Genomic DNA, 72,089 nt, shown 5'->3' with positions numbered 1-72,089 from the left:
ATGTGGAAGTTTGCTGTTAACTTGCTGAAATTTGTAATCAAATCTCACCGTGGTAGTCCCAACTACCATTCCCCTCGTATGGTAGATTTTGTTATAGGATCTGAAAGAGAATCGAGAATCGACCAGCTGGAAATGATGGACTAAACAATGGTGTGACTGAGTCCGTTAATCATGTATGTATAGTGGCACTCATCATCATTTTTTGTAATATGAAAAATACTTACCTCTAAAGTCATATTCCTGAAAGAGAGTTTTATTAGAGCATTCCTGCAACTAATAAGGACAATAGCAGTAGCGAGGAAATATCTACCTAAGATTAAGAGGATTTTAGAATTAGAGTTAACAACAGAAGTAATGTCTAGGATTAAGAAATCAACAGGATAATAAAATTTGTCAATTTAGATCAAAATATCTTCAACCATCCCTATCGGTTTTTTAACTGAACGGTTGGCCAATTGAAGCACAACAGAAGTGAGCTTAATTTCACCCAAACCAAGTTGCAAATAAATGGAATAAGGTATCAAATTTACACTAACTCCTAAATCTACTAACGCTTGCCCAAATTCATGATTCTCAATATTACATGCAATGGTTGGACAACCAGGATCCTTGTACTTAGGAGGAATTCGGTGCTTAATTAGAGAACTAATTTGCTCTGTTAGAAATGTTGCCTTTTTAACATTGTGCTTTCTCTTAATTGTACAAATCTTTAAGAACTTTTGCATAGGTAGGAACTTGTTTAATAACATGCCAAAGAGAAAGATTGATCTTTACCTGCCTAAGGTTCTCCAAGATTTCATTGCTAGAATCTAAAGTTCGCATACCAGATTTTAAAACTTGACGAAATGATACCTTAACTGGGCTCTTGATTACCTTGGCTTCATTGGGCAACTCAGCACTATCATTGCTTTGTTCCTCTTCAACATTCTCTGGCTTATCTGTTGTTGGGATATGTAAGGATTTACCACTACGTGTCACAATGACATTGACCTCTTTCAAGTTTTCATGAGCCATATGTTGATCTTGGAATGTGGATTGAGCTTGATAAGGGAACTTGTCATTCTCATTCACACTCAATGAGCTCATCAACTTGAATAAATAGCTCTTTATCTCTTTATTTTCTTCAACAACCTGCGTAATCAAAGATTCAAACTTTTGATTAGTTTTACTATGTGCCTTAATAAAAGCATGTAAAATATCTTCTATGGGGTTCCTAGAAGAAGTAGGCTCTAAGTGGTTGTGCAGGCTGCTGCTTTTCAGATTTCTAGCTAAATTTAGGGTGATTATGCCACCCTGGGTTGTATGTATCTGAGAAAGGTGCAAAAGACTTCTCATACATACTAAGACATTATATTATTCCTCATACATTCCCCTCATTTCAGTAAAAGTGGAGCACTCTTGAGTTAGGTGATCTACCCCACCACACACAAAACACTGTCTAAATGACTCTACACGAGTAGTCATGTGTGTTGGATTAAATCCTTAGTTTTTAACACCTCTAACTTCCTAGTAAGCATCTCAACTTTAGTTTTTAGGTTATCCTCTTCTCTAAGATGGTAAATTCCACCACCATTTGGATTTCAAGTAGGTCGTATTCTATTTGTACTCTTAGTAGCACTAGGTCCGGTCCAAGTGTGAGCTTTTTTAACAAGCTCATTGAGATATTCTATGGCCTCATCTGGATTTTTCTACAAAAACTTACCATTACACGTCATCTCTATGAATTGATGCTCTCTAGGTGTAAGTTCCTCATATAAATAATTAACTAAGCGTCAGTTCGCATACACATGGTGATGACACATACTCAACAACTCCTTAAACCTCTCCCAAGCGTGATACAAAATCTCGCTATCCTTTTGTGCAAATGTGGAGATCTGCCTCTTTAAAGCATTGGTCTTATATTGGAAAAATATTTGTTAAAGAATACCTATGTCATCTCATTCTTTGATCCTATGGATCGTGATCTTAGTGAGTATAATCAGCTCTTTGCTTCAAAGAGAAAGGAAAGAACTTAAGTCTCAAAACATCATCTGTAGCATTATGACTATGGAAAGTCATAACTACTTCCTCAAACTCCCCAACATGCAAATAAGGATTTTCATTCTCTAAACCATGAAAGGTGGGAAGTAGTTGTATCATCCTTATTTTAAAATCAAGTTGACGAATGTTGACTGGAAACATGATGCATGATGGTGTGGCTGTGCGTGTAAGGTGGAGGTAATCCTGAAGAGTTCTAGTGAGTTGACCTTCGTGTTCACTCATTTTTTCGGAACTAGATGGATTGTCAAATAAAAGATTTAAAAAATTTGATTCTAACTCTAGCACAGGCTTACAAGCAAATATAACCAAGGCGTCTCTATATTTGTACATGCAAGGTAACAAAATTTAACTATAAATAATACGAAAGGAAAGAAAAGAAAAATGTAGCAAGCTAAAAGAGGAAACGAAGTTACCGCACTTACAAACTATTGAAATAAATTATTTGTATTATTTCTTCCATCGTCTTCCTGACAATGGCGCCAAAATTTAATTACGCCCAAACTAGTATGCGGTATTATAGTATAATTCAGGGTATCGATCCACAGGGAGTTGGAAGAAACACAAAGATCAAATTATAATATGACATGAATCTAAAAATTCTACCTAAAGCACGTAATTAAAATGAGATTAGGGCACCGATAACAAGGCAAATAAAGCTTTGGGCTTCCATCAACGAGATCCAATATTCTGACTTTTTCAATCCAAACGATATACACAACTAATAATTATAGCACCAAATTCCTAATTAGATATAACATTATATTCATCTATTTTCTTAAATTTAGTGGCATGAGAAGTCTGTTTAAGTCACAATCATATATTTATAATCCTATAAGTCAACAAAATCAAACTATAGCAAGATTTAATATAATTGTCTCAAACTTATAATATCCAAAACAAATAGAAAATAGAATCCTAAAATCTTAAACAATAAAACTTAATCTATGAATTGAAATATAGTCAAAGTATTTTCACCAATCAATTTCTGCTTTGAACTTTACCCAAGGTTTAGTTCTCCATAGAAAAACTAAAAAATAAAAATGGAATTTTTGTCTTCTCTAGATCTGTGCCTCCTCCCTTCAAAAACTCCTTCATTTCATGCTAATAATATGCTTATATAGGGTAGGAAAGAAACCCTAATATCTTCATGATTCCCACATAAAAAATGACCTAAATTTTAGGACTCAACTTGAAAGCCACGTATACGCTTCAGGAGTGTGAATTTTTAAATTATTATTAGAAATAAATTTGTAACCCTTTAAAATATCGTTCCAATGCATCAATAATCGCATCAATCGGATGTGTGAGTAGAAAGTTATGATCAAAATATTAAAGTATGTCCAAATTGTCTCCTAGCGAATTTCGGACTTGGACTTCTTGCGGTTTCCTTTTGTGATTTTTTTCTTTTTTTTTTCTTGATTCAAATTACTCTCAAACCCCATCATTATCCTTATTTGAAGAGTCTTACACTCGTTGAAAGTTATTAACTTGTTCCAACGTCTTGCCTACTTGAAAGTCCTCTATTGAATTTGACGAGATTTTGACTTGCTCTTTTATAGACTCTAAAAGTAAACATAAAAATATGTTTAGGAGTATCTCAAAGTAAATAAAAACTCAATTCATGAATACACATTAGTTCTTATGATTTCTATTCATATTTTAGCATTTTAGTCCAATAATAGGGTATTTAGAGTTCACTTTCATACACTCATCAGACTGGAATGAATGAATGAAAGGAAAGGAAGAGAAATGAATGTTTTAATGTATGAAGTTATGTAAAGGCAATGATTGAATGAATGATGATACCAATGGACTAAACAAATTACAATACTGAGGAAGTAGTACTAGTAGTGCATCTAGTGCTACCTATAACTAAAATAGATTCCTAACTCGGGGCCCACAGGCATAGTTGGGTCCAAAAGACTGATAACTTCAACATACGGGACGTAACATAGTGTACCAACTAATGGAAAGTGATAACAGCTAATTGAATGTTATGGAATGGTTTATCTTTTTATGAAGGAAGATATAAGGTGTGAGAAATGTTTTATGTGGAATGAGAACATTTTTAAAGAAAAACTCTACCTTGTAATGTTTTCAAATAAAGAAATTGATTATATAAATTTTGTAGAGGGATGATAAATGTACGAATGAAAACATATATTAGTGTATTTTTATAGTATGAAGTAATGTTTACTGAATATATGTCTCATTTTATTTTTATGTATGCCCCTCCCCCTCTTAGGAACAAAATGAGGACGAAGTGTCTGGATAGACATGGTCCAAGAAAAAGGTGATAGAAGTCTAGGCACGTTTTATATAATGTATGAATGCACATTTTGTAAAAAGGCTTTATGATTTAATTTAATGAATTCTGTAGCAAATTCTCTTTTAATTTACAAGCAGGTTTTAATTTTAACTTTAAAATCTTTTATATCTTAGGAAGGAAAAGAAAAATTTTTAAAAAGTTCAGTAATTCCCTTCTTATTTTCTAAAACTATTTCTTAAAGCTCAGTGCATTTTTAGAAGAAGAAATATTCTCAAACATCACTCAAAGACATGGTTCTTGATATGCTTCCTGACTTGGAGGAAGTACTTCTAGTTTATTTTACAGTGGTGATTTGGAAGATCTGGAAGAGAAGGATTGACCTAATTTTCAAGTAGAGCTCCACAAATCCTATTACTATTTCTTATCAGTCAAAACAGAAGATGAAAGATATGAAATTTCTGAAAAAACATACTCTGACTTCACCTCCATTGGCTGATAACCGAATTTCACAGTGGGAGACACCTCCTCAAGGTTTCTATAAGATAAATTGGGATGCTAGTCTTAAAAAATAAAATTATACAAGTGGAGTTGGTGTGGCAATCAGAGATTGGGAAGGCAACTTTATTCCATCAATAAGGATGAAAAGATCCTTATTTCCAGACCCTCACCTTGCTGAATCCTATGCTGCTCAACATGTTGTTCTCTTAGCTGCAAACATTGGCCTTAGGAATATCATTCTTGAAGGCAATGTCTTGCAGGTGGTGAATGAACTCAAAGACAAAAGTGAAAATTGGTCCCAAATTGGTCTAATTTCCATGGATACAAAAATCCTTCTAAACATATTCGAATCATGGTCTGTCCAACATGTTAAAAGAGCATCCGATGAGATTGCTCATGTTCTAGCTAATCATGCTCTAGTTATTGATGATGTAATCATAAAACTAGAGGAAATTCCTAGTTGTATTGGCCATTTGGTCTCTACTTGATGAAAAAATTCATACTATTCATTTTTTAAAAAAATAAAAAAACACTATTTTACCCTGTCTTAATGTCTTTATACCTTGATGAAATGATGTTTTTTTACTAGAAAAAAAAGGGCATTACAATCTAACTTTTTTTTTTTTTACAAAATTTTTCAACAATCATATTTAAAAAGATCTTATAGTCATATATTAAATTCTCCATAACTGTTTTTTTACCAACTTTTACTGTATCCAACGATCATATTTTTCATAATATATTGTATCTAAAATTATATCTATCTTTTTTGACTAATTTTTCCTTATCCAATAGTCGTATTATGTAGAATTTAACGGTTGTATTTAAGAGTCTATCTATTATTTTTATAAACTTCTCTTGTATTGAACAATAATATTTAAAACTATTGAATGTTTTTTAACAACTTTTCTTGTATCTTACGCTCATATCTAATTTTGTCAAACTGCCTTTTTCAATTTCTTTTCAACAATCTCCTTCACCCATTATAAGTAGATTCGTAAACTCACTAGTTTTTATTCATCTCAAACCAAGCATTTTATTATTCATGCTTTGTTCTTTTGTTGCTTTTCATCCACCATACCCATTCTTCAATGGATCCTTCTTTTAATATTGATTGTATCGTATATGACTCTTACTTTGTTATTCATGCTTTGTTCTTTTGTTACGTAACTATCTTTAGCTCTTGGTTAGTTCTATAACAAGTTTCACAGTAAAATAAGCTCTTCTTTACCAAGTCACTATAATAAAGCAAAAACTTCCAACCACAAAGAAGCAATATCAACATACATTAAGATTAAGATGGAGATCTAATTCTACGCTTTTCAAGAATTTCCATTTGAAGAGTCTGAAAATATTTTTGTTGTAACACATTCATTTTGCTCATATCTAAATGCATATATAATTTCCTTCTCTATCTTGGTCTTCTTGAGATCTATAAAGTCAAATCTCTCTTTCTATATTCTTTTCATCATCAATTTCTTCCTCTCATTGCTCATATGATGTAACACCTCTTTAAACTCACTGGGTGAAGATGATTTATCTTTCATTCTTTTTCTCATTTTCTTTTTCAACCTTCTTGCCTAGTTTCTCATTATTGTTGAACAAGTTCCTTGAAACACTGTCATCCCTTAGTTGTATCGACTCTATAATATTAGAGCAGCCTCATTTTCTTCTCGTTGTCAGTTGAACAGTATGCACTTGCCATTTTAGTTGTCTCAGCAGATTCCAGCAATGTTCCATTTGAAATGTGGCTTTTTTGCATTGCTTGGTACATAATGTTTTCATTTTTAATACAAAAAATTCAATAAAATATAAATATATAGTTCATTACAAATATTTATAAATCAAAATTCAAATAACATGACTATACATGAACCTTGTTCCTTGGCATTGTTTGGATTTATTACTTCAACCTGAGCTAAGAAGTTACAAAACTTGTTGGTGCATTTTTTAATGGTTGTCCATTAATTGATCAAGGAGACATGACTAGTAATTAAAAGAGGCTTTCACACACACACACACACACACACACACACACACGCACACACACACACACACCATTATAAACCTTTACTACTTATATATTGTTGCGAAAAGACCTTTCAGTTCAATATGATTATAGTCACTTATCTCGATCCTTGTATCAATTAAGCTATCAATTGTGTATCTTCGAGTGTTAAACCGAACCTATAATCTTTAGGAAGCAAAATAAGCATTATTTTACATTAACAGTATGAGGAATATGCATCATACACTAAACCTAAGGGTATCTCGTGACATTAAGATTCATTGGGTTACAATTCTTTCCTCACCATAACACTTTGCTGCCCCAGACTTTGTATGACACCCCAAACTCTGTTTGGAATTTGAAGCCAACCGGAGTTTGGGGGCATCATGTTTACAAGCTCCTGGAAATTCTCGATTTTGAAACACGTCACATAGCTGTGTATCCTCGGTTGCAGCCCTTCTTAGAACTTATGGGCTTGCATCCTATCAGTTGATATTAGGTGAGGTGCGAACCTCCCCAATTCCATAAATTTGGCAGCATACTGCTCCACAGACATGCTGCTTTGTACTAGAGACGCGAACTTTTGCGTCTTTTGTTGATTCATAGATTCTGGGAAGAATCTGTTGTTGAACTTCTCTCATAATCTTCCCTAGGTTAAGGCAGCTATGGTTCCCAACTCCCTTGCCAGAAGCTGCCTTCACGCATCCCACCATATACTGGCCTCTCCTTGCAGTAGATATCTAGCATACAACATTTTTTTGATCTTCAGTGCATTCGTAGATCTTGAATGTTCGATTGAGATCAATCATCCACTTATCTACTCTCATGGCCCAAACCTTTGGATAACAGTACACCAAAAACTTCTCATAGGGGCATTCCCTAACTTCCTGCCTATGCTCCTGCATTTGTTGTTGTTGTTGTTGCTATTTGAGCACGTCTGTCAACAGACGGATAGCTTCCGTCATTCCTTATCCTCCAACTATTGGAGGATTTTGTTCCTCTTGGTTGTTATCCCCACCAGGTTTGTGGGTACTCTGGCATGCCCATGTGTTACGTTCTGAAACACATGTTTACGTGTTTCGTATTCACGTGCTTAACCCAATACTTAAAAAATTCAAGCCTAATAGGGGACTAAAATTTCAATCCTATATTCTGATACCAACAACTAGGGACATGTGGGTTTACCTAGAGACGTATTTATCTGATACCACCCTGTGATACCCCTAAACTTCACTTGGGATTTGACTGAGCTTGCCGCGTCGATACATATAACAGAAGGTTTTATACCCCCATTCATGACAGTTAATGATGCAGTACACCTACCATGCATCTAAAACTATGCAGTATTCCTAGCGGATAATTTTTTTTTGGCAATACGCGATGTACCAGAATGCTATATCCCAAAACATAATCATAATATTCACATCTAAAAATTTATCCAACAAGTATGTATCAAAATAAGTAGTGGAGATAGAGTTCCTTAAGTACATACATGAAATAAAACTACTGAGCTAAATCACTGAGCCGCTCGCACAGCTCGGCTATGATCTCCAAAATAACGTCCAAAAAATGGAGGATCTACTCCATCAACTCCTTGTGGGTGCTCCATGGTCTAATCGACTTTGCCCAGCTGGTCGGATCCCCGTTCTTCTGACACATCGTCTACTATTTAGAAGGCAATGGTTGTTGAGACTACTAAGTGAGATTTATAAAATCCAAGGGAGTAAAGCTCCTAAGCTACCAACATTATAAATAGGCATGCATGTCAATAATATGACATGTATGCATCATGGCATGGACTTGAATATGCGTGACATGACTTGAAAATAACATGACTATACATGAACATAACATGATTTGACTTGAACGTGGCATGACTTGGCATGACCATGGCATGATTGCATGGACATGAGACCTTGTTAACATATACATGTTTGATTACTTGATTTGTAAATGATTCAGGAGTCCCTAAAGGCCGTGTGCTCCTGCTAGTACAATATCACATCACAGACATCTGCACCAGCTGAGTACGTCATGATAACTGAACTTGTAAGCTTGTAATTTGGCACCACCAACGCTGGGTGTCTGACTTTGCTCCAGAAACTAGTTACTTAGGTCTCATTTAAAACCTGTTAACTGTACTTTGTCAACGTAGGGGATTCCACATCCAATTTAAACACTCCAGAGTAGACATATGAGTTCCACTAAGACAACTCCCCATGCTAGCACTTGGGGTCATGATAAAATAAAAAAACCTATGCATGACTTAGAAATATTTCATGACATACTCAATATATATGACATGGCATGTAACAAATAAACATGAGACAAATAACATGATATTCATGGCATGTGATAGATATTTATATACCATAATAAGTGACATGACATGATATATTATAAAAAATTATAATAAGCGTAATAAGCATAAATATAAAGTTCTTACCACAACACATACGTAAAATACCAAGAGTAAGTTAGAAGCTAACTTACAGAAATGTAGCGTAACATAAGCAAAGTGTAATAAAATGTAAGCTAAAATGAGATAATTCTAAGATTAGATTATCTCTCTTAATTTTTCTAATTACAAAACTTACTAACTTAGGGTCAAATTTGAAAAGTTACTCCTCAACTTATGAGAATTATAAATTTGCCCCTAAAAATAATGATTTTGCAAACAAACTAAAAAACTTACCAAAATTTATATTCCTCATGTAAATTTCATCCTAAATCCAAATATGAATTTGGAAAATTTTAAAACTAATCCCAAATATGCAAACTCTCTCTTGGCCGATTCATGTATAGGCTAAAATCTATGTTTTGTTGCTACATGGCCATTTAACACTCTAACAAGTTTAAACTGAAATAAATACTTTAAAAATCACATCCTTAGTTCTAAAATCATGTTAAAACACTAAATCACACATTCCATAAAAAATTAGACTCATTACATCAAATAAAATGCCAAAACATAAAGATTAGGTCAAATAAAATCAACTCTTGACGTTATTGGTCTAACACTTTCATATCAACTCTAACGACTCCAAAAGTCTATAAATAACTCTCTTAATATGTTGATCACTCAAATATAAGTGCTAGCATGCTTGACTAATCAACCAAAAATCACAAAACACAACATAAAGCACTGAGTTTGCATGAAGACTTGGAAACCGAGTAAACATGCTTTTGGACTTGAAACAAAGTGACTAGACCCTTGATTTTCATGCAATAACTCTTGAAAGAATACAACCATATACCTCATATTCAAGTTTTAACTAGATCTAAGTATTAAACCTAGCATGTCATAGCAAAAATTTCATAAAAATACTCATCAAACCCGAGAGCCTCTAGATTAAACATAAAGCAAGCTTTTGCATGTTCATCATTATTCCAACAAAGATCTAAATCATAATTATTCAAAAATTCATTCTAAATCTATAGATCAAAGATCCTAGATCTAAAATCAAAGCCATAAAACTAAAATCATAGAGCTAAAATCACAAACAAGCCAAAAGAAGATATGTTTTCAATCGACCGGTTTCAAATACTATAAAATCATGCAAAACCATTTTATAAAAAATAATAACATGATTTGGACCAAATCATAACTTGCATATAATCATGTTAACACATAATCAAATCAAGATCTACCCAACATTTCATCAAAATCTCACAAAACTCCTAAAGTTCATCATTAATCATCATAACCGAATATTTCCACTATCAACACCCATTTCATCAACCATATCTCCCAGAAACATTTACCAATACATACCCAAGTAAACTAGACTCAATGCTAGATAAAATGAAAGAGAATAGAGCTAATGAAATACTCACAAAGAGGCTGAAACTTAAGGAGCAAAAACTACCCAAAAATTCTCTCAAGCTCTCTCTTGGTCTCCTCTTGGAAAAAATGGATCGAATGTGCAAGTGTGGAGAAGCAAGTGGGTGAGGCGTGGGGCATGGATGAAGGGCTGACTTGGTGGGTGAGTGATTGACCATTTAATGTGCAGATGGCTTGTGAAAATGGAGGAGGAAAAGCTTAAGTATGCAGCTGATTTCCTCCTATTGCTGCTGCCAAGTGGGTGAGGTTGATGTGTGGCTTGTTTGACTTACCATCAAGGCACTATTTGAGGATGATTATGAGGTGGCATGGTGGCTAAAATGTGGCCTTGTAAGGTGGTGGAGTCTTGTTGAAGAAGTTAAGGGCAATTGATAGTTTTCAGTGGACTAAAGGGAGGCTGACCGAAATGTGTCTAGTTTGGGATTCTATGGGGTTTTCGGTTAGGGTTAGTCCAATCCTAATTTTGTAACAACCAAGATGTAGGGGTGGAAAATCGTGTTAACGGATCGTGTTCGTGTAATGTAAAGTCATAAATATTATACTATATGGATCAACACGAACACGATCCGTTCAGCTTAACGTGTCAAAATCTCAAAACCTAACACAACCAATTAACATAACAGGTGGATACGATACAACCCGTTATTAATTAATTAAAAAATGGATCGACATGACCCATTTCAACCCGTTTTATGTTAAGGGGTTAAACTGACCCGTTTCGACCCGTTTTGTCTTAACCTATTTCACATAAAAATTAAAATCACAATATCTTTCAAAAACATAAAACTAACTACTAATAAAAAAATATAAAAAAATTTCATCTATTAACATCTAATAAAACCAATATGAAAATCCAAATAATAAAGGCACAAATCTAAAATAAAATCTAAACAATAAAAACACAAAAATCAAAATCACAACAATACCAAATATTAAATATAAGTCCAAACTTACAATAAACAATACAAATATAAAACCAAAAGTAAAAATATTAAAGTACGATTCCAATAATAAGAAACACAAAATTAAACATTTGATTATTTATAGAAGGAATTGAAGCGTCCTCCTTGATCCTGTTGATATCCAACTCCATAACATCTTCAATTAGCTCCTCCATAATATCATTCTCGTCTGCTGCCTCAGTCATTTGACATAACAAAACAAAATGAAACATGAAAAATCAAAATGGTGAGAAACCATAGAATTAACAGAATAAATATACTGATGTATTTAGCGGAAAGCAATTATTAAAAAAGAAGGGGGAAAAACAACATATGCCATCAATAAATCATCTTCCTTTTTTTCTTTTCAGATTAGATAGTTAAATAAAAAATATTACAAATAAATTTAGATAAAGACATGATGCTAATATATAATAGTAATGCATTTGTATTACAATGCAACAACATGCACATCCTTTATTTATATTCTCGTTAAATTTACTGATTAAAAATCAGCATGTAATTGCTGGCACCATCACAAGTACTACTGATGTATAAAATAAATGCATGAGCAACAATAAAAAGCTAATAAAAGGAATGTGTTGTGAACCATCATAAATTCACAAGTCTATCTTTAAGTCATACAATTTCAGCAGGTATATTACTAATAAAAAGTTATGGATAAAAGCACAAAATAGAATCATTTTGTGAACCCAAAACAAATTCTAAAATTCATCTACAAAATACTATCTTCTTTGGTTCCATTTAGATCGACTATGTGCCTTTCTTCCAACTCATTGGTAGTTTTGTTTTTAATTAAAATTTGTAAAGAAATTCAAGCACTCAAGCATTTCTAAGAACAAAAATAGAATAGAACTGTTATAGCACCACTTTAATGCAAAATCGCGTGGAGAGTCATAAATGAAAATTGGAACAAAGAGTACTATAGTGGATCATTTTTATTACACTTAGGTTCATAGTGCTCAAATTGTAGTCACCTTGTATGTTGATTATGTACAATAATGGATATTCTAGGTTTTAGATGTCAAAAGATAAACGAACACACCTCCAAATAGTAATAAACATTCGCATCTCAAAGGATGACCACATTTTGTTATAAATGCTAGCCAACGTAGATAGATTATACATACCTTTTACTGTATACTAGTACTCCAACAACAACAAAGCAACAAGATGATGAAGAAAAGAAGGGGGACCAGCAAAAATAAATAATCCAAAACTGAAAGATAAAATACTGTTGATGAGTTGAGCCAATTGAAAATCTCTGTGTGAAGAAGAGGAGAGGGGGAGACTGATGGACTAGGACGTTGTGAAGAGCTTTGTGAAAAAGAGCTCTGAGTTTAGCCGATTGAAGAGCTTTGTGTGAGGATGTCGTGAGAATTTGAGACAGAAAAAGTTCTGGGACACCGATTGAAGAGCTCACAGTGAGGTTGCTACTTGTGAGTCGTGACTGAGGTGGCTTGCCGATGGGTACCCATAGGTACCATGGGCATGGGTTAGGGTCTCTTGAATCTGAGATTTGAATGAGGGGGGTGGCGTGACTGAAGAGTGAAGATTGAAGACGGAGTGACTATGTGTGGCCAGTGTGGCGTGGGTTAGGATTTTTTTAGTTTTACGTATAAGGGTATAAACATAATTTTAATATTTTAAACGGGTTGACCTGTTAGCAACCCGTTAAGCAATCGTGTCTTAACGAGTCAACCTGTTTTGACTCGAATCTGTTGTGACGTCCTCAAATTCTGCTTGGGATTTGACGAACTCTGAAGTATCGGGACATGCAACACAATGTTACTTGCCCTCGTTCATGACAATTAATAATGCAATGCACCTAGCATGCATCTAGAAATATACAATATTCGCAGCGGATAAATTTTTTTTTTAGCAAGACTATGTACCAGAAGTAATGTATCTCGAAACGTAAACATACTTTATGAAATTCACATGATAACTGGCATCCAAAATGTTACAGTACTTGTCCAACAAGTCTGTAACATAAGTAGTACTGGAGACAGAGCTCCTTAAGTATGCATAAAACTAAGGTAACTGCTACGCTAATCCATCAAGTAGCTCGCACAATTCTGTCAAGGACGTCATAAAACTATCGATAAAATGGAGAATCGAAGCGATGGGCTCTACGTCGTGTCATCGTTGTCTAGTCGACCGCCTTCAGACGATCATCTGCCGCATCTCCTAATCTTGACATATGATCTACCATTCTGGGGGGAATGATAGTTAAGACTATCACGGTGAGATTTGATTATAATCTTAGCAAGTTAACAGATAACATACAGTTTACAAATGTAGGCATGATAGTAATGGCATGAATGCATAATCGTAATCATAAATAAGCATGACTTGACTTGACACATAACAAGGCATGAACTAACATGACTTAAACAGAGCATGGATTGAACTTGAAAGGCGACATGAGAAGAATTGAAATTACGTGAATTTAAACATGACATAAAGTTGAACGTGAAATGAAAATGAATTGAACTTGAACTGAACATTAAATAACATGAATATGAATGTGAAATACACGAACTTGGAATGTTATTTAATAAATAAGCGTGATTAATAAAAGCGAAACATGGGTGCTACACGGTTCCTTTTGAGTTGTATGTCCCTATTGATTACCGCATCACATAACATGTATCTGCCCCAGCTGTGAGTGCATTATCATACGTGTTACTTCACAAGTATCTACACTTGCTATGAACACAATTATTATAAGTGTCAATTCACAGGTATCTGCACTTGTTGTGGACACATGTATTGTACGTATCCCATGTCAGGTATCTGCACCAGCACGAGTACGTATAAAATGAAATCGAAATGTATGAGGGCACCATTGGCATTAGTACCCTTCTTCGCTCCAGTGACCAATTAATTAGGCCTCATTTAAAGCCCGTTGAACTTTACTTTGTAAACTTAGGGGATTTTACACTAATTTAGATACTCCAGCATGAATAAAGTAGTTCTACTAGGATATTACCTCATCCTAATATTTAGGGTTGTGATAAACATAACCAGACTTCACTGATGTGGAAATATTAGTTTTGAGATACATAAATTGTACTCGAGACATAACGTGACATGACACAAAAAGGACAAATGACTTGACGTATTGTAATGTGACATATACGTAAGATGCAAGAGTTGTCATAACATGAAACAGACAAACAGTACGTAACATGACATAACATGTAACAAACAAACATTACGTGACATGACATGACATAACGTGTAACATAAAACATTACGTGACATGACATAACGTATGATAGAATACATTATGTGACATGGCATAACGTGTAATAGATAACATTACATGACTGAATATATTATGTAACAAATAAATATTTCATGATAAAATAAATAGTGTGACAGATACATAGGTCATGACAGAATATATCATGCATAACAGACATACATGATGTAACATGGCATAACATGGCATATAGGATAACATAAGTACATAAACAACAGTTCCCTTACTCATTACACATACATAATAATCTAAAATTAAATTAGAAACTAACTTATATTGATCGTCACGTTTTACGAAACAATGCACGAAACATGAGAAACTGTAAGTAGGAGTTTTAAATGTTAGAAACTTAATCACTAAGAATTAGAAACATAAAAAAATATTAACTTAGCTCTACATGTGGGAAAATGACAATTTTACCTCTAACTTAAGAATTTCACATCCTAATTTCAAAAAGTACCAAAATTTACACTCCTCATGTAACTTTTGCCCCAAACTCAAATATCAACTTATAAAAATTAAAACTAAACACAACTATATAAAACATGATAGGGCTGAAACTTCCAAGGGTCATTTCTCTTGATTTTTGTTGCAATTTAATCCAACTTCAAACATATGCTCAAACCAAAATATTGCAACAAAGATCCTCTTATCTTAAGCTTAAAAACATGCTTAAAACATCCAAAAAAATTATACTTCACATAGATACAAAACATTTTAGTAAAAATATCTAAACTTTTTAACTAAAATACCAACTCTTGAATCACAATGTTTGACCTATTTCAAAATATTTTCAAGAACTCTAAAAATCCAAAACTTTCTTCTAACATGTTCATAACACATTCTTAAGAGTTAACGTGCTTTGAATCAACACATAAAAATACCAAAAATTACAAAATCTCACTTGAAGTACTAGGCTCAACCACTTAGCCAAAAACATAAATATTTTCTTAACTTGTTTTTATCAAACACTTGATCTAAGGCATACCATGGTGATATCTTCAAACCAAAACGTCAAGTGGTTTAAAAATGTGTCCTAAAGTGGATCCGAGCATTAAACTTAAAATCACATGGATAAAAATAAACCAAAACTTGGATCTAGTCGAAAACATTAAACTTTTGACCCAACTAAGTATTTTCTTGCATAAAAATTCATATTTTTTAAACTAACACCAAGAATATTCAAAATAACTTCCTAAAATGTAGATAAAAGGCTTAGGAGTATCAAATAAAAATATCAAAATCATTGGAGTAAGATTAAACCACAAAAGATCCAAACTTTCTTATAACAAAAACTATTTTTCCTCTTCCAGTTTCTAGATCTAAGAGAATCTTTCATCAAAAGTTTTAATCATGTAACTAATCTCTAACAAACATTCATATAAATATGTTGACAATACTCCATAAAAATTTCAGACCTAGATTTGTTCATTAGTTTGTTAAAAAACTCCAAAATACAACACACTATCCAAATTATCACCCATAACGATCTTTCTGAGGTTCAAACAATTATTGACTAATTAATGACCATGAAATCAAATAAAAGAGATATCCATGGAATATACTCAAAGGCAAACAACTTTTATGAAGGAATTATTGTGAGGAAATACCTACAAATGTTCCAAAAGTGTCATGCAAAAAGCCTCTAGAATCTGTCCAAGAGAGCTTCTAAGGGTTTCTTTCCAAGAATGGGGTGAAAAGTGGTGAAGTGAGGGAAGTGGTGACCTGTATGCCACAGGTACTTCTGAAAAGGGAGGTATGACCTTGTATAACATCTCGAGGTATGGTGGTTAAGTCACAAAAATGTAAAAATAGTGAAGGAGAGTGGGTTGTTGCTGCTGCCGTGTGAAAGGGGGTGATGAGGTGGATTTTCCTCTCACATCAAGGAACTATTTGCGGTTGTTGAGGGCAGAGGTTGATCTGCCATGGGTGGGTGAAAACTTCCTCAAGAAGTTTTTCCAATGTGACCAAAATTCGTGGACCTTAAACAAGTGAGCTTCATTTGGGGTTTAAAGAGGGTTTGGTTAGGGTTTGATGTGCTATTAAGCCCAAATCCAATTTTTATTGGCCCAATCAAATTTCTAAAATTTAAAGGATTGGATAATGATGTTATAATATGAATTTGAGGAATTAATAGTACGCGGAAGTGATTTAATTAAGTGATTAAACACAATGCTAAAAATCGGGTCAAATAGGATTTGGATGCCAACTTTAGGGTTTGGGAAAACCGTTTTGGGTTTCGGTTTCAACCAAGTTTTTATAATTTCAATTGGGCTCCAACCATTTAGAGTTTCAATAGGGTCGAAATCCTTTTTGGTTTGGCACAATTTGGATGGTTGGATGGAATATGATTTTGCAGGTGGCGTAATCTCACACTTTGATTCATTCACAAACCATCTCATGGTTCCTCTTGGTGTCAAGTGTCCAATACGATCCGCAAAGTGTGACTAAGATCTTGCCAAGTGTCCAAATAAAACTTTTCTAACCTAATTTGGACATTTCATATTGTGCTTCTGAAAACACTGCACTAGGTGCTACTATTGAGATCACTATTCACTTCAGGAAAGTGAAAAACAAACTTTACACTGCAAAATCTTAAATATATACACTAAACTAACTGTGCAATGATTTTATCGAAATTCAATTCCAAAGTGTCTCAAAATAAACAAAATGCGTTTTCGAACAAGCTTTTCGTCCGAAAACTAAAAATGAGATTATTACATCATAAAATTCTAAATAATCAACTTAGTCTAATGACACAAACCATATATCATTCTGACACTTCTAACTATCTCAAATAAATAAAATCTCATTTCTGGCACCACAGTGAGTGGCAACATTAACTATGCTGACAGACTAAAACCTACGTGACTGGTCGATTCGCGAGGTTCCTAAATCCTAAAAAAATTCCACTATTGAATTTCTAGAGGGTTGTTACACCCATTAAGACTAAACCTAAACCCGTTATTTTCATGTCGTGTTCGTGTTGGATAAATGGGTCGTGTCACGTATTGTCACCCCTACCAAGATGTAAACGAGTGGGTGAGGGTGTAAAAGTGTATACTTGAGTGGTTGGTTTCATGTAGAAGTGACTTAACCAAGAGAGAAAATACTTAGTCACAACGGCCATGTTTAGGGTTTGGAAACCGTTTAGGGTTTCGGTTAGCCTAAAGGGTTTTGGGGTTTCAGTTTGCCTCAAACCCATTGGGATTTCATTAGGGTTAAAACCCCTCTTTTGGTTGACCAAGCAGTGTTTGGTTGGACTGAATAGTGATTGGTGTAAGAGAGCATGATGACAAGTTTGATTCACCCTCAATCTCTCACACACTTTATCCTCCTATTTACAATAGTCCTAGGCTTTCCAAGTAGATGGCTATGATTGTGTCATGTGTCTAAATAAAAAGTTTTCTAGTGATCCATAGTGTATTTGAACATCTTACATGGTGATTTGATAGTTGTTTGAACTAGATGCCATGTGGCTCTCTCCTAAAAAGTTACTATTCATTCGAAAAACTCAAAACTTTTTTATTACACTATAAAATCCTAAATATTCGTATGAGTCTAATGGTGCAATTATACTCCTATGTGCCTTAATTAAATAAAAAAGCGATTCTGTCACCATAGTAGATTGGGATTCAACTACGCTAACAGACTAAAACCTAATTGATCGCCCAGCTTGCAATGTTTCTAAAGTCTAAAGAAATTTGTCTCTCACTTTGCTTGCTTAGCACCTTGCTCACCTAACATCTTGCTCGCTTAACACCTTGCTCGCCTACTACTTTGTTCTCCTAACATGACCTTGCTCTCATTTCCTTGCCCAACTCTCTCCTTGCTTTTCCTCGCCCAAACTCTTACGCACTTTTAACCTAACTCCCCTCACTAAAAACAAATGTTAGCCTTAGTCTCCTACTCGTGTAACTCCATTCCTACGTACAACACTCACACTGACTTTCCACGTTTCACTTCCCTTTAGCCCTTCTAATCCCGAGTCTTAAAATCTGTCAAGCGTCAATATGCGAAGGGAAAGAATACATGAACTCGAGAGAGGATGAGAGAAAACTTATTATGGTGGTGTGCATATATGTGGGGTGAAGATGTGGTAGCGATGCACTAGGTTGGGTCATCCGAGATGGTTATGTTCGGGCTTCTGGTTTTTGGGTCATGGTTTGGGCTCTTCTAAGGGCCATGAGTCTTATTCTCGAGTTATAAGCTATTTTCTATCCCACTGTTATCTTTAACCCTACTCTCAACTTCAAAATTCACACACTTAGTTGGGTTTGGATAGATAGTTCAGATGAGATGAGATGAGATGTTTTGAATAGTAATTGCATAAAATATTGTTAGATATAATTTTTTAGTATTATTTTTATTTTGAGATTTAAAAAAATTGTAATGATGAGATGAGATAAGATAAGTATGTTTGTGTATCTAAACCCAGCCTAAATTCTCTAAAGTTGTAGATTCTTGTTCTCTTCTAAATAATTAATTCCAATAAAATGATAACAACATAATTTACGTATAATATATTATTATAAACCAAAACAACTAAATCATATAATATAATAATATAGTAATATTATTTATAGATAACTGAGGGTTACAAGCAGATGTCCTTACCAAGGCCACTATAAACTATAAAATGAACAAGAAGAAATTTTCAAGAGAAAAAAAAAGGAGAGAATAAGAGTGGAAGAGATCTACCTTCTACATTGTTGAGGATGGACAATGACACAAACCCACGATGCTGATGGTGATGCTATGGACCACGGTGGTCGGTGGACAATGTTGATGGCGAATTGGCGATATAGCGAGTCAATGCGTGGCGAATGACACGGTGGTGGAAAGCTAGAAGCAATAGTGCAGCAGTCGTTGTCACCCTGTCAACGTGGGCTTTAGTATTTCACCGTTTTGAGTCTTTGACTCTTCACTCTTCAAGATTTCCTTAAGATTTCTTTTCTAGGGTTTCAACTTTCAATCTTTAGATACATTGATAGTGGGATTGTGTGAGTTAGTGGTTGAAACAGCTCACGAGTTTTCACTTTTCATTTCTCGCAAGTTTCTCTCTCAATTTGTTTTTAAAAAAAAGGTGGTGTCAGGTCAATCCGCCAACCCGATAAGTTGACCCGATGAGAATTCGAATAACTCCCCACTTAAGGCCTGATTTGGATAGTTTGATTATCAAACTCATCTCAATTCATCTCAACTTATTATTACAATTTTTTCAAATTTCAACACAAAATATAATAAACAATTCAATTTTTTCAAATCTCAAAATAATAATAATATTAAAAAATAATATTCTAACAATATTTTATCATCTCAACTCAACTAAATTCAACTCAGTTTAATATCCAAGCGCAAACTAAGAGTCTTTCATCACATCTCATCTTACCTCATCTCAATATCCAAACACCACAAACATAAACATTTTTCAATTTTAAATTTTCACATTTCTTTTTTATGTCAGGGAATCTCTCCAAGGCAGGGCCCTTTGGACTCACCCCTGTAGAGTAAACTCCGGTTCCGTATACCATACCCTCGAAAGTTTCTATCCACGGAACTGGTTAAATCGCTAGCTTTTCACCAGAAAGTGTGGTCCCAAAGGATTGTTTGCACCCATGAGATGTTGAACCTTAGACCTTGAAATGAGTGATACAAGACCAAAACCTTCACCACTTGGGCCAACCCCTTGGGGTTTTTCAAAATTTTCATTTAAGCATTACTTAATCATTACAACTTTCTTAAACTTCCAAACAAAAGAAAAAAAATAATTCAACATTTTCAAATCCTGAAATAAAAATAATATTAAGAAATTATTTTTTAACAATATTTTAATTTACAATATTTTTTATTCAATTTATTTTTTCTCATTTTTCAAAACTCTATAAAACATCTTAACTCAAATAATTTTATTATTATTCACAAATCATTTTACTACTATTTACAGATCATTTTATGTTATCTTATAATCCAAATGAACCCTAACTCTATTTTTGCATGTCATGTTTGTGGATTGGGTTTCGTTTGATTTCACAAATGATCTGATATCATCATTATAATTTTTTTAAAATTTTATATAAAATATAATAAATAATTAAATTTTTTTAATTTTAAAATAAAAATAATATTAAAAAATAATATTTTAATAATATTTTATATCATTTTTATCCAATTTCATTTGCGTAGCCTTGAGTGGTAAATGCACAAAATCGGTGCACAACGCATGGACTAGCTTGTAGAGTGGCAGTGTATGCACGGCAGAAATATCACTGAATTGAATATTTAATTCAATTTCTCTCGGCATTCCATTTTACCTGTATCTTTCGACTTTGAGCCACATAAAGCCCTACTCTTCTTTTACCTGTTGTTTCAAGTTTTTTTTTTTTGTTTTACCTGTCGGGGAAAGGGATTGGGAACAAGTTTGGAGTTCCGGCAGGTATACGTTATATGAAATTAATAATTTCTTTCTTCCTCCGTTTCTTTCTTTGAAACCAAACAGAATGTTGAAATTGATTCCCAATGTTTTGTTTAACTTATGAAGAGTTGCTTACCACTTTTTGAAACGAAGATTGTTAGGAGTTTCTTTTCTTCCTCTCGAAAATCTCTGCAACAACACGGAAAAGAAACTATTATTTTTTAACTTCTTCGTCTTATGTCATTTTTGCACCTGAAAATCTAGGTTTCAGAACTCATTGGTTGGGTTCCGAATTGGAGCATCGATTGCTTATTGTTGGTTTGAGAGTTGTTGGTTCTCTGCCGAGGCTTCTTGGTTGAATCTGCAGCATGGTAAGCCTTCTTGGTTGGTTATTTTACCTGTTAGTAATGGTTAGTAGCTTAAAATCTTCGACCAAGTGACCCCCTGATGAGATTGAATATACGAAGAATATTTTTTGCTGCGTATTCATCCTAGTTTTATCCCTCTTCGTTTAAAAACAAGTGTAGATGGCCGAGCTACGAAGTTTGGACCTAGCTGTCGTACTGGGTTGTTTAGGCGTGCTCCTTTTTTTTTTGGAATTTAACTTACACTCCTATGAGATTTGGACCCACCACTGACCACCTCCAGTTTAAGGAAGTGGAAGTGCCATTTGGACTACAGCCCATTTTTTAAGTGAAAAAATATTTTTAGCTCTTGAAGTTGCCAACTCTATATATAATCGGAAGATGAAAATATAATCGATATGTTTATTTTTTGTTCTGCTTATTGTCCATGGCAAAACGATGAGGTCCCAGGTGAACTATCGTAATTACTATTTCACCTTTTTTTGTTATTATTATTGTTGTTTTTTTTTCCTCTTATTAATCCTGGTTTATGTATCAATGCATTATTATTTTGTTTTTTTTTTTTTTTTTTTTGTTATTCTTAGGAAGTGTTCAAGAGGGCCATCCTACAGCCTGGGCCACCTGAAAGTTTTGCACTACAAACAGTTCAGGAAGTTGTAAAACCTCAAGTAAGAAAAATAGAATTCTTTTACAGGAGCTAAGTTTCTATATGCGGGTATGCTTATTTGAACAAAAATACAATATGAGTATTTTTCTCTTCAATTGTAAGCTCACATAGGAGCCCTAACTCAGTTTATTTGAGTACTTGGAGTTGTGAAAAAGATGGTGTATGCAAACCTTCTTGCAAGCCTTACTTTCTCCCAAAAAGAGGGAAAAAAGACAAGAATTTGGAACCTTTAGAAGTTTTTGGTTTTTGTTATGTCTCCTAGTTTTAAACTGGGGTCAAAGCTTGATCCTTAATGGGAGTTCTGATAGGCTATTTTCTGGACAAGTTAAATTTTAACTAGTGTTCCTCAGTGGTTTATATGATGTGACAGGCTGCCAAACAAACCTATTGGTGGTTTGCATGCTTGTATTGTTAAGAGTTTTCTTTTTCAGTCTTCATGGGTGATTTTTTTTTCTTGACAGAAACAAACAAAACTAGCCCAGGATGAGAATCAATTGTTGGAAAATATTCTTCGGACCCTGCTTCAGGAACTGGTGGTATGTTATACTCTCTGGTACTTGTTTGTTCAGTAAGTTTAATTGTTTAATAGTTTATGTGGGTATACTCTTGGACTGCAGTTGTTCATATCTTTTGTGTATGAACAAAGAAGGGATGACTTAGTTATTTTTGTAAATCATCATCTTCTTTACTCCATGATACAGACCGCAGAAATATTTGATGTGTTTTGTACCTGTTTTTCCTGAAAAAAATATGTACTTCCTTTTTTCTTAAATATTAAAAAACATCACATGTGTTTGATATAATCTCTATATCCTGAATATACTTGAACACATTCAGTTTAGTTCCAGCCACACCATTTGGTCCTGCTTTTAGATATTTTGTTTGGAGGGCAGGGAAATCCATAATTTACAGTGAACATTTTAAATTTGTCGGCAATAAATGACATAGCCACTTCATTATGTCTTCTGTTGTCATTTTGGTCCTATGATTTATCCGTTTGTGTATTGTCAACAATAATTTACATAGCCACTTCATTATGTCCTCTATTGTCAATCATGTAAATTGGGGCTTCTTACTTTATTTGCCGAATGTATGTGGAATTGGGATAAAATGTGTGTCTGGATTTAACAATGCATTTCTTTAAGTTTGGTTCTCAATATTGCTGACCGGTACGCCCATGGGTGTCTCTATCAGTTTTTGAGGCATATGTCAAATGGACATTTTATTCCAGTTACTATTTGCTATTGTCATGGGGGTTGAGTAGAATGATGTTGGGTATGGAGCGCATGGATTTCTTATCTGGTTTTACAGTGGGCTCTAGACATGGAACCAGATCCAGTATCCCTCATTTACTCTTTGCTGATAAGACACTATATATTTTGCAAGGCCAATCTCGATCATCTATTCTATTTGCAGTGCTTACTTATATGTTTTAAAGTATTACCTGATCTGAAGGTAAATTTGGCAAAGTCGGAATTGGTCCTGTGGGTGAAGTTGAGAACGTGACTAGCTTAGCGGATGTTTTGGGGTGTAGGATCTCTTCACTTCCCATGACATATCTTGCCCTTCCCTTGGGAGCTCCCTTAAATAACAAAGCTATATGAGATGACATTATTGAAAAGATGGAACGTTAGCTAACTGGATTGAAGCTGATTTATTTATCAAGGGTGGAAGGATTACATTGACTAAAAGCACACTTTCCAACTCGCCCACTTATTATGTCTCTTTTCCCACTTCCTTTATGAGTTGCTAAACACTTGGAAAAATTATAGCTGGATCTTTTATGGCGAGGGATGGGGGAGGGGGGGCACCAAGTTCCATCTTGTGAAATGGGCTAAGTTGTATTTGCTGATTGAAGAAGGTAGGCTAGGGGTGAGAAATTTAATTCTCTTTAATTGGGCACTTTTGGGTAAATGACTTTGGCATGATGCCTATGAAAGGGAGAGCCAATGAAGGGTGTTAATCAACACAAATCATTGAAGCATGGGAGGAGGAGGTTTGTGCTCACATGAGATGAATGGGCCTTTTTGATCTGTTCCTCAGAAAACTCATTAGAAGAGGGTGAAGTGGGCTTCCCAGCTCACTAGATTTATGTTGGGTGACGAGTCAAAGATATGCTCTTGGAATGACGTGTGGACCTGTGGTGTGGTGATCAATCCTTGAGAAGTACATTTCCAATTTTATTTATAATTGCTTGTATGAAGGAAGCTTACGTGGCGGATCAGTGGATAACTATTATTCTAGCATGACTCTACTCAATGGGTGTCGTCATCTTCACTAGGGAGGCAATCAATTAGGAGGTTGATCTTTGTTCATCCTTATATGAATGGTTATATTCATGTAGGGTGGGATGAGATGGTGATGATAAAAAGGTTTGGATCTCCCATCTAGAAGGGGTGTGTTTGAAGTGAAGTCATACTTCAATGTTCTATGTAATCATGTTAGAACTCTTTTCCCTTGGAAGCTTATTTGGAGAATTAGGGCTCCCCCAATAGTGGCTTTCTTCATGTAAACAATGGCACTTGAGAGAATCCTCGCCCTGGACAACACAAGGAGATATGGCATGATAGTTAACCCAGTGTTGGCAAAAGTGTGCTTAAGCACAAAGCCAAAAGCGCCAATTTTGAGTGCTTCCCTTACCAAAAGCGAGGCGCATGTACAAAAGCCCACTTTGGTAATTTTATTTTGCATGCATTAAGACCAAAACACATGCTTTGGTAATTTTTTTGAAGAAGTATAAAAGATCAATTCAAGACCCATAAAACAAATATTCTTAAGTTAACATAGAAGCGTGCTTTTACGGTGCCGTCGGTGGTGGTGAATCAACCGCAAACACGTTTGTCATGTACAAAAGCCCACTTTGGTAATTTTATTTTGCATGCATTAAGACCAAAAATCATGCTTTGGTAATTTTTTTGAAGAATTATAAAAGATCAATTCAAGACCCATAAAACAAATATTCTTAAGTTAACATAGAAGCGTGCTTTTACGGTGCCGTTGGTGGTGGTGAATCAACTGCAAACACGTTTGTACATGGAGGTCCTTCACCAGTGCACTCCCAAGAACAAAATAAGGGAGGACGATATGACGTGTTGGCTACCTAGGGACGAGCTACTGCAAGCCATGGAAACGCATATGGTCCTGGAAAGGCTCTTCGTGCAGTAGTACAACAGGTGCTCAGTGTCAAGATGCTGGTAGCAGGCGTGCTGTCAGCTTGACAGAAGATGGCGTGCATGGTACTTTGCTGGACATGAAAAAGCAATTGGTGGCAATGCAGGAGTGGAGGGATAGACTAATACAGTGCGTTGAGGAGAAACAAGAGTTGGGCTTGGGCTATTTGGAACGTGGACCTGGCAAGATATCAGGCTTTAATGTGGCAGATGGGTCGTTATATACGAACCAGAGGTATAACTATCCTGGGTCGATCCAATGGGCTTCAATCCGAGGGCCAAGACAAAGGGAAGTCTAAGGTAGGTCTAGGCTGATCCAATGGGCTTCAGCTTGTGGGCCAAGACAAAGGAAAGATGAATGCTGGCCCCGATAGACTCGTATGGAAGATCCGTGAAGGCAGCAATGTGGGGAACTTTGTCGGAGGTGGTGCCAATAGACTCGCGATAGGCCGAGGAATTGTCGATGGCGATCGAGATGGAGGACACGATAGTGGTGGAGTCAACGACACTGACAGTAATAGAACCAGACATGGGTCACCACCATTCCTCACTATCGGATTGTTAGTTTTCCAGCACAGTATGGACAAAAACGGACGATGGGTAGCAGAGATAACGAGGATTCGAGTTTCCGGTTGTATCCTTTTCGGTGAAGGTTCTTCAAACAGTGGCTATCGATCATGAGTCGTGTACTGAGGTTCGGGGTGATGAGGATGTTAGTGAAGGATTCTTATGGATGCTAGTTCCTTTGAATGATATTCTTGAGTGGGAGTGTAGGTCTGTTTTTGCTGAGGAGGAGACAAGGGCGCTGATGGAGTCGCAGTGGGCAACCAGGGAAGGGATTGAGATGGATAGGGAGCCTATACCTCTGAATTCTCTGCCATCGTGTCAATTTACTGCCTCTGACTTGGTTATACATAAGGTGAAGGAAATCCAACATTGTGTTGGGATTGAGTGTGACGGTTTTGAGGAACAATTCATGACTTGCTAATTGTAACACCCCTTCCCGTAGGTACGGATTGTTACGTACATTTGTAGTGTAACGCTTGATAAAGAGATTCGACACCATAGGGGCAGGCGCATTGGTATTAATAAATTTTTACTTATAAAAAAAAAAAAAAAAAAGAGATTCGACACCATAAAAATATACCTCATTTATTGAACCATCAACTAACTTAGTATAATAGAGTTTCATAATATAAAAGCTACAACATACAAATAACATAAACTAGTTCTATGTATCAAAATCATTTATTCAACTGCCTAATCATAACTAGATCCATGTGGCACTGACACTTACTCAAGGTATAAGTCTTTGGAAGAATAATCTACTCTTGGCATTCCCACACTGTATCCACAAAATCATCATCTTGGACATTAAAACATAAAATAGAGAAACAACCAAATGAGTCGAAGACTCAGTAATAGCACATCATACTGTAAACTTAATTTAGCTTAACATTAGGCTTAATTTTGAAAATTTACATACATCGTCACACATATACATAATATATAGATCATTCATTAGTAGCATAAGCAGAATCAAACATAATTATGGCAATACATGAAAAATGGATGCATGAATGACTGACTCCATGCATTTCCTACCATTTGTACATAATTTATTCATCTTGTCTTTCACTTATTTAGTGGCAATCATAACATGTGTACATTGGTCGAATTGTTGTTGACCATATACAACATTTCATAACATATGGTGAACCACACTTGGTTCGTGACACCGTATAATGTATCATAACATGTAGTGAACCACGCTTGGGTTCGTGTTATCATAACATATGGTGAACCACGCTTGGGTTTGTGGCACCACAGAACATATCATAACATGTGGTGAAACACGCTTGGGTCCATGTCACCTCAAAACATCATAGCTTACATGTGGTGGACCAAGCTTAAGTTCGTGGCTTGCACCCACCCATAACATAATGCCATTCTTAAAGCTTGCTTGTCATTCATGTGTCTTCTTACTAACTTTCGTAATGCATGTGAACATGTTGACTTCTTGAATTTACATGGCATGACATACTCTTGTGCATGACATAACATTAAACATAGCCTATTAACATGAGCCTTATGCAACATGGCATAGCATAGACATGGCATAACATAATCTAAACATTACATTACTGATAAAAAAAAAAAATCTAAACATTACATGGCATACATGTGATTTTCATGACAATTCATATCAGCATGGCATACATAGTCTCATTCATAAGCATATCATTGTAATTCATCAAGGTTCATGAAAAGGGGCTAGAATTGGTTCATAGCGTAGCATAGGTAAACATCACATTTTTCATGCAAAAACAGAATATTTACAGCACACTTAAAGTTATGATCATGTTACTTACCTCTTAGTGTTGCTTCCGCAATCTCACTTCGTCGTTCGTTACCTATATGAAGCACTAATCGTCACTACATTTCTAGAAAACGTGTCGTAGCATTTGACTTAATTAATCACATGCTAGGAAAATTAATCTAGTAATATTTGGTTATATACTAAAATTAATAACTACTAATATCATATAATCATCTAAACGCTAATATCATATTTGATCTTTGATCTTTCAAATATACGTAGTTGTGTTGATTACTTATCAAAAAAAAATATACGTAGTTGTGTAATTTAGGCTTTATACAAGTCTATTAGACAAGCCGTGGAAATCTCATTATATAACAGAGGTTTAATCACGTTCAAAATGTTTAAGAAAATAAAATCTGAACTGTTATAATATACTGCTGTAAATTGGTAAAAAGATTAATACTTAATAACATAATTTAACTCCCAAGTATTTTCTGAAAAATGAGGTTTTTGGACTGGTATTTGCCCAAGTAAAACCAAGCCCATGTAAAACAACATACAAGGGTGTTTCTGAAAAATACAACCAGGCCCAACCAGTTTAACAACACAAGTCCAGGCCCAACAGATGGCGTCCTCTAGATGATTCTGGCGAGGAGAGTGTCTCAGTTTGTGTGAGGAAGACTACGGTGGCTTTTTTGTATAGGAGGGAATTTGGTTTAACTATGCGATGGGGTTCTGGCCGCAAGAATATTGTGGGTTTGTTGAAGGAAAATTGTGGGGAACGGAGAGTATGAGTATATATGGGAGGGTTTTGGTGCATGAATTAGTTACCAATTAGGAAACTATTCAGACTTGGAAATCAAATAGAGGGATATATGGGTGTGCAGAGTGGAAGAATCCCACTCATATAAAATCACCATCTCAAAACAGATCTTATAAAAATTACTAAAAATACTACTACTAATAATAATAATAAATAATAATTCTAAACCCTAATTTAGGACCCGTAATTTACATAATTGCCATTGAAGTAGGACACGCTCAGCTCAAGAAATCTGGTTCCAAAAAACAGAGGGAGCTCAAGAGATTAACTTGGTCTATCAACTATGAGGGTAGTTCAAGCAGAGAAAGATCCAAAGGAAGGGGATCGACATTTTCTTTATGAAGCCCTAGATTGTATCTTGGAATGTTCGAGGGCTTAATGAGGCTAATAAGAGTTTTTGGATAAAAAATTTGCTCCGTGAGTATAAGGCGGACATCGTGTACTTGCAGGAAACTAAGATGGAATGTTAGGAGCTTAGGATTGGTTGGAGGAAATTGGGACTTGAGTAAGTAATTCTTGTGTTTGGGTAAAACGATTGAAAGATTGCCATTTGAAGGAATAAATGAGACGCTGCGTTTAGTGGTTATCGAAGCTGTTCATTTAGGGCCAATGCTATGCGTTTTATGCCAGCCATTCAGTTTACAATAGTCTGTTATTTTATTATGTTTGTCTACAGTCATTTTAGCTTTTGCACTTTCTGGTGGGTGGTTACTTCGAGTGCGCTGAGTGAATTATAAAAGGGGAAGGATGGTATGGGGGAGGATCATTCTGGATAATTTTTTAAGGTTCCATTATCATTCATGGAGGTTTTGGGTACCTTGAATACCCTTTGTACAATCTTAGACGTATGAATCTTGTGAGTATAATTTCTATCACCTTTTCTTCTAGTCAATTTCTGCACTGTGTAATAGATTAGTAAGGGGGTTCATTATTTCAAGAAGTACCGCTCGAAGCTTGTGGAGCTGTTGATATGTTGATTGGGTTAATCTTGCATCGGTTGGGGCCTCAGGTGGAGTAGTTATGTGGGATAGAATGGTGGTGGATAAACTTTTGCTGGAATTTATGGGCCGACATTGGACAACAGTAGAAACATTTTATGGGAGGAGATAGCTGGGTTACATAGCTGGTGGGACTTACCATGGTGTATAGGTGGAGATTTTAATGTTATAAGATTCCCAAGTGAAAGATTGGGAGAAAGTAGGTTGCAGCCAGCAATGATGAATTTCTCGAAGTGTATTTTCGACTTGGGGTTGGTGGACATTGCTCTTATGGGTGGAGCATACATGTGGTCTAATAACCAAAAGTGGTCTAGATTGGACAGATCTTAGGCTGTGTTTGGGTAGTGGAGTATTCAATATTTTATCATTACTTTTTACCTATTTTTTTCTACTTTTTACTTTTATTCACTTCTATTCAATATTTTATCATTACGTTTTCACCACTTTTTCACTACTATTCACAGATTATCTAATATTACCTCATTACCCAAATGTACCCTTAGTCTCCTCGGAGTGGGAAACTCATTATTCGGGTTTATGTCAAAAAAGACTACCTTGACTCTGTTCTGATAATTTTCCTATCTTGTTGGATTGTGGTCTTTAGGGAGGACAGAGATACTTTAAACTCAAGAATGTGGCAAAAAACAGAAGGTTTTGTGGAATGAGTCAGGCAATGATGGTCCTCCTATCAGATCCATGGCTAGTTTTAGAACTAGAGAAGGCTACCTTATTGGAGGAGATCTCACGGCGGCAAAAATCCCGAGCATTGTGGTTGAAGGGAGATCGAAGCACGAACTTTTTCCATAGAGTGGCTAACTCCCATAGGAGAACTAATACCGTTGAGATTCTGAACATAGATGGAGTTGTTTGCATGAAGGTTTCTGTGATTCAACATGTCGTTGGTTTTTTCGAACAATTGCTTACCGAGCAAGTTGGGTGGAGGCCAAAGCTTGATTGGCTAGCCTTTGAGACCATTGAGCAGCAGAATGTCTCTTGGTTGGAGAGGCCTTTCAAGGAGACAAAACACTTGGTCTAGATGGATTTTCTATGGGTTTCTTCCAATCATGTTGGGATGTGGTGAAAGAGGACTTAATGAAGGTGTTCCATGAATATTTTTCGGTTGGAAAATTTGAAAAAAGTCTTAATGCCACTTTTATTGCACTTATTCTCAAGAAGATTGGGGCATCGGAGGTGAAGGATTATCGGCCGCATTCATACGAGGAAGAAAAATATTGGAATCAGTACTCAACACTAATGAATGCCTAGATAGTTGATTAAGGGGAGGTTTGGATAATGAGTTGAGTTGAGTTGAGATTAGATGATAGATAAGAGTAGAAAGTTGAATAAAATATTGTTAGAATATAATTTTTTAATATTACTTTTGTTTTGAAATTTGAAAAAGTTGAATTGTTTATTATATTTTGTTCGAAAGTTTGGAAAAGTTGTAATAATTAGATTAGATGAGATGGTTTTTGAATCCAAATAAAGCCTAAAATCTAGCAATTTGGGTATCTTATGCAAGTTGGATATGGAGAAGGCCTACGATCACGTTAGTTGGGACTTCCTACTATACTTGCTTGGGAGGTATGGATTTGGGGAGAGGTGGTGCTCTTGGAGAGGTGGTGCTTGGGGAGGTGTGTACTTCCTACTATACTTGCTTTTGGTGAACAACAGCCAGTTGAAGGCGCTTAGTAGAATTATCTTTGCTATGGTTAACAATGGCCTTTTGGCTGGATTTTCGGTTGGTGACATCAATCGGGGTACTCTTAACATTTCTCACTTGTTGTTGATAGATGATACTTTGATATTTTGTGAGGCAAAAAAAAAAAAAAAAAAACTAGATTCTGGCATTAAGGACACTTCTAATTTGCTTTGAGGTTGTATCCGGTTTGAAAGTAAACTTATCTAAGTCAGAGTTGGTCCTAGTTGGTAACATTCACAATATCCGGCTATTGGCTAACACTCTTGGATGTAGGGTCTTCTCTTTTCCTATGACTTACCTTGGCCTTCCTTTGGGGGCCGCCTCCAAGGCTAAATCCATTTGGGATGCAGTAATTGAAAAGATTAAATGTAGATTGGTAGGTTGGAAGAGATTGTATTTGTCGAAAGGTGGTAGGATTACACTAATAAAAACCACTCTGTCCAATTTACCAACCTATTTCCAGTGAGTGTGGCGATCTGAATCAAGAAACTTCTTGGGGGGGGAGGGGAGGGGGGGATGGAGCACTAGGGAGGTACATGAGGTTTATGGAGTGGGAGTATGAAAGCACATTAGACGAGGGTGGGGGTGTTTGCCTCTCGCCATACTAGAATAGTAATGGGAGATGGCTCAAGAATAAAATTCTGGCATGACTTATGGTATGGAGATAGTGCCCTTAAGGACTCATTCCCTACTGTGTTCAGGATTGCACGTGAGAAAGAAGCATCAATAGCGGACCTCATGGAGATGTCTAGTGACTTAGTTTGGACTATGTGAGTTTCACTAGGGCGGCCCAAGATTGGGAAGTTAGCAGCTTTGCAGATTTTTTCAGACTTTTGTACTCCATGAGATCGAGTACTCAAGGAATTGACACTTTGTGGTGGGTACCTGCTTGAAAAGGTATATTCTCAGTTCGCTCTTTCTATAAGTCCCGCACACAACCGTAGAACAATCACTTTCCATGGAGAAGGATTTGGAGAAATAAGGGGCCTCCCAGGGTGGCATTTTTTGCATAGATAGCTTCTATGGGAATGGTTCTGACGATGGATAATTTACGAAAACGTAGGGTGATTGTAGTGGACTGGTGCTGTATGTGCAAAAAAGTGGTGAGACTGTGGACCATCTTCTACCACGTTGCAAGGTTGCTAGAGCGTTATGGGAAGATGTCTTCAGAAGGTTAGAGCTAGCCTTGGTTATGTCTGCTACGGTAGTCGAGCTTTTGCATGTTGGACGAACTTGGGCAGTATTCTACAAATCACAGCTGTATGGACGATGATTCCTATTTGTATTTTTTGGTGCCTATGGCAGAAATGAAATGATCGGACGTTTGAAGACAATGAGCGTTGGAGGAGATTAGATTACTTATTGTTAGAAGTTTGTTTCTATGGGCCAAACCTGTAGATTTCAATGGCCTCGATTTCATGATTTTCTTATTTCCATTTCTTCTTCCTAAAGAGGTATTACCTATTTTATACCCCCTTGTATACTTGGGCTATGCCTATTCTTATTAATACAATTGTTTACTTATAAAAACAATATATATATTACCAAGCTTATTTTAACATAGAAGTCAAAACCTACAATTCTTGAGCTCGTTTGATCATGGGCTTTTTGGTAGCTTTAATTCAACCATGGACATTAATTTGACCATGGCTATCAAAAATCATAAATGTGTATATTTAGTAAATAGGAGAGAACTATATGAAATGCCATGTTTAAATTTTACGTAACTAGTTGAATACTTAATTGCCATCTTGCTTTTTAAACCTTTTATTATTGTATTTTTAGATTTTTCTTATTATTATTCATCATTTTAAAAAAATGCATGCTTTACATCAGTTAGGAATGCGCTTGCACTTTGTATTTTTCACCTAGACTCTAAATAGCATTTGCACTTGCATTGTGAGACTGCATGCGTCCTATGGAGCATGATATTTGATCTCTTTGGTATCAATTGAGTGATGCCTTCCCAGGTAGTGAGCTATTATCATGTTGGAAAGGGCAGTTTAGCCTCCAACAGTGTATTTCTCCATGTAAGATGGTTCTGTTGCGTGTACGTACTATGTGTCTATGTAGGGAAAGAAACAAGTGTAATTTTGGACTGTGAAAGATCGGTATCAGAGTTGAGGGCCCATTGGGTTGCTTCCTTTTGGATTTCTAGTTTCAGACTTCATAGCACTTTTCCCTTTTGTTTGTTGAGTGGATCCATGTATATTTCCTGTGTAACGGGATAATGCCCCTGTCATCATTAATAAGATTATCTTATCAAAAATTTATTTCCTCTATCATCTTAAGAAAATAAACTCAGTGGTAGATCTGCTTATATTGATTATTCTAGTTCTATGGTCTAATCTTTGATGTATTCCTTTTAGCTTCCTTTTGCATTTTCTCCTGTTCTTCTTTCTTTCCTTGTAAAATTTGATTATGATCCGTTGCTTGCTGTTACTCGTTCAGAGGTTAGATGCATTTCATCACTGTAGGAAGTACTGTTGAGGATTTTTCTTCACCCTTATTTAACACAGAAAAGTCCACAGAACAAAGACAATATACTTTTCTTCATCAGCTGGACAAGTATTAGATTTTAGACATATGGGAGTTCTATTAGTCGCTAGATTTCATCACTGAATAAAATTTGGCTCGTATTTGCTACAGTCATCTGCGGTACAATCAGGGGAGCAAATAATGCAGTATGGGCAATCAATTGATGATGGGGAAACTCAGGGTCATATTCCTCGTCTTCTCGGTCTGTACAGTTTTCTTCCTGCTATACATGAGGTGTTCTGTAATCTGTTTCTGATTGTCTGTGCTTAGATTGTTTAGAAATTAATTTCTTTTCTGGTAGGGGATAAAAATGTAGAAAATAACACAAATCCAGTTTATAACACCATCTTAGGAAGCAAATTTACTTGCTGATGACATATAAGCTTACGATGATGCAAGTTAGGGTTTATCCAAAAGTCCACAATTTAAATTTAGTTATAGTTTTATTGCTATTTTTCTTAAAAAATATTTAGTAATCAGTTTTTCTTTGTAAAATTTAATTCTTGACTCTCTACCATTTTTTCCTGTCAGACATTGTGCTGTATCTTTGTGAGAGAGAACATGTTGAAGGTGGCATGATATTTCAACTGTTGGAAGACTTGACAGAAATGTCTACAATGAGAAACTGTAAAGATATTTTTGGTTACATAGAGAGCAAGCAAGATATTTTAGGGAAGGTAACCACTTTTTCTTTAATGGATTTGTTTATTTAGTTTTCTGTCTTGTGATCATTGTAATCCTTATTTTTACTTACATTTATATCATAAAATTTGGCTGCAATACAAACAGCAAGAGCTTTTTGCTCGCGGGAAACTTGTAATGTTGAGAACGTGCAATCAACTTCTTCGTCGTCTATCAAAGGTTGTAAGAAACCCATAATCATTGCTGTTTGCTATGTTTTTGCATTATTTGTCTTACTTTTTCCTCTTTCCCATTTAACATTGTGGTTTCGGTTATATTGGAAGTGGGTAGTGCATTTGCTTATCTAAGTTACATCTTAAGCTTGATTTTGAAATGAATTTATTTTATTATTGATACGCATGCACTAACATCATGAATGTAAAAAAGAACATTTCTACTGCATCCTTTTTTTGGAAGGAAGGTTCTGCCCAACTATGCTTGTTCATACTTTTGCTGAATGGGAAGTTAGAACTCAACATTTTAGCATTAGGCAATTAAGGGTAGGTTTGGGGGGTGAGATGAGAATTTTGTGTTTTGTTTTAGTGTTTAAAATATTATGTTTTGGTATTATTATTGTATTAGGATTTTAAAAAGTTGAATTGGGATTTGAAAAAGTTGAATTGTTTATTATATTTTGTATGGGGATTTGAAAAATGTGTAACGATGAGATGAGATGAGATGAGAATTTTGTCTCATCCCACCCCCCAAACCTGCCTAAGTATTTGCTTTGGAGTTCTTTCTGGCCTTAGGTTTGAGCCGTGGGTTGGCAAAAAGTGACCAACCCTAACTAACCAGTTTTGGTAAGTTTCTGAGTGTCTGACCTCATGTCCATATTAACAAAGAACTTCAATAGTGATTGTTTAAATTTGTAGGCAAATGATGTGGTGTTCTGTGGGCGAATTCTCATGTTTTTGGCACATTTTTTTCCATTATCTGAACGCTCAGGTACTTACTCTTAGTCAACCTTGACTTTTCACCTTTATTTTTTTTGCTCTTTTTTTGTCCTTATGTTACTTTGTTGATTTCATTTAATTTCTTTCAGCTGTGAATATAAAAGGAGTTTTTAACTCATCAAATGAAACAAAGTATGAGAAAGACCCTCCTGATGGTACTTCCTTTCCAAACATCATTTTGGCTTCCTTCAATGTCAATCTATTCCTGTTTTTATTTACTGTGTACAAGTTTCTTTATGAGCGAATACACCAATCAATTTCCTGTTTTTCCAGGAATATCTATTGATTTCAACTTTTATAAGACCTTTTGGAGTTTACAGGTAAATTCTCCTCACTTGGAAGCATGGCTAGCCACTCCCATGTATATTGCTGTTGTGCTTTTGAGAGGTCTTTATCGCCAGCACATATAAAACAACACCATCACTACTCTTCTGTGGTAACAAATCAGACTTTTGTTTCTTTAAAAAAAGAGGAAGAAACCCTGTAACTTTTATTAAAAGGCCTCACTTGTGGCTGGAGAAAATTGTGGGTACATTGCCTCCCTTGGTAGAACCAAAAAAATCCTGTACATTTTTTAAACTCATTTACAATGTATCTGAGGTGTCTCAGCTCTATCAACTACTAGAGCCCCTCTGCACCTGCCAAGGTGGTTCTTCACATTTATAGAATTCTTTAGATACTTCTCTTGCTCCTGTTTTCACCAAATATCCGCCACTTGATTCGATTCATGTCTAAAGGAAAAGATCGTGGACTGTCTATGAGAAGATATTTGCTCCCAAAGCTCTACAAGAACCATGGAACACAGCCTTTGCCACATAGCCAATCAGCTAATACTCGAGTTTTCAACTTCAATGTCGGCAAACCCATCTGCATGCAGTGTCAACCCATCCAACAAACCTTGCACTTCTGCCATAGAGTTAGTACCCTCCCCATAGGAATGAGAGAAGGCCAGCAAAAAACCATTCCATCTCATCTCTCACCACCCTCCCCCACCACATAACTGATTACCCAAGCTGGACCCATCGACATTCAATTTTTATTTACCATATATCGGTCTTGGCCACTTCAGAAGACTTACTCTTGGACGTCTCACTTCTATACGTGGTAGCCCTAGATGCTGGATCACAGAAATATCTGATGGAGAGATGGAATTTACTTTGCTCAACATGGTCATAATACTAGCTAACATTGACTTTACTCTAATTGACTACTCTACTACTATTCATTATTTTATTATTACTTTTCATCTACTATTCACTACTATTAAATATTCTATCATTACTTTTTCATTACTTCACTACTATTCACAGAATATCTGAGATCACCTCACTACCCAAACACAACCTACATCCTCATTCCCTTTTATCCCATTTGTCCTTGCTTTACATCTAACCTAGAGGCACTAGCATATAAGAGGGGAGGATTCCAAGCACATACTGAGTTGAGTTCAAATTGGCTTTGTGAAACCACTACATCATCCAATCCCTCCCCTCCTGCCTACAAGCCCGCCTGAGCCTGAGAAGTCCTTCAAAGAAGCGAACACCTTCAGAAAAGTCACCAGCACAATACATGGTCCTGTATCTGACCAGTTTTCATGCCAGAATGACAATTTTCCTTCTCTCATCAACCCTTCCGTATCCTTCACGATCGAGGGAATAAGAAATAGGCTAGGTCTTCACAGATTTGAGTCAAGTCTGGAAGAAGCTATTAAAGATGGATGAGAAACTCTAAGGTACTTGGCTGGAAAGTACTTTGCCCACAAAGAATGTCCATACATAAACTACCATGCCAGCTTTTGTGTAGGGCTTTTTTTAACTTCTCCCAAGTCTTAACCCCTAGGGGTTGGCTCAAGTGGTAAAGGCCTTGGGCTTGAGGGTATGCTCTCCTCAGGTCTAAGGTTCAAATCTCCTTGGATGCAAACAATCTCTAGAGACCATCGGACTAGGGGATTTTCTCTTTGAATTACCCAATGTGCACTTGTGGGAAACTCTTTGCCGAGGACCTGTGCACCCCCGGGATTAGTCGAGATGCTGTTCCTGGACACCCGGTGCCAATAAAAAAAAAATCTTCTCCCAAGTCTTGAATTCCCAATCTACTGGCTTACATACTAACCATTCAACCCACTTCCTTTTTTGTGTGCCTGCAGCATCCCCCCGGAAGAACGTATCAAATATTCTAGAAATAATCTTGCTTTACTTTCTATGGAACATGAAGCACCAACAAGAGATATGTAGGCATACTCGATAACACATTTTATCAAGACTAACTCCCCACCATTCTAGAGCAAACATGACTTCCACCCAGCTAGTTTGTTTCTTATCTTTGTCACTAATGGATCAAGCATGGAGGAAAGCAACTTCCCATTATGAATTGGAATACCCAAGTGCATGGTAGCTTAGCTTCCATAAAACCATAACCAACCTACCAATAGCTCTCCTAGTGGCCAATGCCTTTGAAGAGAAGAACATAGCAGACTCTGATTTATTCACAAGCTGCCCTGGGACCTTCTCATAATACCTCTGAACCTGAAACAATGATTTTAAGGATGATTTGGTGCCATTCACAAACACCACCAAATCATCTACATATAGCTGGTGAGACACCGAAGGACAGCCCCTATTCTCTTGAAATGTCCTTATACTTATGGAGTCAAAAGCTCTATGCAGCAACCTACTCTGAACTTCTTCCGGCAAAATAAACAGTTAGGGTGACAATGGGTCTCCTTGCCTAAGACCAACATGAAGACTTGAAAAGTGAGGGGTTGTTATACAGACCATTAACATTCATACAATTACCCCCCGTGCTCATGGTTGGTGATCTTGATGATCATCATTGCACCTGAAGCCTCAGTGAAACGTCATCATAAAGGAAATGGTCATTACTAGGCACACATCTATTGAATCATCCTGGTGTTGTCATCCAACCGTCATCCGTCAACCATCATCTGTCAATTCTCATCATCTGTCATCATACATGACATACAATCATCCAATTGTTTATCTTTTTCTTTTAATCATTGCCTCGTCTTTTCTTATCGTTCGGTTATTCATTTATCACAATAATACATTTAAATGACATGGCAAGCGGAAGCATTCATAAAATTTCTTTACAAACACATGCTTTTATATGGAGAGGTACATCAATGGGGCTATCAAGGAAATAGTCATTTACATCATATAATAATTCAATACAACATTTTACAGCAGGGAACATTCAATACAACAATTTACAGCACCGAACATTACAGTGATGCAAATACAAAAAAGAGACATGCTCATGATTACCTTTATAATAAATAAATAAAGACAATCTTTTGTACATGCGTGCATTCAAAGGTGCGATCGTAACTACTTACCATTTTGCTTCTTGTAATGATGAGCACATCAATAATAACTAGCCATACTTGTGTCAACATTCTAATCAAACATTTACTACCTAAATTGAAGAATGAGATTTCATCTAAAAGGAGCTACATATGACACCCAAGATAGATTTTCATCTTGTGACTTTTAATATCTATAGAACTTGAGTGGGCTCGTAAAATGCAACTGATCACAAAACTTGAGAGGGTTTCTTTATTGGAGGCGATATCTTGGAGACATAAATCGAGAGCCCTATGGTTAAAGGAGGGTGATAATGCACACAGTTCTTCCACCGGATGGCTAATTCACATAGGAGAAACAATGTCATTGAGACGTTGATAGTGAGTGGTGTGTGTGCCTACCTCAAACCTCCTTGAGATCTCGGATTGCATGGTTAACTTTTATGAGAAAATACTGTCGGAAGAATTCTCTAGGAGACCAAAGTTATATGGAGTTGTTTTTAATGCTCTTGATTCACAACAAGCAAGGGGGCTCAAGAGGCCTTTTGAAGAGGTGGAGATCCCAAAAGTGTTAAAAAGTATTGCGGGGGACAAAGCTCCATGCCTAAATGGTTTCTCAATGACCTTTTTTCAAACATGTTGGAAAGTGATCAAAGACGATTTCATGGGGTCCTACAAAAATGGCAAGTTTAAAAAAAGTCTCAATGCAACCTTCATTGCTCTCATTCCCAAAACATCGAGTGTGATTGAGATAAAAGATAATTGGCCTATTAGCTTGGTGAATGGGATGGCACACCAATGGGTTTTTTTAAAAGCTCCCAGGATCTGAGACAAGGTGATCCTCTATCCCCATTACTATTTGTTTTCATGATGGAAGCTTTTATTTAGATGATCTTAGGTGTCGTGGAGGGTGGATTACTATATGATTTCTCAGTTTGGGAGAGAAATATTGGTCATCTCAACATATCACACTTCTTATTTGCCGATGACACCCTAACCTTGAGGTCTCTCCTTTGTTTTGAAGCTGTCTCTAGATTGAAGGTGAGCCTTGCAAAGTTAGAGAAGTAGTTTTGGGGGTATATGTTCCTAATGTGGAGAGTATGGCTTCCATATTGGGATGCAAGATTTCTTCCTTACCAATGGAATATCTCGGCCTCCCCTTGGGTTCTCCATATTGGGATGCAAGATGAGAGGGTGCTCACGAAAGTTTATCTTGAAATATTCGGTATAGAAAGAATGCAAGAACCCTTTATTGCAGACCTTGTAGACCTATCCAATGGCGTTCTCTAGTGGAATATTAAATTTTCTAGATATGCGCAAGATTGGGAAGTTAATGCCTTCTCGGAGTTATACAAGCTTTTGTATTCCATTCGAATGATGAGGGAAGTTGAAGATAAGATTTCTTGGCGTCATACAAAGAAAGGGAAGTTCACCTCTCGCTCATTTTACTAGTCCCTTACCACGCATAACGCAAGTCCATTCCCGTGGAAGAGTATATGGAAGACTAAGGCTTCTCTAAAGACAATATTCTTTGTATGGATGGCTTCCCTTAGATAATTTAAGGAATGGCGAATCATTGTCATGGATTGGTGTTGTATGTGCAAAAAGAGTAGGGAGTCTGTTGACCATCTACTACTTCATTGTGAGATTGCCATGACCTTATTGAATGAAATCTTTACTAGGATGAAACTAGTTTGGGTGTTGCTGAGAAGAGTGATCGATCTTCTAGCTTCTTGGAGAGGCCCAGGTCAACTCACAGATTGTGGCAATCTAGAAGATGGTTATGATATGCCTATGGTGGTGCATTTGGAGAGAGAGGAATGGTAGAAGATCGTAAGCGGTCAATGGATGAGCTTAGAATCTTCTTTATTGCTCTATTCCATTGGAGTTTTGTAATAGATTTTAGTGGTAGGAACTTACATGAATTTCATGTATTACTAAATCATGAAGCATAGGTGATGCTCTTGTATATGTCCCGCGTACTTGGGTTATTGCCTATCCTTATTATCAATAAAAGTTTGTTTACTGAGAAGAAAAAAGATATTTACATCCCCTAAAATAATATATGTATATAAATTAGTTGCAAAAGATTTTTTTTCCTTTTAACATCCGTAAACCATATCCTCCATTAAGTTATCCTCCCGCAGTTGGAGTTAAAACCTAGTACCCGATATCAAAACAGATTAACTTCTCAAACTTAACATCAAAATAAAGCATTTGTGATACAATTACACAGTAAGCTTAGCAAGCTCAAAATGATTTCGGTGAAAGAGAGAGGTTTGTACCAAGAGCGCATGAATTGAGAGTGTCCTGCCCCAAGAGGAATTTGGCAAAGGCTTGAAGATGCGGCAGTGGTTCAACGGCTGAGCAAAGTCATCCCTTGCGAGCTTTAAAAGACCAACGGGAGGACACTTAAAGAACAAAAGCAGGCAAGAGAGGGTAGCCCATGTGGTTTCTGTTTAAGCTCTGAAAAGGGTAGCCCATGCGGTTTGATTGCCAAAACAGTAGCTCAGTGCAAGTGCAGATGAACAGCTGGGTGGCACAAAAGGGCAACGTTTGATGTGAAGGGAGTGGCTGGTGGTGGTTCTGTGCGTCATCAGATGGAGCTGGGTGACCATTGGCAGTATCGGGTGGCACTGAGTTGAGAGAGAGAGAGAGAGAGAGAGAGAGAGAGCCTTGACTTGCGAAGGAAGAATAGAGAGCTCACCTGCTTTTCGTGGTGGTGCAGTGATGTCTGAGGTGGAGTTGAATTGTGCTCAAACAATAATCTGGATGTTACAGAAAATTTGAGCACAATTCAACTTGCATGAGATGCAGTAAGGAAAATTTGTGCCAACATGATTATGTGAGCATGTGGCATTAGGAATATTTTTAACACTCTTCTTTACCCCTCGAAAATTTGTTTCTTTATGTCGGAGCTGTTATAATTTCATGCTTGTATGAGCATGTCAGAGCAGAATTTGCTCGTATGATTACCCTGATCTCAAAAACATGAGTGTGACATGGGGATTCAATACCTCTATTGAAAATTGTCTCAGTTAGACAGCTTAGATGGATGACATATGTGATGTTTTCATACTTTGGCTAAATTTTTCTGATGGATGTCTGGGCTTTCAGGAATATTTTTGCAACCCTGCTTCTTTAACTCCTGCTCCTGCAAAGTGGCAGAAATTCACATCCGGTTTAATGGTAAACCTTTCATCTCGAGATAGGTTTTATGATCTACTTGATCTTGATGTTTCATTATTTACCTCTTATTCTTTTGGATTTTGAGATGTATAGATTGTCTTGAATACATTCGAATCTCAACCATTAAGTGATGAAGAGGGGGACGCTAATAACTTGGAGGAAGAAGCAGCAAATTTCAGCATTAAATATCTTACAAGCACTAAACTGATGGGTTTAGAAGTAAGCAGTGTTTAGAAGCTCTGATACTGATTCATAAAAGAATTTATATTTCTTGACTTTTTAAGAATAGCTTCAGCCTTCATTTAAAATCAGTATATTTATATAAATATATTTTGGGCCGCAGTTGAAGGATTCAAGCTTTCGACGCCATATTCTGGTGCAGTGCCTCATATTGTTTGATTATCTGAGGGTAATGTTTATCTGAAGGTTTTAATTAAAATCCTTATATGTGCCTTCTGTTTTTCTGTATCTGTACAGTAGATTATGAAACTCTTATTTGCTTGTAGGCTCCAGGAAAGAACGAGAAAGATTTGCCATCTGAAAGCATGGTTAATGCTCTTTCCTATCTTTATCTTATGTTTGTGTTTGCCAACATCCTGCTTTTTGTTGTATTTTAGCTTATAACTTCCGAATTGTATAGTAACAGGGATATGTTAGATGTATCCATGGGTGTGTAATACTTTACAATAGACTTGAATGACTCCTTGTTGATTCCAGAAAGAAGAAATAAAATCATGCGAGGAGCGTGTGAAAAAGCTGCTTGAAATGACTCCACCTAAAGGGAAGGATTTTCTCAGTAAAACTGAACACATATTAGAACGAGAGAAGAATTGGGTGAGCATGCTATCAATCTTCCCCACCCACCCTTCTCACTTAAATATTTTTAAAATTGTTTTGTTTGCTGTCTAACTCAATTGGTACCAAATCTCTTGTCCCTTAGGTGTGGTGGAAACGCGATGGTTGTCCGGCATTTGAAAAGCAACCACTAGAGAAGAAAACAGTGCAAGATGGAGCTAAAAAGCGGTATGGAAGTAACTGAGTATGGTCCTTTGACTTTTTTTGGTTCTAACGACAATAAATGCTGGTAAATTTTTGATGGGTTTTAAGAGGTATTCTTGGAAGGATATAGATAAAAATCAATCATTTCTTTGTAATCCATGTTTCCGGGGCTTAAACGAGGCATTGGGTGATGGTGTTTATGCAGTGGTCCTTTACATCAGTATAGGAATCAGTCAACCGAAAATTATGATGTATTAAAACTGAAATGAAAATATTGTTTACAAGCTTTATCCTTGTTGATTGGATGAGTTTGCAAGTAACTTCATGATTTTTTTTAATGACGGGGGAACCACCCCACGGCAGAGTCCTTAGGACTCATCCATGGAACCTAAAGCCCCAGGGAGACTAGCACAACAACCCACGCCATGGCCTCCCACTTAAATTGCAGTTTGATCCCAGAGGGAATTGAACCTGTGACATGGGGCACATGCACACAAATTCGCCCTTAGAGGATTGTCTTCCAATGAGTGTTTAGTTTCTAATCATTTGGACTTTGTGTCTCCACCAATGTGTGGAATGAAAAGTTAATTTATTCTGGCAATATTTGAGGAGATACGAGAATATTACAACTTTGGTCAGTGTCTTAGGGGTTAGCTATTTTTGGAGATGGAGTATATGGACATTTAGTATAGTTAAGGACATGTGTCTTTTGTTTTCAGAGTAGGAAGTTATTGTGTCCAACTCAGATACTTGTTTGGCACTGTGCTGAGAGCAATGGCTATGGCATCTAGTTGTCTGAGTGTCAATATGGCTATTCCGAGGGTGTTGACCATGAAGTCAGCATATGATACTGTGTAAACCAATCCAACCATTATGTTTTGAGAAATGCTAGGTCTACAAAGAAAATTACAAAACGAAAGCTTTTGCTATTATCTTTGTAGACCTATCATTTATCTTATGTTTTCTTCTGCGTTGCTAACCAATCCAACTATTATGTTTTGAGAAATGCTAGGTCTACAAAGAAAATTACAAAAAAGAAAGCTTTTGCTATTCTCTTTGTAGACCCATCATTTCTCTTTTGTTTTCTTCTGCATTGCATTATTTCGTTCTTCAAACTCATGCTTACAATTAAAAATGAAGACATTCCTAGCATATATGGCTTTACTATTGAATGCAGTACATCTAGATTTACTTATACATTATGTGTTTGTAATACTGCAGTAGACCAAGGTGGAGACTGGGAAATAAAGAACTTTCTCAGCTGTGGAAGTGGGCAGATCAGAATCCGGTGTGTATTCTTAAGCGACTTCTCTATTTCTTAACAGGCAACAAACTAACCTTATAAGGTCCCTCTTGTGCAAGTTTTACTTCAAAAGTGTCTCCATGTTGGACAGTAGCAACCACCAACTTTATCAATGATGATATGTTGCTTGTGATTTAACCATCTAGTAATTACCTTTTGTTGTTAAATTTAGGTGAGGCCCTTTTCCTGATTTATAAAAAGAAATCCAGGTTGACTTTGACAGTTACAATCAGAAAGTGTTCATTACTAAAGTCTTAACGCAGGATTATGGTGGATAGTTAGAATAAAAATAATACGAGGTAGAGGGCTTCGCCTATTTTAATAAAATTCTTATTTACTGATAAAAATAAAATAATGAGGTATAGGACCTTTTGGGAATGACTGGTCTGGCAGGCCAGAAAGGGGAATTAAACTTCATTCCTTACGCTTTTATTCTTTATGCATTCATTTTGTTAAGATTAGCTAAACATATTTCTACACTAAACCAGGAAGTTAAAAAAGAAAAAGAATATTTTGAAAATTTGGGAAGAGGGACAGGGATCAACAACTTAATGAAAACTAGATGCACACCCGCACCATGTACAGGAAAAAGTACTTAAATTCATTGAATGAAAAGAAAAATAAAAAAACCATGATTTAATGTTGTAAATAGTAGAGGTGTAATCGGTCCGGTCTAGTCAGTCTTGGAGGAGGATTTTGGACTGGACCGATTCTTTCGGTCCACCAAAACACTGGACCAGATTATTAAACCTTTGGGCTGGACCGGACTGATTTGGTCCGGTCCGGTTGGTCTTATTGGGATATTTTGGTCCGGGTCTTTTTTTCCACTTCTTTTCAAGTTTTTGACCAAAAGGTTGTATAAAATGATAAAAAAAAAAAGTAATCAATTGAATGATTTAATCTAAGTGGTCTAACTAAGTATATATTTGAATAATTAATTATTTTAATTAAATGTAATAAATTAATAAAGTTAATACTATGTGTATTATCAATAATTAATAGTTAATACCCTATCTTGAAATTCTTAGCCTTCAATCTTTTATATAATCTAAGCATAAATAATTAGGTTAGAAGAAAATTACATAATTACTTGCTTTCAATTTATATAATTACTTAAAAAATTCTAAAATATGATGTAAATTTTTAAATAGAAATTTATATAGTAAATTCGGTCAGTCCGGTTTGGGGTTAAAAAACCCCACCTCGAGACTGGACCGAAAACTGAATTTCCCTACTTTCTTGGATCGAGACTGACTGGTTCCTTAATCGGTCCAGTTTGGACTGACCGAAACCGGTCAGTTTTTTTGGTCTGGACAGGAATTCTTATACCCCTAGTACCTAGAATTGAAGTGGAACCCGAAGGGTCTTTTGGGAAGTGGAAATTGAAAGGCCTTTTGCGAATTGAAAGTCGAATGGTCTCTTTTATGCAACAAATGACCATTTAAGTAGTAGGGGGAGTGTAAGAGATGGGTAAGTAAATGATCACAATGGGTGAAGTGGAAAGTTTGGTGTTGTAATTAAGACGGTAATAAAATTAAGGAACCAATAAAATAGTAAAAAAATTAAAAGTAATTTGGAAATTGCTGAGGTGGCTTGATGAGAGTAAAGGAAATGTTTCACAAATTTATAGGTAATAGATTATTTTCCCGTGGAAAATTTTCCTCACTAGAAAACACTAATCTCTTTGCTTTGCTTCGCTTCATCAGAGTTCTAACAACTTTTTGGAAGTTCTTAAGTAGCTTGCAATTTAGGCTTTAATAGCACTTATAATAACATTGAGTGAACTTTCTACTGGCGCTTCCTTTGATCGCAAACAGTGCCAAAAATTTTCGTGCATCGGCCCAAGCCTGCACTCCATGGCATAAGTCTCCTTGAAAATCCGCCAAAAAACTATAACGCATCATTGTTGGGTTGGGTCATCAAATTGGGCCGACACACTAACAAACTAGGCTCCACAAACCCAACGGGGTTTTCTCTCCAGCAACTCTGTCAATAACCTCTTTGCTTTAGCCTCTATTCCTCCCAAATCAAATGATATCTTGCTCTGGCCTTGCAATTGTGACAGAAGTTGCCTCCATATGTTACACATCGTCGTCACTTACTGTTGTTTTTGAGAAAAAGATGTGCAGCTTCATTCTTAAAATGAACTTGAAGTAAGGGAAGGTTGCAATGAAAGGTCAAATTTGGTTTTTGATGAGGCAACTGTCCCTTTTTAGCTTAACATTGGAGGTGAAGGGACTTGATGTCATACCATTGGAGAGAACCAATGGAGTTGTTGAGGAGGTACGGGATTTGAATATGGATTTGGCGTTGGTGCCTTGTGTAAAGGAAAGCCTAGAGTCGGGAGTGCAGTTGGATACTGTGTTTGGGGATATTGTGGCTCCCCTGGTCTCTCTTCCTCCAATAGTGGATTGGATTATGCCTAAAGTTAATGAGATTCAGCAGTTTGTGAGAATTTCACATGGAGGATGTGAAGACCAATTTAAAGAACTAATTACTGCGATTGAGGCAAGCCGCGCACTTGAAACCAAATCAAGTTTCAAGAAAAGCAGGGAGTTATAGCGTCTTTTTTCAGCAATCAACTACGACGCTAAGGGTGGTAGCTCAACTAGAGGGAAGTGGGGCTGGATTGGGGGGTGAGACAAAACACAAAATTCTTATCTCATCATTATACTTTTTTCAAATCCCCATACAAAATATAATAAACAATTCAATTTTTTCAAATCCCAAAACAATAATAATATTAAAAAATAATATTTTAAACTTTCATCTAAAATAAAAAATTCTTATCTCACCCCCCAAACCTGCCAAAGGGAGGGCAGACGGGAATGGGGTTTTTGGGTAGAGTTTTAGTTCTACGGGAAGCAAGGGGTTGAGGTCGGGCTTGGTGTATTTTGGGTTGTTTTTCACGTGCTTTTTGGGTTATTAGAGGTTTTCTATTATGGGCAAGGTGTTCTCTTGTATACATTCAATGTACTTGGTTACTCCATTTGATATATATATATATATATATAATATTTTTAGTTATAAAAAAAAACAATTATGCATATAAGAATTAAGTGTTCTGGAGAGAAATAAAAAGGATGATAATTTATGCACTAGTGTTATGACAGCAGAATGATAGGACCAAGTTGATATTATTTTGTGTAAAATAATTTTCTAATACAACTAGGAGGACAAAAGGAAGTGGAGCACAGATGAGGTTGAAGCTAGAATATGGTGTAGGTGAAACCCAATAAGTTGCAAGCCATGGTCTGGTAAGGACTTAGAGAAAAGGTTGGTTAAGGATAGCAGTTAGCTTGATTGTGGGCTAGTATTAGGATCTCAGTACAGAAGTTAGCTACGTGTTTGCAGTGCATAAACCAAACTTGACACACTGGACTGAATGATCCGTGAGATAGGCAGTCCAATTAAATAAAGGGAATTACTTAGTGGTGGTTGGTTTATGCCAGCCACATGGTACAAATCTGGTGGCAGAATGGGCATCCATTTTTTTTAAAGCGCACAAAACATATCTTTAAGTGTTGAATTTCTTGATATTAGCTGACTTTTGATTATGTCTCGTTTACTTATGAATATATATATATATATATCTTGAAGTGTGGATTGAGAATAATTTGAGACCCAGAAACTGTTGTGAGAAAATCCCTTCTGAAAACACACATGGAACACAAGAGAAAACAGTTGAAAAAAAATTGCAAAGCATTGCATATATGCGGTTTGCTCAACGTGAGGTACATCCATTTACGTTACACTATAAGACAAAATAGGATTAATGAACAATTATTTTTTATAGATAAAGCATTATATATAGCCCTACATGATTAGGGTTAACCAAGCATAGAGAAAATTACTGGTAAGCGTATCCACATGATTGTACAGATTTTTAAAACCCTTTCCCCGGTTTTTGCCAACCAGACATCAGACTCCATAAATACAAAATAAAACACTGACTTAATTGGAATTTCGAGTTTTTTTTTCTTATGACTGCTACTAGGTATAGCTTGCCACTTTGACTAGGTCTTAGATTATTTATTTATTTATTTATTGATAAGTAAGATGATGATTGATTCTATTAATTAAGAGAGTTAGATGAAATCGCGTGGTATAATCTTAATAACTTGTAATTTGTATCACTGGCTATATTAAGTCTGTCTGTTTGGTTGGAAGGTTAAATGATCTCCTCCAGTGGTGTGTAAATGCTCTAGGACTATAACATTCTTTTTTCTTATAGTTTTATTCATGATAAAAGAATATTTAGGCATAATTGAAGTATACAGGGAGTGTACAATAGATACACCCAGTGAGAGAGGGAGTGGAGGGCAAGAAAAACCTGGAAAGTAAGCAAGAGAGACATAGGTGGGATGGCTTACACAGGCCTAGTTTGTTTTCACAAACCTTCTCATCTCATCTTATCTAATCATTACAACTTTTTCAAACTCCCAAACAAAATACAAAAAACAATTCAACTTTTTCAAATCCCAAAACAAAAATAATACTAAAAAATAATATTCTAATAATATTTTATTCAACTTTCATCTCATCTCATCTGTGTAACCATACGGATTAATCACCACACCCAATCTCTTCTGTTTTTCTATAATCCAACTCCGGAACTCTTGTTCCCCTCATCAGAGTTCCATCCAAGTCACTTACTACCATATTTCATTTCTATTACTGCACTCCATTGACTACCTTTATCATTGGATAACACCAGATGTGCTTATAATAGTCGTATGCTCAGAACATTACTTTTTAAAAAAATAGACTTATACTCAGAAGTATTTACAAATGTACTTGATGTTATAGTCTTGATTCAGCACTTCTGGAATTTTATTTATTTATTGCTTAGGATCTTATTAACTTGTTCAGGATGCAATGACTGATCCTCAACGTGTCCGAACACCTTCCATCATGGAGTACTGGAAACCCTTGGCTGAAGACGTAAGCACCCTTGCGTCATTAACTCCAATTAACATTTAAATATGATATGTTCGAATTTTTTTTCTCCCTTTCATATAACTAAGTTACCATGAATGTTTCTTCTTTGTATCTAGGCCTCATTTCATTGTCAATTTTCAGAATTACTCATTTCGTCTTGGAATTACAGATGGATGCATCAGCTGGAATAGAAGCTGAATATCACCACAAAAATAATCGGGTGAGTTTTAGTTCTTTGAACTTCACGTCCAATTTTAGTTTGATGTTAGTCCATAGAACTTCACATTTAATTCAAAGGCTTTATCACATGCTTGGATGTATGCTGTAGAGCATGGATTTTAAATTGCAATTAGCATTGACTGCTGGCCTGCAACTTAATATTCAAGCGTATTTTGTTCTCAGAATGGTCTATTTTTTCTGCAGGTTTATTGTTGGAAAGGTCTTCGATTTTCAGCTAGACAGGACTTGGATGGGTTTTCTAGAGTATGTTTAATTTTAGAAATGTATTTTTAACTTGAATATTGTCGAATAATCACTTAAAAAAATGAGTTTATGTACATTTGGCTGCAGTTTACAGACCATGGGATTGAAGGTGTTGTTCCTTTAGAACTTTTGCCACCTGACGTTCGGTCAAAATACCAAGCAAAGCCAAACGACAAGTCTAAGCGAGCTAAGAAGGAAGAAACAAAGGGTGCTGCACCACAAGTTGAGGACAATCAGGTAGCTTTGCAGTATTTAATTTTCCAGTTGAGATGTTTTATTTTTCAAAATGGTGGATTATGATATTGGCATGAATTGAAGGTTTGCAATGGTGCCTAGGTTTGAAAAGCAAGTTGTAAAGTGAAAATTTTGTTTGCTTAATATCGAAGTAACGTAAATAAAAAAAATAAAAAATTGGCACCAGGTGTCCGAGAACAAAGTTCCAACTAATCCCGGGGGCGTACAGGCCCTTGGCAAGCAGTTTCTAACAAATGCATCTCAGGTAATTCAAGGAGAAGTTCCCTCAATCTGATGGCCCCTTAAAATTGTTTACACCCAAGAGGATTTAAACCTTAGATCTGGAAGGAGCATACCACCAAGATCAAAACCTTTACCACTTGAGACAACCCCTAGGGGTTAAAAAAAAAAAAATTTTATGATGATTATATGTGCCACAGAGAGGTGGTTTCAAGAATTTATCTTTTTCGGACGAGAGAAGGAGAGGGAGGTATTGGAAATTATTACAAGGGAGTTAGCATGCCGCACATGGGGCTTTTATAACACAAAACTCTGGTGTTTTTACATGCCAAGTTGTGGGTTTGGGCACAAATAGCAATAGTAATAGATAGTTTGGGAAAATAAAATATTAAATAGTGGTGTCAGCCATTATGTCAAGCTCTTAAATTTTAGACATTGATCAGCATATTTATGTCAACATCAAGCATAGGAAGTGGTGTAAAAAAACGATCAAATTAGAAGCCAAACATGAGCATACCCAATAAGATTTTGTAGGCATCAAAATAGACCTCAAGAGAGCAATAACATATTTGATGGTTCAGTTAAAAGAGGGAATTCTCATTCAGCACTTTATACTGTGTTCTTAACTCCAGAGATGACTGAATTTTGATATTTAGTGACATAAAATGACCAGTGATTTTGAGTGGATGTTGCTCCTTTGCTCAGGGCTCAAAGAAGATTTATATAGCACCTCTCTTTGATGAATCACCTCACCATTGTTCTAGTTTTTCTTCTTGAGATTGTATAATCGTTTATTTTTGGACATAGATTGCTACTCCTGCAAGTGAAGTTGATGGTGAGGGAATCAGAGCTGATCTTGAAGCCTCGGCAGCACAGATGGATATTGATGCCACGGCAACTGGAAATATATCCCAAGGTGGCACTCCAACACCAGATGAACATCAGAAGCAAAGTTCCGACACTGATGTTGTTCAAGAGGCAGGTCAGTTAGAAGCTGATGCTGAGGTTGAGACGGGAATGATGGATGGAGAGACTGATGCCGAAGTTGATTTAGATGCTGTTGGCTGATATGATAAGAGTTGAGGGACGTTCTTGGTTGCACTTAAATCTTTAATTAAAAGCATGTGCGCATCGTATTTTTCCCACCACAATGGATTTTTCTGGTGTTTTTAATGTAACTACCAGATTTTGGGGAACATTAATGCCTCTATTGCAAGTGTTTACAGAGTGCGCGCGTTTATATATATATATATATATATATATATATATATATGTATAGCCAGAGTGAAAGTGCAATATATTTCGAAAGTTGGTATCCTAGATAGATTTCGGTGAGGGCTTCGGACAGAAAGCAACTCAAAAGTATTTGGCGTCAGCCCCTGTACTGGAAGACCTGATTCCAGGAGTCAAACGTTTCGAGTCATTTCTGCAGGCCTCCTGCTTTCCTTTATTATTAGATCATATGCAGTGGCGGAGATGGGGACTTGGGATCTCCAGTATTCTAAAACTACAGAACCAAATGCGTTCACATAGGGAAACGAATGTCTTCGATTGTTCGGAAGATATACTGAGAAAAAGTTATGGCACTGGTGCGGCCTAATATGTACCCAATGGTTTTTCACAGCATTTTTAACAGCAGCTTATATGGGTGTTCTTGACCAACTACTACGGAAATTAATTGATTGTAAGCTATGCCGTTTGGGTAGTGAGATATTCTGGTATTCTGTAAGTGATAATGAAAAAGTAATGATAGAATATTGAATAGTAGTAAAAAGTAAGTAAAAAGTAATAATAAAGTAATAAATAGTAGTGAAGTATTTTGAGAAGAGAAATGATATTTGCAGTCGTGAGTATGCAAGCGTCATGCAGTCGTTTTGAAAAAAGTGAATAAATGTAAGATCTACATGAAAAGAAATTAATTTTTTAATAGTGAATTTTATTTTTTTTCAAAGTGACTGTACGGCATTTGCGCATTTCACGTATCATTACTATTTTGAGAATACATATTCTCAGAATCCAAACTAGGCTTTAAAGATTGTTTAGTTGCCAATCGATGTTTGAGGCCCATGTCTAGTGGTGATGTTAGTTGGTTTCCACCGAAATTTAAATATTCAACGGTGATAGTGGGATCCGGCTGAGATGATTAAAGACTTCATTTACTTGACAAATTCATATGGTAACATCATGGGAAACTCATATAAGGTGTATTAAACAAGACTTGCACATTATATAATTGTAATTAGCATTACTCTTGTAATAAGAGGGATTTAGGGTTTCTAAATTGCTATGATTTTTGATCTTCCATGGATAGAATTTAAAATTTGTGAAAGGAGCATGTATTGGAGCACATTTGGGCTCTACTCGAAAAAGACTAGTAAATAGTACAGTTGGAGTTATATTGAACTCATTATAAAGAGCAAGAAATTCTCTCTCAAGTAATGTGAGATTCCATACACAATTCTCACTCATTATATGGTCTCTTAAAATTTTCTCAAGAAAGGAAACTTTTGCACTTTTAAATTAATAAAGAAAATTGAGAAATAATTAAGCATCCATCATTCTTTGATAGATTTTAAAACTCTAGTCAACAATAAAAAAAAAATGTCATTTTTTAATCATAGGTTACCTTCAAGATATTTAGCTTTTTAATCATTTACAGATAGAAGAATGAGACATCATGTGTTGGACTAGATGGTTCTTTGTGCATGAATCATGATGTTGGGCTTTCTTTTCTATCGAGAAGTTTTTACACCTTTCAAGTTAGTGTGAAAGATATATATATTTTTTTTTCATAAGAAAATCTTGTTTATTTTTACAATTATTCTCAGTTCATCTTTTTTAATAATTATAACTTTTATAAATTTTTATACAAAATAAAATAAACAATTTCAAATCTCAAAATAAAAATAATATTAAAAAAATATTTTTAAAATATTTTATTCAATTTTTAAATTTTTTAATGCATCTTATCTTATCATATCTCATTTTATTTCATCTTATCTCATCTCATATGTAAAAAACAAACTAAACCTAATTTTTAAGCTTCTTTTGTTAGTCAAATCCTATCGTATTAACTAATAAAAATACAGCAATTTTATAAATAGAAGTTATCTTATCATTAGGCTTGAATATTTGAGTTTTGTCCACTCATATCATAGGGGGGGCCCCTTGGATGAATCTATTTGGTTTGTGCTTGCCTAATAATGTCTTGTATTTGAAATGTCGTAGATTTAGGGATGTTGACTGTTGCTGTGTCGGGGAAAGAACAAGTTAAAAGTAAATGAAATCCCTTTGGCACCACAAATTAATATGTGGCTGTGGTCCTCTTGGAGTCTTGCGGTACCTTTGTCCGTTTGTTGTCACACGTTATCCCCAACGTTATCCCCATATACTCAAATCTGACCAACCAACACCTTTTTTTCCCTTTCCCCACTCTTTCTCCCCTCACATGCGCTCAGCCAACTTCTTCCTCCATTCCTCAAATTCACCCTACAGTCACATCAATCTTGAATTTATGTTAAACCTCCACGTGTCTCATTGAAATGACCAAAATAGCCATTTATCTTGATGAAGGTAATCATATTGGCCAGACACCTAAAGAGGATATTATTATTAATTGTTCCAATGGCTCTAAATCATTTGAATATAATAAACATCCATCGATGCCGATCGGTCTCAGTTGATATTATTGGTTTGGATAATGCTAGGCTGTACAAATGTGCATTTCAAATATGCACACTAATATAATATAAATGAGTGTTTTTTTTAAAGTATTTTTTAAATATTTTTAATCATTAAGAAAAAATATAAATTTATTAATAATCACTTTTTCAATTATTAATATATATATATATATATGAGTGAACACATTTGATCGTTATATTTGAGAGTCATATTATCATTTTCCTATTGGTTTTATCCGCTAACCCAAAACACATTCATAGACATAATATTTTCACCTAAATTATTTTTCAAACACAAGCAAATTTAACCAAAACTTTTGGTAACTTCAAAATTAACAAAAAATAAATAAAATAATGCATTTTACGCAGACTTGTTTAGTTTTGAGTTATAAATTATTTTTAAAAAAACATAGAATGTTTGATAAATTTATAATAAATGTTTCATGAATTTAAAAAATGCTAAAAACCCACTTTTTTTTTTTTTTTTAATGGGCAATGCTATTTATGCTCACAAAAAACTTATATATCTACGTGACTTTCTCATGTACACTACTTCCATTAAAAAAATAAATAAAATATAAATATAAGAGTATACAACGGAATATCTCACGCACAACTTTCATTCCACGAGTTTATTCAGTCTAATCAAATAATCCAACAAGTTTAAGTGTCCTTTTAGTGAAGTGTACGGCATAAAATTGTGAAAAGTCACGTGAATAAATAAGTTTTTGTGATTACATTTAGCATTTTCTTTTTCTAAAATAAAGTTGAAAAATGCTTTTCAGAAATAATGCGCTTGAAACCATCCCTGACAATTTTAAAAGCACTTTGTCGTATGTTTGCTATACAATAATAGTCAACTTTTTAGGTGAAAACTTTTTGACAAAACTTTATATTTTTAGGCTGTGTTTGGTTACAAGATACAATTGAGTTCAGTTTAATTTTAAGTTGAGTTTAATATTTAAATACTAAACTCTCAAATTACTAAACTCATTTCAATTTAAAATTTTCTTACATGTGAGACTCACAATCTTTTTAAACTTAACACATATTTATACGTGAGATCTATAATTTTTTTTTAATTCTTCATAAAAAGTATGAAACTCATTTTAACATTCAAATACATTATAAACTTAATTTAGATAGATCTCATATAATTCTCTTTACTATTTAATTTACTATTATTCATAAAGAGTTAAGTTCAGCTCAATATCCAAACTCAAATTTAAAAACGTTGTTACTAAACTCTATCTCTTGCATTAATCTCAAACAAGCTCTAAAACAGAGGAGGCATACCGTTATAAACCAAAGATAAGAATGAGATAAACACAGGAAAACTAAAATATCAAGACAGAACTATAGATTAGTCTATTATTGAAATGAATTTTATTGGTTTGGTTGGAGCGTCACTTCGGATTGAAATATATTATTACCAAATCAAAATATCTTCTCATTAATTTTATAGATATAGAATGTAAAAATAAGTTCTTATGAGTAGAATTATCGGATCACATATTTCATTCCATTTCAATCCGAGTGGGGTCACTCCAGCTGTTTTTTGTCTGCCTATCACCAAAACTTAACCAAAAGAATCGTTTTAGGGCATTAAAGTTTATGATGCGACACACCACTCGCCAGGTCACACGGCACGAGGTGCCAAACCAAACTGATCCTCATCTCCAAAACGTGGGACCAGATACTGCCACGTGGTCCAATGTTAGTGTAGTTTTAGATGGAGGGTTCTCAGCCACTACTCCCTACCTTAATCCTCAGCCACAAAAACTGTAAACACATTTGACTCTCTCCTCCTGCCTTCTGTCCAAGTTGTGCTTTATTATATAGACTTATTTGCTCATTAAAAATACTAAAATTGGGCTTCTAGAAACCACACAGCTTGCCTCAATTTAACTATTAAGATATATATATATATATATATATATATATAGTTATTACTATTAAGAGTCGAATTATTATTTCTCTATTGGCTCACTAACCCAAAACACATTCATAGACATAATATTTTAAGCCAAATTATTTTTCAAAGCAAACTTAACCAAATCTTTTGGTAACTTTAAAATTAACAAAAAATAAATAAAATAATGAATTTTACGCAGAAAGATGTCTAAGCACTTGTTTAGTTTTGAGTTTGAGAGTTTGATTAAACAGTTTGTAAATTATTTTTGAAAAAAACATAGAATGTTTGATAAATTTATAACAAGTGTTTCATGCATTTAAAAAATGCTAGAAGCCCACTTTTTTTTTTAAAGGACAATGCTATTTATACTCACCAAAAACTTATATATTCACGTGGCTTTCTCATGTACACTACTTTCATTAAAATAAAAAATAAAAATATAAGTATACAACGTAATATTTCAAGCACAATTTTTCCTCTACGAGTTTATCTAGCCTAATCAAATAATCTAGAAAGCCTCAAGTGTCTTACGTAATCGTCGTCATCACTTAACTCTACGACGATAGGGGGATCCTGGGAAGTTCCCTCACGCTCGGCCCCGCTAGGCTTAATGAAGGAAGGCGGAGAGGGAGCGGCCCTGGTGTGGGGAGAGGTGGACCCGGCTACCCCCTTTAGGTTTCTGGTTACAATAGAAGGGACATCTCCTTGACCTCCCTTTGCTTCCTTTTCTTCTTTTTCTTCTTCTTCGTCACCCGATTGCAAGAAGAAGTTGGAATGCTCTCCTTCTTCTCTCTCTCCTCCTCTTTCTCCCTCCTCGCTCGCGGCCTCGGAGGGACTCTGCTCTTCCTCCCGACCTAGAAATTGCAAATGTTCCCCAGCTTGCGGTTGATGCGATACACTGACAAGAACTCTTGAGCCGTCAAGTCAGGGTACTCCTGAGCAATCCCACTAAGTGCCATTTGGAAGATGACGCAGCTAGATACCAGGAGTCGCCACGTGTTGGGATGGAGCTGCGCCGAGGCCAGCCTAAGGCAATTAAGAACCTCACAAACCGGACTGCAGAACGGAAGGTGAAGACCATTGGCAAACATTAATTGGAAAAGGGCCACCCGTGATGCAGGGCAGTCAGGATTCACCTCGTGCTCACCCCCGGAGCAACGACTTCAGCCTTGGGTGCCATGGTAGTAGTGAGAAGCGACATAAAAGTAAGAAGTGGAGGAAGGTCACACTGGAGGAAGAAGAAAGAGGCGGTGGCCAAAGAGGAACGAAAGGCCTGAGAAGGAGAGTAAGGCACGACGGCTGGAGAAGGAGCTTGGAGAAGTGGCAGGAACACGAAGAATGGTGGGAGGAAGAAATGGAGGAAGAAGAAGGAGAAGCATGCTTTATATAGCAAAGGAAGGTTGGAGAGTGCACGGGAAACAAAGTGGTCTTGACAGCGATGACATCAGTAAACGCCACACGGTGCCCAGCAACCGTTGTGTCAGGTGAGTAGGGGGCACTGTCCAATGAGGTCCCAGGACTTGGAGAAAAAGACAGTCGGCACGTCCAATCAATCGTCGAGAGATGGAACGACCATGGGAAACGAGGAGAGGCATTCATTGAACGGGCAAATGGCCTTGAGAACCCGAATCGACAGAAGCCGAACGGGTAAGCTTGAGAACTCAATTGGCGGACGACCCACTAAAGACAAAAGATGGAAGGGAAACGGGAACCAAAAAAAGGAACTCATCAAACAGACAAATGGCCTCGGGAATTTGAAGTGATGGAAGCCAAACGGATAGCACCATTGTTGGGGGTGTTTTGAATTCCCACCACATGTCTGTGATAGGAATTCGCGGGGTACTGTGAGGGGGGCCCATCTCAGAAGGGTTCAGGCCCAAAGAGATCAAGCTATGAGAACTCCAGGCCCTTAGAAGAAACCCTGATGTGGGCTAGAAGCCCAGACTGGGAGACCACGCATCGAGCCCTCAACCGTAAATCTATCTGGAAAGGCTTTGGCACCAAGCTCGAATATGCTAAGAGCCTCGTCTCGGGACTAGGTGACCTACTGAACCCTGCCATAAGGTACCGTGCATACTACCCCACTGTACGCAGACGGCTGGATGTGCCCATCGTGGGTGCGTCAAACCCAAGGCATGTCGCATTCAATGTGCATGACAGGAGACATGACACGCAACGGCGCGCTGCCAGAGTACGAAGGATGGCTCGGCCACGACCTGACACCCTGTCTTGGTAGGATGGTGGCAGCTGGTCTGATCGAGCACGACCTGACATGCCACGATCTCCCTCGACAGTCTGAGCTGCAGACTGACACACTGTCATAATAGGGGAAGAGTGGTGGCAGGTCAGGTACGACATGACACTCTATGACCTCCCTCGGCAGTAGAGTCCGAATCAGATATAAATAATAGCCATCCCTCTTACGGGAAGGCTCTTTGAACACTTTTTATCATTTTTCCCTAATTCTAAGCTTTCCCATTACTCGTGTGTTCTTCACTAACTTTGGAATCAGAGCTACTTTGAAAGTCACTGGAGCCCATTCTCCCTCCTTGTTGCAGGTGGCGTAATATTGGCAACTGTGACCCTACTCTAGATGCGAAACACGACTTCAACACTTTACATTTAAAAACGTTGTTACTAAACTCTATCTCTTGTATTAATCTCAAACAAGCTCTAAAACAGAGGAGACATACCGTACTTATAAACCATAGATGTCTGGAAGCGTGAAATAAATAAGGTTTTTGATGCAGAAGTGAGTCAACGATCTTTCGATTCATATCAGATGAGAAAGTCATAGATGTCGGTGGTGAAAACTTGTGAGAGGATGGAGAGAGGATTATATTTAAAAAAAAAAAAAAAGAAGAATGAGATAAACACAGGAAAATTAAAACAAAAAAATCTTCACAATCTTTTAATACTCTACATTCTATATTATTTTTAATTTTTATTATTTTTTTATTAAATATTTATTATATAAATAATGAATAAAAAATTTAAAATAATTTAAAAAGAATAAACTATTTTTTTTTTAAAATATTAAAAATTTTAAAAAATAAAAAATAAAAGATATAATAAAAGTTGAGTAACAAAACTCAAACTAAAATATCAAGACAGAACCATATATTAGTCTATTATTAAAATGAATTTTATCGGTTTGGCTGGAGCGTCACTTCGGATTGAAATATATTATTACTAAATCAAAAAATTTTCTTACTATTTATTATCTCATACCTCACAAATCGTTTTTATATCCGAATTCTTCTATCACATATTTGAATATTTCATTCCATTTCAATCCGAGTGGGGTCAGTCCAGCTGTTTTTTGTCTGCCTCTCACCAAACTTAACCTTTACGAATCGTTTTAGGGCAATAAAGGTTTGAGGAATGATATAAATACAATATATTATATAATATATTATAAAATAAAAATATTTTTATAAAATAAAGTTGTTTTCATAAAATATCTCTTATTTAAAATATAATTATATAAAATACTGTAAAAAGTATTATATGTAAATCATTTTTCTTTTAAAGTTTACGATGCAACTCACCACTCGCCAGGTCACACGGCACCTCATGCCAAAATCCAAACTGTTCCTCGTCTCCAAAACGTGGGATGATACTGCCACGTGGTCCAATGTTAGTGTAGTTTTAGATGGAGGGTTCTCAGCCACTACTCCCTACCTTATTCCTCAGCCACAAAACTGGAAAACACATTTGACTGTGACTCTCTCCTGCTTTCTGTCCAACTTGCTTTATTATATAGACTTGTTTGCTCATTAAAAATACTAATTTGGGCTTCTTAAAACCACACAGCTTGCCTTAGTTTTTCCAATCTATCTGAGACGCTCTAAAGCTCCTGCACCAAGCATAACCAACCCATCAAAGTTTCACTCATTTCTATAGGTATTCTTGATCTGAGTTGATTTCTCTATCTGAGTCAGGAACTGGGTTTTCCTCATTTTCTCATTTACGCTTCGCAAGGTGAGTGTTTCCCTTGAACTTCTTTGTACTTCTAATTGAAGCACTTATGTTCATCTGCATGATAGAATACACAATTCTTGAAGATTGGTATTGTTTGTAAAATTCTTGTTCATTACTTTTTCGATGATACCTTGCTTCTTGGGCTTCAATTTGTTTTTGGTTAAATTAGAGTTGTTTTTTGGATGCTGAGAAAAAGCAGGGGAAAGAGAAGAAATTAAGCTTCCAAAGTTTGAATTATCATTTGAGAATATATTATTCTGAACCTTCACTCAACTAAGCTGCATACATATGCTCGTCTTGGTGGAGGAAAGCTTTTTTTTTTTTTTTTTGTCCAATTAAAAATAAAGAAATTGATAGGGTAAATCTATTATTATTCGTCTTGTTTTCCTTGAATATTATGAATTTCTTACTTATAGCTACTTGATACATCTGTTCTTGTTGTAATCTGATTCTGGAACTAGGTTTAAACTGGGTAATTTATACTCATTTTCTTCGGTTCTTCCTTTTAGTAATTGAACAAGTGTTATAGTTTATCGTTTGAAGAAAGAGAAAAGAAACAAAGGATAGAGAACACTTTATGTCTATATATACACGTACGTACGTATGTATGTATGTATGTATGTATGTATATCAATATATTATTCTTAAGGCTCTGTTTGATCGCCTCTAATACATAATCTTTCTGTTCTGTCTTATATTAAAAATTGATTTGTATTCCGTAATGATAATTTAATCTGTAATTGACGAGTTCATGATAAGTTTCTGATTGCTATGGCTATTCAATCTTATGCTCGTTTCATTTTTTCTTTTAGATCCCAGATCGTGTCTCATGGATTGGTATTATGGGAATGGAATCGATGAGTTTGTTGTCCCTCAATGTCAAGACATATCAGATAGGCTCCCATCGCCTGACAGCTGGTCCAAATGGGGGACAACTACATCTGAAAGGATCGGGTCACCTGACAAGTGCTTTCTCAAGGATTCAAATTTGAAGGAACAAGAACCCAGCTTCGATGGAAACAGTTTATACAATGAAGTTGAGTTGGATACTTCCCATGATAAAGATGATTCCAATGGCTCGAGCATATGTGAAGGTTTGTTGGAGGGGGCTTTTTACTGGAGATCACCTTCACATGATCGGCCAGACTACCAGCTTGATGACTTAGAAGGAGTCGAACAGACGAATGACATTTTCTTGTACAAGCGTAAAATCTGCTATAAACTTGATTTACTGCATGTAGGAAATGACGTCAGCTGCTTTAACTTGACATAAAAATCTATTGCATTTTCAGATGCCCAATTGCAATCAGGACTTGGGCCATTTAAAACCATGTCACCATTGATATGATAATTAAAATCTGAAAAGCACGAGCTAATCACTTACCATCAGTTTTGTCAAGGACTTCCCATATTCTTTGATGGTCGTTTTTCAAAAATACATTTATATATTGTGTGCCACTTGCAACTTAATTGAGCCATTCAATAAACAAACAATGTCCAAAGCGCTGCATGTTATATTCATGTAAATGATGTATTCATCTTGTTTTTTGGACTTAATCTCTTCTGGTTATCCCTTAATGCAGGAACTCCTTACTTGAAGATCTTCCTGAGATGGAAGCTATAGATGGGTCATTTGAATTTTCTCCCGAATCCCCCCAATGTGGTGGGCTGCCCAGTGACAATCTAGATTCACGACGCATGTGGACTGATGTAAACAAAACCGTAGGAAAATCAAAGTATCCCAAAAGACATGCCTTCTCTCCATTAATGGGGCGGGATAATCAAGATGCAACTGCTGTGCAGTTTAATCCATGCAACTCAGAGCAAATGGATTGCGCACCAATAAAGGTTAGTTTTTCCCATCTGCTGGGTAAATTATAATTTATCAATTAATATTGGTGTTACAAAACCTGGACTAGAATGCGTAGTTGAATGGCTGGAACTATTAAGTGGTCTGGTTTCAGTCATTAACTGCTGGTCTGCAGACTAGCCTGATCAGTGGAACATGTAAATGCAATCATATATTGAAGAAGCACATATTGGATGACTTCGTTGATAGTACCGCTTTTGCAATACCAATTTTAGCTTCTGGTATTGGCAGGTATTTTGATGTTTGGATTGCTGAAATTTTATCTTTTCTGCCCAGTAGCAGGAATTTATGGTTCAATGTGGCTTCACTTTCTACATTTGCAGTGCTTAAACTCTTCTTTTGGGTTTTCTAAGAATTTACATAAGCACCTTGCTCTTTATTTCAAGATCTTGATCTCAAGTGATGCACGCATAGAAATGAATCTTATGCTTCCATGCATTTTATGATTTTGAAGAGTTTTTTTTTTTTTAATATTGTTATGATATATGATCTGTCAAGCAACCAGTATTTATGTTGGATGCACTTTCAACGGTTGAGATTTATGGTTCTTTCTAGTAGAAAGTTCTACTCAAAGATCCTTATTCTCATAGCTGCAAAGTGAGCATCGGAGTACTCTTGCCCCCTTGGTTGGGTTTTCTTTCGATTGAAATCTGTCGCGATAGTTAGAATTTTATAACGGTTAGTTTAAGAGTAATGGTATTCACCATCTTATTAATCATTGTCCTTCTATTATCCCCTGCTGCGGCATCAAATTATTATTAAACTATTGTTATTTTTCACTCATCTGCCAATCATTTGATATTACATGAGAGGATGATGAAGAATAACAATAATTTCCTATTTTAATCCTTAAACTTCTGAAACTGAAATTTTTTTATATATCTAAATATTTATTTCCCTTCTTCCATTTGGAAACAAGTTAAGAGAACTAGGCTGTGGTTGTTCTTTAGATTTTCCCCAGGTGGAAATATCTTATCCAGTAAAGAATGCCATAATAGTTGAGAGTACTTAAGGTAGTGTATAATTTATTTCATTGGAAAATATTTGACAAGAACTTGAAATTAGTCCACCAGGTTGCACATAAGCAGGATGATGTAGTAGGTTCATTTTGTAGAACCTACAATAATAAACCTGAGCAGACTGGTATTCTAGAAACAGAGTAATGCATAGTTTGGGTTCTCAGAATACCTCACTACTATTCATTATTTTATTATTACTTTTTACCTACTTTTCACTACTATTCAATTTTTATCATTACTTTTTCATTACTTTTTCACTACTATTCACAGAATACATGAGAATATCTCTCTACCCAAATGCAACTAGTGTGAAGTTTGCATGCTGCGTATCATCCTTTCATCAGGGTACACATAATCGAACTGCAGAGAGGGAGGGTGGGAGGGAGGGAGGGAGTATATGTTCTCTCCACTATTATCTGTTCTACTTTTATTACCAAAGTTTATTTTTTCATTACTTGGTACAAGATATTAACCTTGGTTAGTCAATTACTTCGATTTTCTTAAGGGGCAGTTTGGAGAAGACATTGTCTCGTTTGAGCAGAATAGCTTGAATGAAAACTCGGGCCAGGAAAAATCACCTGAAGAATCTGTATTGGAGGAGCTTGAGATGGTGACAGCACAGGTGAAATTATTAAGAACTCGAAAGCTTTTTATCTATATTACTATTGGTAAACACCATTATATTGCTCATCAATGTTTCTCTATTTCACTTCATGTAGTTGACGGAGAAGACTCAGATTTGCTTTCGAGATGCTTTGTACCGCCTTGCAAAGAATTCGGAACACCATGACATGGCAACACAGGAGGAAGGTGGATATCTTGACACTGAAAAGCCCCCTCCATGGACACTACATGATATAAAAATGAGGTAAAATTCAATGTCACTGCATTTTTTTTTGTGTTATTTCTATATTATTATGTAAAGTCTTTCCAGAATTCCTATGTAAGCTACTCACGGTCATTGACATTCCAACAGTCAAATTACAAGCCAGAGGCATCACCGGTGGCAATAGGACAGATCTTGTTTCATTGTTATGTTTCTATTGCATGACAGCCAACCATTGCTTTGATTCCTGAAGAATTAATCTTATTCTAACAATAAAACTAATCCACTTCATTCCAAGTTTTAAAAATTCCTTCTACTCTCACATGGATTAAAACTTTTTCTGTTGCATTAACAGGTAGATAAATGCTTTAGTCACAAAAAGATTTCACAAAAGTAAATTCACAAATTGACATGGCTTGATGTGGTACGTCAGATTATAAAGTTAGTATTATTGTAAAGTAAATTTAACGTATCACATGAAACCACGTTAGTTTGTAAGTTTACTTTTGTGAAATTTCTTTGTGGCTGTAGCATTTCTCTAACGGTTAATCCCATTACATTGGCATATGTGGTTGTCAGGTCCCTTCTTGGGCAATTAGCATCCATGTAATCTGTATGAAGTCTCCGGGTCCTTGTCTTGGTTGCAGTTGAAGTTGGCTTCTCTTGATCAAACCTCAATTTATATGCATGCAGGCCTGCAAGTCAGAAAGCGATGGAATCTGAGACCAATGCCATCGACCGAGCAGTTGCTAACCTCATGTTCAATGACATGGACTTCAGTGTAATAAGAGAACATTCCAGTTCAGCATCAGTTAACTTCACCCAAGGAGTAACTGGAGAAAGGGAACCACCAGTAAACTCCAAGCAAAATGTCGTCAGATCAACCAGACCAATGAACTACAGCTTTAATCAACCCAAAATTCAACATGTTTCACACCGATCAATTTCACAAGGTGATGCTGAAGTTCCACGACTTGCTCAAATAGACCGGGACAATGAGTTTATGTAGAAAATTCAAGAGCATCACTACAGAGAACACTTAAATTACCTACTGAAGAAATGCTGCAGGGAAGAGGAAATCTTTCATACTGGAGTTGGGTTCTCTGACATGATTGTGAAGGCAATCTGCAGATTGTCATGAAGGCAAGGATCCGTGCAACCTGATCTGTGTGTACTGAGAGAGCGTGAAACAATTCTTAGAATTGCTTTTTACCATTTGCGTATGTATATCCTTTGTAATTACTAAGATGGCTTGTTTAGTTTATGCTACTCAAGAGAGTTTTGTTTACTGTTGCATAACAAGAATAACTTGGATAGAAGTTAACTTAATGAGCAATTTACATTCAAAGTTTTCGGGACTGAAAGTTACGGCTAAATATTATACCATATTTGGGGTTCCCTTAGTGAAACAAGGGATGAACAGAAACATGTACTATGCCCTACTGGCCACCATTTTAGAAAAGTCCAACATTTGCTTTTAGAGTCTTTCAACTCAAAAGCATTACAACAAAATACAAAACCGAGTCCTCTCCTTGCAGGGTGACGTTTTTCTCTCTACGAGTCCTCACCTTGCAGGGAGGAAGAGTTAAGTCTCTTAGACTAGCTTGGCTGGTTTGAAGAGGTTATAATGGAGGAGGATTTAGCTAAACAGTGGGAAGGCCTTTGTCAAAAAGGGGTAGTGTTTTTACCTCCCAACTCTACTGCCAAAGCTTTGCAACATGGTAAGTTTTGTTTATTGGCCATGATTATAGTAGAAAGACAAGTTAATCGAGAAGCATTCAAGACTACTATGACCAAAGTATGGAGATGTGAGAGTTGGTTTCAATTCTTAGAAGTTGGTATGAACAAATTTCTGATTGAGTTTAACCAAGAGAAGGATCTCCAGCATGTTATACGTGGCAGACCATGGTCCTTTGACATATGGTTGCTGTGTCTTCAAGTTTTTGAAGGTAATCGATCCAAAAATGAATTTCCTTTCAATAAAGAAGAGTTCTGGGTGCAAGCTTATAACTAGGGTTGCTCACCGACCCGACCCGGAAAACAACAAATTCTGACCCGACCCGAGACTGTTTCATACTGATTAACCGTTAGCCGATTACCCGTTTTCCTTACCCGTTAACTGATTACCCGAATTTATTTCTTTTTTATTTTTTTCTTTTGGGGGAGATTTCTCTCACAAACCCAATTCCAAATCACAATCAGACCCACGCGATAATCATCTTAAAATCGAAATCAGATGGGACCGGATGCCAAATATGATCATAGCAGAGAAAAAAAGAGAGCACATTGACTAGATCCAGAAGAAAAACCAAGAAAAACAAAATAAGAAAGACTCTGATACAAATGAAAGAAACAGGGAATATGGTTATTGTACCATGATTCTCCTGTTGTTGGGCTTGATTTCCCGGATTGTGGTTTCTTGATTCTCGATCGCCAGCTTGAATATGAGAGAGCTCTGTTTCGTTCTTGAAACTTTCATTCCCAAAATGCGTGTAAGAACATAGAGGAACATAACTAATTTCAGAAAGCAAACCTGGCTGTGTTGAGAGAGAGAGAGAGAGAGAGGTAGATGACGAGATGGTGTTTAAAAAGTAGAGAGAGAGAGACTCACGGGCAGTTTCTTTTCTTTTCTTTTTTAAGTGACTTACGAGAATTTTTTGAAACAGATGATTAATATAAGAATTATGAAAGGTATTTAAGGGAGAGAGAGAGAGCTCAATATAAAAATATTCTTGAACGGTCAAATGCCATATTATAATATTGTTAAAAGGACACTCACTGAAGCATTAATTTTGGGCTTCAAAATACTTTTTTATTCGGGCTACACAGAACCACATGTATGTTCGGGGCTAAAATTGAAATCGGTTAAAATCGAGTAACAGGTAATACCTGTTTCTGATTTTAAACGTGCACGGGTTGGGTTTTTGGGTCGATTTAGTTCGGGGAAACGGGTCGGGTCGGGTTTTCGGGTTTTTTGTACAGTCCTACTTATAACATGCCTTTTGCAAGCATGACATGTGATGTTGGAGTCCATATTGTGAAAATATTGGTAGTAATAACTGTCCAGGTTGATGACAGAGGCATTGGCTTGGGGAAGTTCTTGAGGATAAGGGTTGAAGTGAACATCTTAGAAGCTCTCCTCAGGGGGGGTGTTCTTAACTTTCGAAGGCAAGAAGACTTGGGTCTCTCTTAAATATGAACGTCTGCCCATTTTCTGCTTTAAGTGTGGGGTGACAAAGCATGCTAAGCAAGGTTGTTTTGTTAGCTCACTTGGAAGTAGTAAGCTGCAATATGGGGTGTGGATGTGAGCACCAACAGTGAAGGAAAGTGATAGCACAAATAAGAAATATGGGAAAGAAGACCTTCATCACAATGAAGAGGGACAGTCATGGAGGAAGGGAGGGGAGGATAGGGATGAAGGTCCAAACAACAATCCTAAGTCAAAAATAGATTTTCAGGAAACTGGTCTGTCTGATGTTGACATTGCAACCACTGTGATGACAACTGAAAAAATGGTTTCTTTTAGGAATTATGCATAGACAACCCAGAGGCCTTTTAAGGAAAGATTGAGTGAGCCTTTTTTGGATAGTTCTGAGCAGACCTTTAATGCAGGAGGGGCTTGTCTCATGTAAGGCATTGAGGAATCAGATTGTCCAAGATATGAGCCAATCATAGCTTGTAAAGATAATGGCCAAAAGTCAACCCTAGGCCTCGAGAGCAACCATGACCTGAGGGCCCAAGTTTCATCCTTGGCCCATTTTGTCTCTGACCAGGTCCAAGCCCTGGAGAAATTAAAAAAAGAGCTAGTTGGAAGAGGAAAGCCAGGGATAAAAGCTTTGAAAGTCTTTTAGCTGGTTTAGGGGAGAGTAATGCAAGCTGTCCAAGTGGCCCCAAGAGGGATGTTGCTCAGACAATTGAAGAAGATGCAATACAGGTTACTAAAAAAGCAAAAAATGTGGTGGTGCTTGATGAATGTGCCAACAGAATTGGTGTGGCGGTGGTTGGTGCATAGCCCCACCCTATGCAATGAGGTGTCTAAATTGGAACTGTCAAGGACTTGGGAACCCTTGGACAGTGAACAATGGTGCAAAATAAGGCCCCAAATTTTGTTTTCTTAGTGGAAACAAAGTGCAATAGATTAAAGGTGGAAGCTGTCAAGAGGAAGTTGAATTTTGAAAATAGTTTTGTGGTTAATTCGAAAGGTTCTAGTGGAGGCCTGACCTTCCTATGGAAAGAAGAAATAGAAGCAGAGGTGTTGTCATATACTCAATACCACATCTCACTGTTAGTTAAGGGTATGAAGGAGGGTGTTCCCTGACACCTAATTGGGTTCTATGACAATCCAATCACAGCAAAGAGGCATGAAAGCTGTCAACTGCTATAGGCACTTAAACCTACAATCTCACTAGGATGGTTGTGTGTAGGTGATTTTAATGAAATATTGAGCTATGGAGAGAAATGTGGAGGGTCTTTGAGACCTTATAATCAAATGGAGGCTCTTAGACGTGCTGTGAACAGATGTGGACTTAGTGACATGGGCTACTCTGGAAGCAAATTCACTTGGTCAAATGGTAGGCAAGGGGAGGCCTTCACCAAAGAAAGGCTAGATAGGGCTTTTTGCAATAATGCCTAGTCAGACCTTTTCAATGACTCGAGAGTTTTCACTCTCCCTGCACTTAACTCAGACTACAATCCTATATGGATTGCTAAGGAACAACTGCAACCTACTGTAAACAGATACCTAAAGCCTTTCAGATATGAGGCTAGCTGGTCACTAAGGGATGAATGTTTTAAAACTGTTGAGGAAACTTGGAGGATACCTAGGTTGGCTGCAAACAAAATGCAATTCACTGTTGAGGGTCTCAAAAACTGTACACTAAAGCTGTCATAATGGAGTAAGCAAACTTTTGGCAACTCAAAGAGAGAAGTCAATGAACAAATGGACTCTCTCTCCAAATTACAGGAAAGGAATGCATGCCATTTAACTGAGGAGATCAAGCAAGTGCAACAAGGGGTGTACAGAATTCTTGAGGCTGAAAATATCAAGTGGAAGCAAAGGGCAAAATAGAGATGGCTGAGTGAGGGAGATAGAAACACAAAATACTTTCACCAGTGTGCTTCACATAGGAGAAAAACAAATGGGATTAAAAAACTAGTTGATAGCAGTGGACAAGTAACTAGCTCGAGAGAGGGAATTAGTAACTTATTCCAAGATTATTTTACAGATTTGTTTACCTCCTCTAACCCTAGCAATCTTGCAACATGCTTTGCATCCTTGGAGGCTTGAGTGACTTCTGCACAAAATGATATGCTGACCAAACCTGATTCCTAACTGGAGGTTGAAGAAGCTCTCTTTCACATGAGTGGCTTAAGCTCTCCAGGACCAGATGGATTCCTTGCAATATTTTATCAAAAGCACTTGTCAATGGTGGGACCCTAGGTGTGTGATCACCACGGGGTTGCCGGCCAACCCTGGCGTGGTCGACCATCGTGGTGGCTGAATTTGGCAACCCCAATGGTCTCGCCACATGGGTGGTCGGATCTAGCCAACCACCCACATACTTTGAAAATAAGAAAAAATAATTTGACACGTGGTGGGTTCATGGGATGACATCTATCATTCATTACTTGAGATGGATGAAAAAGGTGATCTGATTCAATTTGTTTAATACCATGTAGGATTAGTCCTTTAAACAAATACAAAGGGCTATTGATCATGCTCTTTTAAACAATAGGATTGCATATTGGTCAAAGTAATGATGCCTTTTGTAATATCATAGCTGCTTTCTAATTAACAACAGAGATAAGAGATAAGGAAGGGAAAGAGTATGGTTCTTGTGTAAAAGGAATACCCCAAGGCTGGTCTACGATCAGCTGCACTAACAACGAAATTCCTTCGTTGATCAATCGTGGAAAAAGTCGCGTGGCCAAAACGAATTCCCAAAGAGAATTATTTCCATTGCTAATTGTAGTGATTTGCAACGATTTCCCTCCGTGGGCTTTTCACTATATCGTCCTCGCTAATTGGATTCTGACAACTTGGAAAATCGTTGATAATGAACTTCCATTTGCATCCACTCCCAAGTCGTTGGTAATTGATTATTTTCCAACAAATCACTAACGTTGCAATAGTTGATGTTTTCGATGAGTCCCATGTCCGTGTCGTTGCTTTGCATTCCCATCGACTCGTCATGGTTGAAATTGTCAGTGTTCGTAACAGGTTTCTAATCGTTGCAATAAATTGCAAACGATATAATGCCCTTGCAATTTCCAGCTTTTCCAACCACTCCATCTCGACGTTGGAAGCTTTCTTCCAACCAAATGATGCTTGTTGAAACAATCTTGTTTCCCAACAAAATCGATATATGTCGTTGGAATGTTCATTTATTCAACCAAATTCAGACCGCGGTCAGTCCAACTATAGCTGCTTATGGTCGTTGGGATTTTTTTAATTTTAGTTGAGAAGCAGGTGTTGAGGAATAATCCCACATTGACTGTGGACAAGGTCTTGGGCATGTTTATAAGCAATGAACAATCCTCTCTTATACAACCGGTTTTATGAGATGAGTTAGGCCCATAAATTTCATCATGGTATCAGAGCCTGCCATAGGACGAATGTGGGCCTACACTACTTGCCCCGTGACAAGGACCAGAAAAAATACTGGCCTGCACGTGAGGGAGGGTGTTGAGGAATAATCCCACATTGACTGTGGACAAGGTCTTGGGCATGTTTATAAGCAATGAGCAATCCTCTCTTATACAACCGGTTTTATGAGATGAGTTAGGCCCATAAATTTCATCAGCAGGGACATTGTTGTATTTTTACAATGACTACTGTCAAAATAAATTGTAATACGAATTCGTAAATTAAGCACTACCATGCGACCCTTACATTCTCTTGGATGAGCCTTAGAAATGACTTTGATCCTGCTACATGGTTTGAGTGTGTTGCTTCCAGATTCTTTTTATTCTGGCTTGATAGTTTTTGTGCCAAAAAAATCATCAATAACTAAGACCTACACTACCCCATATCTAATCGTCACAACTACCTGCACGATCACATTCAGTATATAATCTACATGGTGCAATTATCTGATTTCAACATGCACCCAGAACAGTTTGAAGTAGATACATGCATGGTATTCATGAAAAATGTACATCGAAACACATGTAGATGGAAATCTGTGACCACTAGTTTCACTCAACACATGCCATAACATGAAGAAAAGCTTTAACTGGAACAAAATCACTTTGTCCCATATGCAAACATGATAGGTTTTATGAAGTACTAAAACTCAAGACTCCAATGTGAGTGATGTAAACCGATGAATATGATCTGCATAAAATTGGTGGATATATATGTAATAGCCCGCTAGAAATTCATTAGTGAAATTTCTATAGGCTTTAGGAGCCTCGTGAAAACACTGTAAGTTTTCACGATTTGACCAATTGCGTAAATTTTAGTCTGTCAGCACAGCCATAGTTATCACTCACTATGGTGCCAGAAGTGCAGTTTTTATTTATTTGATGTAGTTAGAAGTGTCAGATTGAGTCATGGTCTATGTCATTAGACTCCGTTGATTATTTAGGATTTCATGGTGCAATAGTCTCATTTTTAGTTTTCTCGGATGAAACGCTTGTTCGAAAATGCGTTTTGCTTATTTAGAGGCACTTTGGGATTGAATTTCAATAAACGAATTGCACAGTTAGGTTTGTGTGAAAATTTAGGATTTTACAGTGCAAATTTTATGTTTCAATTTCCCGGAGTGAATAGTAATCTTTATAGTAGCATCTAGTGCAGTGTTTTCAAAATCATAGTGTGGAATGTCTAAATTAGGTTAGAGAAGTTTTATTTGGACACTTGGTAGGATCTTAGCCACACTTGGTGAATAGTATTGGACACTTGGCAGAAAGAGGAACAATAAGATGAATTGTAAAGGAATAAAAGTGTGAGATCATGTCACCTAAGCAAAACCCTATTTTCCATCTGATTAACCAAATTGTGTCGAACTAAAGAGGGTTTCAATTCTAGTGAAACCCTAAATGGTTGGAATCCAATTGAAACTCCAAAAGCATGACTGAAAACTGAAACCCTAAACGGTTTCCCCAAACCCTAAAGTTGGCCTCCAAACCCTATTTAATCCAATTTCTAGCATTATATTTAATCACTTAATTAAATAACTTCCACATGCTATTAATTCCTCAATTCATGTTATGACATCATTATCCAACCCTTTAAACCTTGGAATTTTGATTGGGCCAAGAAAAATCGGATTTGGGCTTTATAGCATCTCAAACCCTAACCAAACCCCCTTTAAACCCCAAATTGAAGCTCACTTGGTTGAGGCCCACCTAGGCCCACGAATCTTGGCCACCTTGGCAAAACTTCTTGAAGAAGTTTCCTCCACACATGGCAGGCCATCCATTGCCCTTGGTTGCACCCAATAGTGCCTTGATGTGAGAGGGGAAATCCACCTCATCACCCTCTATACCACACAACAACAACATGCAGTTCTTGCCCCTCACTATTCTTCACTTTATGTGACATAGGCAC

General features: G+C 36.3%; 2 protein-coding genes and 1 non-coding gene across 5 annotated transcripts; all 3 read left to right on the top strand.

Moving 5' to 3' along the window:
- Positions 1-1,782: 1,782 nt before the first annotated feature.
- Positions 1,783-1,890, top strand: LOC118344950. Its single transcript, XR_004798677.1, has one exon. It is a non-coding gene; the product is annotated as a small nucleolar RNA R71 (small nucleolar RNA).
- A 19,207-nt stretch (positions 1,891-21,097) lies between these two features.
- Positions 21,098-51,943, top strand: LOC108993471 (THO complex subunit 1). The gene is made up of 22 exons (XM_018968402.2): positions 21,098-21,328; positions 21,572-21,678; positions 22,257-22,340; positions 22,801-22,875; positions 34,005-34,095; positions 34,425-34,570; positions 34,683-34,754; positions 35,447-35,519; positions 35,617-35,682; positions 35,801-35,847; positions 41,967-42,038; positions 42,132-42,257; positions 42,382-42,447; positions 42,545-42,586; positions 42,756-42,872; positions 42,979-43,061; positions 44,259-44,325; positions 49,213-49,284; positions 49,451-49,501; positions 49,705-49,764; positions 49,852-50,001; positions 51,046-51,943. The coding sequence occupies exons 2-22, from the start codon at positions 21,676-21,678 to the stop codon at positions 51,304-51,306; spliced, it is 1,824 nt and encodes a 607-aa protein (XP_018823947.1). The 5' UTR covers positions 21,098-21,328; positions 21,572-21,675; the 3' UTR covers positions 51,307-51,943.
- A 7,674-nt stretch (positions 51,944-59,617) lies between these two features.
- Positions 59,618-64,888, top strand: LOC108999393 (protein LNK3-like). 3 transcript variants are annotated; one of them, XM_018976290.2, is made up of 6 exons: positions 59,618-59,820; positions 60,633-61,017; positions 61,404-61,668; positions 63,215-63,331; positions 63,429-63,577; positions 64,115-64,228. In XM_018976290.2, exons 2-6 carry the CDS (start codon positions 60,650-60,652, stop codon positions 64,143-64,145), a joined length of 930 nt encoding a protein of 309 aa, XP_018831835.1. In that variant the 5' UTR covers positions 59,618-59,820; positions 60,633-60,649; the 3' UTR covers positions 64,146-64,228. The 3 variants fall into 3 exon arrangements, with proteins under 3 accessions (XP_018831835.1, XP_018831829.1, XP_018831831.1); XM_018976284.2 differs by lacking the exon at positions 64,115-64,228 and adding an exon at positions 64,229-64,888 and having other exon boundaries at positions 59,623-59,820; positions 63,221-63,331; XM_018976286.2 differs by lacking the exon at positions 64,115-64,228 and adding an exon at positions 64,229-64,888 and having other exon boundaries at positions 59,623-59,820.
- The last annotated feature ends 7,201 nt before the right edge of the window (positions 64,889-72,089 follow it).

The sequence above is a fragment of the Juglans regia genome, chromosome 16 (assembly GCF_001411555.2).
Source record: "Juglans regia cultivar Chandler chromosome 16, Walnut 2.0, whole genome shotgun sequence".
NCBI classification, from domain to species: domain Eukaryota; kingdom Viridiplantae; phylum Streptophyta; class Magnoliopsida; order Fagales; family Juglandaceae; genus Juglans; species Juglans regia.
The sequence above is the reverse complement of the archived record's forward strand: the minus strand, read 5'-3'. Positions and strand labels throughout refer to the sequence as shown.

Coding starts and splice junctions, on each gene's coding strand:
- LOC108999393 (XM_018976286.2), top strand. CDS start 60,650: ATGGATTGGTATTATGGGAATGGAATCGATGAGTTTGTTGTCCCTCAA. Junction 61,018..61,403: donor CAGACGAATGACATTTTCTT/GTACAAGCGTAA, acceptor CCCTTAATGCAG/GAACTCCTTACTTGAAGATC. Junction 63,578..64,228: donor CTACATGATATAAAAATGAG/GTAAAATTCAAT, acceptor ATATGCATGCAG/GCCTGCAAGTCAGAAAGCGA.
- LOC108993471 (XM_018968402.2), top strand. Junction 35,848..41,966: donor AGACCTTTTGGAGTTTACAG/GTAAATTCTCCT, acceptor CTGGGCTTTCAG/GAATATTTTTGCAACCCTGC. Junction 42,448..42,544: donor TATTGTTTGATTATCTGAGG/GTAATGTTTATC, acceptor ATTTGCTTGTAG/GCTCCAGGAAAGAACGAGAA.